Source organism: Pongo abelii, chromosome 16 (assembly GCF_028885655.2).
Source record: "Pongo abelii isolate AG06213 chromosome 16, NHGRI_mPonAbe1-v2.0_pri, whole genome shotgun sequence".
Classification (NCBI taxonomy): domain Eukaryota; kingdom Metazoa; phylum Chordata; class Mammalia; order Primates; family Hominidae; genus Pongo; species Pongo abelii.
Window position 1 is genome coordinate 96,802,735 of NC_072001.2, and position 72,089 is coordinate 96,874,823.

Sequence of the window (72,089 nt, forward strand, 5' to 3'; positions counted from 1 at the left end):
CATATCTCCAGGCATTTAGAGAACCCATTCACCAGATTCAGCAGCCTGAGCTGCTCAACCCTTCCTGGGCATAGATTCTGGTGCAGTGGGGCTCTCTCCACACCATGCTGAGGCTGATCTCTAGGAATTCAGAGCACCTGCTTTTTTGGTTCAGCAGCCTGAGTTACCTCACTCTTCCTGTACAGAGATCTTGGTGCAGGGGGGTCTCTCATCTTCACACCCAGGCAGATCTCTGGGCATCTGGAGTACTCACTCTCCTGGATTAGTAGTTTAGGCTGCTCCATCCTTATGGAGAGAACTTGGGGCTGGGGAGGTGTCCCAGCTTCGTGCCTAGGCACACTTCTGGGAGCTTAGTTGCCACCTACTGGATTCTCCCTTTGTATAGGTGCTTGCACCTGCCACTGAGGGAGCTGTAAGTGGGCCTGCCTGGTCCAGCCCTGCCCATGATGTCCCCCTCACCCCTGGGGCTGAGTGTGGAGCACAGACTACTGTGCAGTCCATGAATCAGCCAATTTCCCGAGGCAATGGAGAGCTTCTGCCAGTAAACAAGGATCAAGTATATACCTAGCCACATTGGCTGCAGCTGGCTCCTAACTCTATGCATCATTTACTGGCTTGTAGGTCAAACTGCACAGCCCAATGTAAAACCTGCCAAAAGAAGTGCATAGGGATATAAAAGCAAAGCCACAAAATTCTACCCAAGCTTCTCTGCAATCACACCCTCTGGGGAGAGGTGGAAAGGGAAAGAAAACAAAAATCCAATAATATTGTAGGGGAAGAAAGCAAAAAAATCTTTCCTGTACAAAAGTAATTACAAAAATTAGAAGTACAACCATCTTCAGATGAGAAGGAAGCAGCACAAAAATTCTGGCACCATGAAAAATCTATAGTGATGCTACCAAAAGATCACACTAGCTCTCTAGCAATGGTCCCAAAACAAAATGGAAACTGAAAAATGACAGATGAAGAATTCAAAGCATTGATTGCAAGGAAGCATAGCAAGATCCAAAACAAGGTTGAAAATCTACACAAAGAAACTTCTAAAGCAATCCAGGAAATGAAGGAAGAGATAAACATTTTAAAAAGAAATCAATCAGAACTTCTAGAATTGACAAACTGACTTTAAAGAATTTCAAAATACACTTGAAAGTTTTATCAATAGACCAGACCAAGCAGAAGGAAAAATTTCAGAGCTTGAAGACTGACCTTTTGAACTAACCCAGTCAGACAAAAATAAAGAAAAAGGAATTTTAAAAAACGAACAGTTAAAAAATGAACAGTCTTCAAGAAATATAGAATTATGCAAAGTGAAAAAACCTATAAAGGATTGATGCTCCTGAGAAAGAGAAAAAGCAAACAATCTTGAAAACATATTTGAGAGAATAATTTAAGAAAACTTCCCTAGTTTTGCTAGAGAGGTGGAGATCAGATACAGGAAATCCAGGGAACACTTGTGAGATGCTGTAGAAAATGAACATCACCAAGACATATAGTCACCAGAATGTCCAAAGTCAGTGCTAAAAACAATCTTAATGGCAGCTAGAGAAAAAGGTGAGATCACATGCAAAGGGAACTCTATCAGGCTAATAGTGGACTACTCAGGAGAAACCTTAAAAGCAAAGAGAGACTGGGGGCCTACTTTCAGCATTCTTAAATAATTTCTTAAAGAATTCAAAGCAAGAATTTTTATCCCAAATTAATCACTTATGAACCAAACTAAGCTTCATAAGTGAAGGGAAATAAGATCTTTTCCGGACAAGCAAGCACTAAGGGAATTTATTATCCCTAGACCAGTCTTACAAGAGATGCTCAAGGGAGTCCCAAACATGGAAACAGAAGAGCAATATCTGCTACCACAAAAAACACCTAAGTATATAGCCCACAGACCTTTTAAAGCAACCACACAATAGAAACCACAAAGCAACCAGCTGACAACTTCATGAAAGAATCAACACCTCCCATGTCAATATAAGCCTTGAAGGCACAGAGTTGCAAGTTGGATGGAAAAAAAAAAAAGACCCATCTATTTGCTGTCTTCAAGAGACCCACCTCCCATGTAACAACACTCATGGGTTCAAAGTAAAATGTTGGAGAAAGATCTACCACATAAATGGAAAGCGAAAAAGAGCAGGGGTTGCTATTTTTATATCAGATAAGACCAACTTGCTCCCGAGTGACTTTTGGGTAAGCAATGAAATTAAGGCAGAAATAAAAAATTCTTTGAAATAAATAAAAACAGAGATAAACATACTAAAATATCTAGGATGCAGAAAAAGCAGTGGTAAGAAGAAAGTTATAGCATTGAATGCCTACTTCAAAAAGATAGAAAGATATTAAATTAATGATTTAACATCACACTTAGAGGAACTAGAAAAACAAGAACAAACCAACTCCAAAGCTAGCAGAAGAAAAGACATAACTAAAACCTGAGTTAGGAACAGAACAAAATTGAGAACCAAAAATCCAGGCAAAGAATAAACAAAAGCAAAAGTTGGTTCTTTATGAGGCTAAGCAAGATCTGTAGACCACTACCGAAATTAACAAAGGATAAAGGAGAGAAGATCCAAATAAGCACAATCAGAAATGACAAAGTTGACGTTACAATTTCATGGAAATACAGAAAATCCTCAGAGACTGTTATAAACACCTCTATGCATACCAACTAGAAAATCTAGAGGAAATGGATAAATTCCTGGAAACACAATGTCTTAAGGTTGAATTAGGAAGATATCAAAACCCTGAAGAGACCAATATCAAGTTCTTGGACCAATACTGGTCCAAGACTGTGCTTGGTATGATTTTAGTTGTTGTAGATTTATTGAGACTAGCTTTATGGTTGAGCATGTGGTTGATCGTGGAGTATGTTCCATCAGTCCAGTAAATTGTGAATCAGTAATAAGAAACTCTACCACCAAAAAAAGCCCTGGACCAGATATATTCACAGCTGAATTCTACCAGATGTACAAAGAAAAGTTGGTACCAATTCTGCTCAAACTGCTCCAAAAAACTGGGAAGGAGTTAATCCTCCTGTGAACATCATAGAACTCATTCTATGAAGCCAGTATAACACTGATATCAAAACCTGGCAAAGACATAACAACAACAAAAACTACAGGCCAATATCCCTAATGAACATAGACACAAAAGTCCCCGACAAAATACTAGCAAACAGAATCCAGCAGCACATCAAAAAGCTAATTTGCCACAATCAAGTCGACTTCATTCCTGGGATGCAGGATTGGTTCAACCTATACAAATTTATAAGTGTGATTCAACACATAAAACAATTAAAAATAAAAAAATCATATGATCATCTCAATGGATGCAGAAAAAGCTCTTGATAGAATCCAAACATTCCTTCATGATAAAAACCCTCAAGAAACGAGGCATCGAAGGAACATACCTCAAAATAATAACATCCATCTATCGCAAACCCACAGACAACGCCATACTGAATGGGCAAAAACTGGAAGCATTCCCCATGAGAACTGGAATAAGACAAGCATGCCTACTCACACAATTCCTGTTCAACATAATCCTGGAAGTGCTAGCTGGAGCAATTGGGCAAGAGAAAGAAACAAAACACATCCAAATAGGAAAATAAGTCAAACTATTTATCTTCATTGATGATGTTATTCTATACCTAGAAAACCCCAAAGATTCCACCAAAAGGCTTCTGGAACATATAAATGGCGTCAGTAACTTTCACAATACAAAACCAATGAACAAAAATCAGTAGCATTTCTATATGCCAATAACTTTCAAGCTGAGAGACAAATAAACTCAATCCCACTTACAATAGCCACAAAAATAATAAAATACTAGGAATACATCTAACCAAAGAGGTAAAAGATCTCTATAAGGAGAACTACAAAATGCTGCTGAAAGGAATCATAGATGATACAAACAAATGGAAAAATACTTTATGCTCATGGAGTGAAAGAATTAATATCATTAAAATGGCCATACTGCCCAAAGCAATCTACAAACAATGCTGTTCCTATCAAGCTACCAATGTTATTTTTCACAGAACTAGAAAAACTATTTGAAAATTTCACAGAACCGAAAAAGAGCCTGAATAGTCAAAGTAATCCTAAGCAAAAAGAACAAAGCCAGAGGCATCACATTATCTGACCTTAAACTGTACTGTAAGGTTACAATAATCAAAACAGCGTGGTACTGGTACAAAAACAGACACATAGACCTGTGGAATGGAAAAGAGAACCCAGAAATAAAGCCAAATGCTTATTACAATCTGACTTTTGACAAAGTCAGCAAAAATAAACAATGGGAAAAGGACTACCTAGTCAATAAGTGGTGCTGGAATAGCTGGCCAGCCATATGCAGATGAATAAAACTGGAACTCTACCTTTTACCATATACAAAAATTAACTCAAGATGGATTAAAGATTTAAATGTAAGACCTCAAACTATAAGAATCTAGGAGAAAACCTAGGAACACCATTTTGGACATTGTCCTTAGGAAAGAATTTATGACTAAGTCCTCAAAAGCAATTGCAACAAAAACAAATTGATGAGTTGGACCTAATTAAACCAACAAGCTTCTGCACAGCAAAATAAGCTATCAACAGAGTAAACAGGACAGTTAACAGAATGGGAGAAAATATTCACAAGCTACACATCTGACAAAGCTCTAATGTCTAGAATGTATAAGGAACTTAAACAAATAATCAAGCAAACCCCAAATGATTCCACTAAAAAATGGGCAAAAGATGTGAACAGATACTCCTCAAAAGAAGAAGAGAAGACATATAATCGGCCAACAAACATATGAAACAATGCTCCACATCACTAATCATCAAAGAAATGCAAATCAAAACCTCCATGAGATACCATTTCACACCAGTCAGAATGGCTATTATTAAAAATTCAAAAAAACAACAGATACTGGTGAGTCTGCAGAGAAAAGAGAACACTTATACACTGTTGGTGGGAATGTAAATTAATTCCGCTGCTGTGCAGTTTGGGGATTTCTCAAGGAACTAAAAACAGAACTGCCATTCAACCCGGCAATCCCATTACTGGGTATATATTCAAAAGAAAACAAATCATTCTACCAAAAAGACACCTGTATTCATATGTTCATCATAGCGCTATTTTCAATAACAAAGACATGGACTCAATCTAGGTACCCATCAATGGTGGACTGGATAAAGAAAATATGGTACATATATACCATGGAATACCATACAGCCATAACAAAGAATGAGATCGTGTCTTTTGCAGCAACATAAATGGAGCTGGAGGCCATTATCCTAAGTGAATTAATATAGAATCAGAAAATCAAATACCGCATGTTGTCAATAAGTGGGAGCTAAATATGGGGTACTTATAGACATAAAGATGGCAACAATAGAAACTGGGGACTACTAGAGGGAAGAGAAGGGCAAGGGTTGAAAAACTAGTGGGTACTATACTTACTTGGATAATGGGATCATTTGTAACTTGAACCTCAGCATCATAGAATATACACAGGTAACAAACCCACACAGGTACTCCTTAAATCTAAAATAGAAGTTGAAAAATAAAATCAAAAATAAATATTTGTGGAGCAAATTGTCTATCCCCTTACTAAGCAGTTTGTGACCAAAAGGGATTCTTTGGCTATTTTCTCCATCCAAAACTCAAATACAGTGCAAGAGGTCTGGATCTGAAGCTAGGTGATGTGTATTTAAGTTTTAGTCCTTTCAATTCACCTTCTAGAAGATGAGTCCATTCATTCATTCATTCATTCATTCAAGTCTATCTATTGTACATATTCTTTTTCTTCAAGTGAAAGAATAATTTTTGGGCTGGAAGATCATGTTGAGATTGAACTTGGATAATGAATGTGGATGTGGTTTCTAAACCAAAGCACCACCAGATATTTTGAGGATTGAAAAGCTCCAGGGAGAATATGAATTTTTACATCACAGAGACCTGGGTTTAGGTTGTGACTCTATTATAACCTGCATGAGTGTTCTAAGGCAAGGCTTCTTACTATGTCTTAGTTTCCTCATCACTAAAATGGGTAATCTTTAGCTCCTGTGGCTAAGGACCGGGTGAAGTAGTATCACCTAGCAGGCATCTATAACATCTTGGCTCCTCACTCTCCTCCTTCCCCTTGATAAAGCTGCAGATTCCTTTCAGCCGTATCTAGTAAATGCAAGCAGTGAATGGCCTTTGGCTTGAGAACACTGTGGACATCAGTGCTTTGGCTACCAGATGACACAGCCTCCTTAGCTGACTCCTTAGGGAAGAATTGGATGGAGTAAGTGAGGGGTTGCATCAGTGGATAATTCTGTGCCCAGCCTTGCCTTTCTGTTTTTACCGCTTCCCTTTACTCCTCCTATTCTGGAAATGCTGTTAAGCAAATATGGCTCATATGATTAACAGGAATAATACCAGCTGATGTCTGCATGACGTTTTATGTTCTTTAAAAAGGGATTCCATAAACATCAAATATTACAACAATCCCATTGCACTTGTTGCTTACCACATAAGCCAGGTGCTTTGCTGTATGCTGGGGTATAGTGAAGAGCAAAATATTTGGGAGAAAATTATATAACACACAAGTATATTTCTGTGTGTGTGCAAATATAACCGCTGGTATAATAGTGATAAGTGCCATAAATCTAACAAATAGGGTGATTAAAAATTAACAAGGCTAATTTGAGGGGACATTATTCACATTGAAGATCTAGACGGATCTCTAAGGAAGTGACATCAACCTAAATCTGAAGCATGAGAAGGAATGAGCAATTTAAAGAGTACTGGGGGAGCATTCCAGGTCTAGCAACCACTATGTATGATGGCATCAAAGCAGGGCAGAATGCTGGGTGTTCAAGGAAACTGAAGGAGACTAGTGTGGCTGGACCATAATGAACAAGAGGAGAGAGGCTCAAGAGGAGGTTGGAGAGGTGAACAGGGGACAGTTTATACAGGGCTTTGAAGGTCATGGTTAGGAGTTTGGCTTTATCCTATGAGCAATGTGAAACCTTTGGCATGTTTTGAGAAACAGAACGAAACTAAATTTGTGTTTCCAACCAGATTGCTATGAAGTGAACCAGAGATTGTCTAACAGATGCCCTTGGAGCCTAGAGGGAACAGGGCTCTCCTTTCCACTAGGACTAATGGATTGCAAACTCTCCAGTTGCTTTGCTTCTGGTACTTCCTAACACTCCTCTAAACATCTGGCATGTAAGTCCAAACTACTTAGTGTATAAACCATAATTTTGAGTCCCCTTGTGCAAGGATGCTCTCACACTTGTTCCGTAAAAAGGGAAGACACTGTGTCCAGTCATGTCTAGTCCCAACACGCTTTTCCTCAGTATGGCAGGAGAATGGGAGACCTGTGCACTTTGTCAGCACTTCCGGCAGTGTTTCACCTTGCACCAAGCGATGCTTGTAGGTGTTTTCCTGAGCCCTATGCAACACAGTCCCATTGGTGGTTGTGTAGAAAACAGATTGGAGAAAGAGAAGGCAGGCCCTGATCTGTAGAGACTACACAATGATGGCGAGTAAGACACTGGTATGGGCTCAACTGTGTCCTTTCCAAACTCACATTTTGAAGTCCTAACCCCCAGTACCTCAGAATGTGACTGTATTTGGAAATAGCATCTTTATAGACATGTTTAAATTAAAATAACTTCTTGCAAGGACACTACTTATATTTGATTAGGGAACCCCTAAGGGTTGAGTCCTAATCAAATATAAGTAGTGTCCTTGCAAGAAAAGGAGATTAGAACCCAGACACACACACACACACAGAGGAAAGACCATATGAAGACATAGAGAGGGACAGGGTGGTCATCTACAAGAGCAGAATGGAGGGCTTAGAAGAAACCAATTCTGCTGACACCTGGATCTTGGAATTCCAGTCTCTAAACCTGTGAGACAATGAATGTCTGTTGTTTAAGCCACTTGGTCTGTGGTATTTTGTTACGGCAGACCTAGCAAACTAATTCAGGGAGCTATGTCAAGTGGATCAAAGGGGAAAAGAGCCAGGAAACTGACAATTGCCATAAAAGATAGGACAAAGACTGAACTCATGTAATGTGACAATCATCCCACCAAGTTCTTCAGTTCTTCTCTTGGCTTCTGGTAGGACTGCATTTCATCTCTTTGGAGATATTGGTGGTTGAGTGACTTGCCAGTGAAATGTGAGAAAAGGTAACATGTTTTATATCTAGTCAGAAACTCTCCCTTTTCCTCCAGTATATTGATGGGCAGTATCTCCAATGGTGGCTGCTTTGTTAGCCTGGGTTAAAGAGTGGGGTAATAGGAAACAGAGCTCCCAGAGAACCCGTGATGAATATGTGGTATGGAAGAGAAATGAGCCTTTGTTGGTAAAGCCATTGGGAAATTGGGGTTACTTGTTACCATGGAATAACCTGACCTATCGTAACTGATACACTCATATACTACTGTGTCCCCTCCACCTAGGTTTGGAAAGAAGCAGAAATCTCATGCCGATCAGGGATCTGGTTGAGCACTTAACGGCTGAACTCACATAGGAATTGACACTGTCTTCATGCTACTTGCAAGCAGTATTTATCCATGTATTATATAATGCTGTCTATTTATTACACACCACGTGATGCCGAGATTGTGATACACAATGTTTGTCTGATATTTCAGTTATTTCCACAAGTGCTCAGGTGATAATGGAATAGTCCAAAGTAAGCCCAAACTAGCAGTGTTTCCTGTGTCTCATGATCAGGGAGCATGCATGCAGAAAGACACTTGAACAGGCGGAATAATAAAACTAATATGAAAGGAATATAAAATAGAAATAATTATAAGAAAAAAGAAGATACATAGCCTACTAACCCTAAAGATCAAACCAGTGAGTTTACTTGAAGGTAACACTTGGTTCTAAGCATCCTGGCTTTCCCAGTGAGGATGAAAATTAAAAGCATCCTGTAACTCTCTGAAGGAATAGGGCTTTTGACAGCACTGTGTATGGAAACCAGAGCTGTTGCATTGATCTCTATGCAAATGATTAAGGTTTGTGCCCCAAGGAGAAGATTAACTGAGGGAGGAGGGCACTAGGTTATGCTCAATGCCTTTCCTTGTTTGTAGCACTTAGAACAAGGAAGAGTTCTACATTCAGATCAAACCGATCTTGATTCAAATATGGGCATCCTCACTAACTAGCTATGTGATCCTGGGCCAAATACTTAACCTCAGTAAGCTGTGGTTCCTTTGTCAGATAAGTGAGGACAATCATAGTATTGATATTACAAGGTAACTATGCGGGTAAATGAAATAATCTGTGCAAAACATCTGCATGGTGCTGGGCTCAATTTGAGTTGGCTTTTCCCTTCCTTGCCTTTCTCCCTGCCTGCCTGCATTTACCCTCCCTTTTTCTTTCCTCTCTCCTCCCCTCCCTCCTTTTTTTTTTTTTTTTTTTTTTTACCTTTTTGACTGGAGAAAGAGACATGTCACTGAGAAAATAGTTCTCAGAACAATGAACAATGGGCCTCTCTTGCTTTGTGACTTGATCCTTCTTCAGAATGCTCCCTAGCTTTGCTTTTCAAGAGCCTCCATGTTTCTCTCATCCCCTGTAGCATCCCCTGTAGCCATAACATGAGGAAGACTCTCTTCCCAGGGCCTCTTTGATATGTTTGGTAATATATTATTTAAGATCACTTTGAGTGCATCAACATTCTGGGGTATGTTTATATTCTGTATTTTTAAAGAAAATAATTTATGAAAACTCCCAGTAATGGGCTGGCACAGAGTGGCTCCTTGCTCTGTACAGCAAGCATTATTATTGTCTTCCCATCGCTTCACCTTACCTTCCGTTACCTTTACCATGATGGCATTTTGCTGCCTTTTCAGGTACAGCATGCTACATAACGGCCAGGTTTAAAGTTTCCCATCTAAGACGGAAGACAGCCCTAGAACTCTGTGCTACATATTAAAGGGGGAAGCGTTAACAGAGCAGTTATATTAATTTACACAAATGATTACTGGTTTATTTTTTTAAAAGCATATTCCTGGAAGCACAGATATGCAATGATTCTATATACTTCTCTCAAATTTAGAATAGAGTGGTAAATGACATTAAACAAATTTGCTATTCACCTTCAAGTGCTAATAAAGGAGCAAATCAGGGACATGCACCTCGTACATTATTCATGGCAAGCTAACAGCCGCTGCTCCAGCAGCCTGGTGAATCAGAGACCGATGGACATGCATGGTTCCCATGGGGTTGGCTCCAGCTATTTCATTTCCAAGGATATGGGGTCTGATAAGAGAGATGGGCTAACAGGATGAATTCAGATGCGCATGACATTTTTGATTTATTCTTTGAATTGTAAAGGTCCTTCGGTCATCACTTTCTAATCTGGCCAGAGGCATTGGAGAAGAGGAAATAGAAAGAATAACCTTTAGGAAACTGGAATATGCAAAAGAGAATCTTTTGTGAAAAACTGAAGAGCTATGGGAAATGTGTTGGAACATTATTTAATGAGGATCATTTCAAATAGTGTCTTGTTTTTATTTTGTATCAAATTAATTTGCCTTAAACATCCCTGGGCCCTGAGAATTGTAGATGGTGTCTTGTGCTATTGAAATTTGATTTTCATCAAAACTGGATTTTAGAGATCCCCTGGGGTGACAAACTGTTAAAAATACTTTTCTTTTTCCCTTTTCCCTGATGGCTGTAGAAGTGAATTCCCACCCATGGATCAGTGGCCATGCCTTTGTATCTGGTCATGGAGCATGTTAACTCAAATAACACAGATTCTAAAATGAAAAACGTGGGTGAGTTTATTTAATCCATTCTCCCTCACATTCTTAATACAAACTGCATGTTCATTATCCATGTATTTATGGAACACTGTAAAATTAGTGCCTATCTCTCATGTGCCAGGCAGTATTCTAGGCACTTGGGATACTTTAGTAAATCAAATAGACAGAGATCTAGCTCTCATAGACTATCTACAGGAGGAGGCAGAAAATAGCTGCAAAATAATGAATTATATGGAATGGTAAAAGGTGTAAATACTATATAAAAGTGAAAATCAGAACAGGAAAAAGAGATCAGGAGTGCCAAGTATTTTTAATTTTAAATACTACAGCAGGATAAGCCTCACTGTGAAGATGACCTTTGATCAAGTGCTTGAAAGAGTTTAGGGCATTAGTCACGTGATTATTGAGGGGAAGGGTGTTCCAAGCAGAGGGAATAGGCAGTGTAAAAGCCCCAAGGTAGCTGAGCACTTATCATGTTTTAGAAACAGCAAGAAAGCTAGTGTCCTTGGAAAAGAGTGGGCAGGTGGCAACAAATAGGAGCTGCATTAGGAAAGATGAGTGGCCTGAATGGTCAGGGGCTGGAAGATCATGTAGGTTTGTCCATGAAGGATACTGAAAAGACTTGCTTTTACTCCATGTGAAATGGCAAGTTATTGGAGGGGTTTAAGCAGAAGGATTTCACAAAAATCATAACTTTCCATGCTCTTGGATTGATGTCACTCTGCAATGCTTAGATATGTCAACAAATTTATCAGAGTTCAACCACAAACTACATAAAAATGTGCTAATAGTGTCAGAGAAATACCATTTTCCCCTAAGTAGCAGGTTTTCCCAATATTACTGGGTGGATATTCATTCATTCACTGTGCAATGAGCACATAACATGGAGTCATTTCCTCTTTTATTTTGCACATTACAGTTGGCTTAGGAATTTTGTGTGAATGTTATTCAACGTAAGCCTAAAACAAACCAATAAAAACTATATTAAATCTTGCCTTTATTTCCCTCCCTCAACCCAAACTCTGGTCTTCTTTAATTGCACAAAGTAATTTTATTGTGAAGCATTAATTTTATGAGATGTGAGTACATAATAGCAAAAAACATAAGTTTTGTAGTCAAATAAATTTGGCAAACTTTGGTTTCTTAGGCTATGGATTATCTTCTGATTTACAACTTTGGCTACATTTCCTAAGTTTTCTGTGTAGTAATTTTTTTCTTGTGACTTATATACATTCTTTTGTAGCAAATCTTTATTCTTTAAGAAAATATTGATGTTCAGCTGCTTTTTTTTTTTTTTTTTTTTTGACGGAGTTTCTCTCTCTGTTGCCGAGGCTGGAGTGCAGTAGCATGATCTCGACTCACTGCAACTTCCGCCTCCCAGGTACAAGTGATTCTCCTGCCTCAGCCTCCTGAGTAGCTGGGATTACAGGCACCCACCACCATGCCTGGCTAATTTTTAAAAAAATTTTTTTATTTTCATAGGTTACTGGGGAACAGGTGGTATTTAGTTACATGAGTAAGTTCTTTAGTGGTGATTGTGAGATTTTGGTGCACCCACTACCCGAGCAGTACACACTGCACATAATTTGTAGTCTTCATCCCTTACCCTCTTCCCACTCTTTCCCCCTGAATCCCCAAAGTCCATTGTGTCATTCCTATGCCTTAATTTTTGTATTTTTAGTAGAGATGGGGTTTCACCATGTTGGCCAGGCTGTTCTTGAACTCCTGACCTCCTGTGATCCGTTCGCCTTGGCCTCCCAAAATGCTGGGATTACAGGCATGAGCCACTGAGCTTGGCTCTGCCTGGGTTTTTTGTTTCCAATTTCATTATTAATTTCTAGCTTTATTTTAACTTATTAGAAATGCAGTTTTTGTTATTTCAAATTTTTAGGGTTTGTCTATTTTAATGAAATGATATATCCATTTTTGTGAATATTCTATTTATAATAACTTTTTAAAAGAGGATACATTGAGAATTCCACATCATTTCCAACCAACTCATTTTTATTATCATCGTAACTGGTAAATGAAGTAAGAGAATCAAGCACTTATCCTGTTTCTAAAAAATATGTGAGATGTATGAATGTCAGAGTTTGGTTTGACAGATAAAATTCAGAATGCCTAGGTAAGCAACTAATAAATTTTTAGTTTAAGTATGTCCCAAATATTGTACTTACACTAAAGTCTGGCACTAAATAAGTCTGGCAACTCTATTCAGGGTAATGAAGTAGGATTGATGAGGGAGCATTTTCTCCTTATAGAAATGTTACAGTGAAAGAAGGAGGAAACAATGTTACTATAAAAATACTACTCTTTCGTGAATTTTAATGAATAAATTAATCTAGGCAAAGAATATCAGTGGGTGTTAACATCACCAGGATAAGCCAAACATTTTGTATGCCCTTGATTCCAGTAGACAGATGATGACCTTGCCAAACACTAAGAGCCTTGTACTTTCACCTTGAAAAGTACATTACTGTGATAAATCCTAGGGCTTACTCGGTATGGAGAATCCAGTAGGAGACACTAGCATCAAGTTGTGCCCAAGAGAACTACATCCTTAAGGGAAGGATAAATAAGGAAAAAAAAAAAGGAAAACCTGATACATAGAAGGAGACATCCAAGGGATTTGACCATCTTGAACTCGTTGACAGAAGAGAGAAAAAAGTTCTTCCACTACACACATGATGAAAAAATATGTGATCAGCAAGTCAATCATTAAATGCTTTTCGAAGGAAAGCAGATTCAAAGTGTGCTTCAAGGTGTTCCCATAGACAAAGTTCCAAGAAAGTTGAGGAGCTCACAAAAAATATCAGAAAACACACAAGTAAATAAGCCACCATGAGGCAAAGCTAGCAGAAACAGCACATGCTACAGAATTAGTTAATAGAATTATCAGAAGTGCAAAATAAAATAATGATGTTTAATGTTTAAATAAATGAAAACATGAAAAAGGAACAAAGGTCTATAAAAACAAAATAAGTTTTAGAAATAATAAGATAGAACCTCCAGTATGACAATACAAATAAAATGTCAAAAAACAAAATTGATAAATTACAGAGCAGATTTAACACAACTGAAGAGAGAATTAGTAAACTGGAAGATAATTTCAGTCTTTTCCAGAATGCAATCAAAGAAATGTAGAGATTAAGTACATTAAATAGGCATAAAAATATATAAAGGGCTGTATAAAAAGATATACAGCATTTCTAATAAGAGTTACAGAAGGAATTAAGAAAAGGAATGGGAGAAAAATCAATATTCAAAAAGATAATGACTAAATATTTCTCAAAATTGTTCAAAGAAAACAAACTTTAAATTTAGGTAGCCCAGTGGAATCTGAGTAGAATAAATGGAGAGGCAATCTTGACCTAAATGTATCATAGTAAAACCACAAAATGCAAAAGTTAAAGAGACTTAACTATCTGTTGTTTATAAAAAACATAATTCAAATATAAAAACAAAGGTTGTAATTAAAAGCATTAAAATGACAAATAGTGCAAATACTAGTAAAAAGAATACTGATGATAATGACCGGTATTTTCATAATGCTAAAGGGATAAATTCAAGAGGATATAAAAATCTAATAGTATATATTTAATATCATTGTTTCAAATTACATAAAGAAAAAGTTGACAGAGAATTGATGAGGGTAGCCTCCATGGTCATACCTGGGGCTGTTCTGCAGGTAGGCTGAGTAAGCACCCTTGACTTTAGCAAATGCACTGAGTCTGAAAGTACAGAGACATAGCTGACACTGGAGATGGGATGTTGTCATTGTGTGCAAACCTGTTCAGTACAGGTAGAGCTAAAATCAGGAGTGGGCTAAGGAGATATGGAATAGGGCAAAAATGTATTTGCTTGACTTGCTAAAGAAAATACTAATGCATCTTCAATCAGAAGGAAAATAATACCATATGGAAACTTGGAGATGAAAAAAGAATAAAGAGCACAAGAAAGAATAAATATACAATTATATCTTAATGAAATATTGAGTTTATAAATAAAAGATAATATAATGTCTTGTTAGGGCTACAGTATATACAAACAAAAATATAACATACTACACATATTGGGATAAGGAAAATGGGGTTCAAGTTTCTGGAATTGTTAGGATGAAATTAAAATACTAATTTATACTAGACTGTGATTAACCAAGAGTATCTGTTGAAATCTCCAGGTAGCTCTTTAAATAGTAGTAAAATAATGTTAAACGAATGGGTTATTAGAGTAGTAGAACAATAAAAACCACTCAATCCAGAAGAGACAGAAAAATGGGAGAAAATAGTAATATAGAACAGGTAAGACAAATAATAAGAATAAAGTGGTAAATTTAAAATCAAGTGTGTCAGTACTTTCCTTAAATGAAAATAGATGAAATATTTCAATTAGAATGCAATATTTTAGGTAGATTAAAACATGAGTATATGATTATTATAGGAGATACATTAAAATTAAGAATTCAGGAAGTAAAGAGAAAAAATATTTTATGCAAAGCTTAATAATAAGAAAGCGGGTATAACTGTTAATATCATACAATATAGGATTTAAGGTATTTTATGCAAAGCTTAATAATAAGAAAGCGGGTATAACTGTTAATATCATACAATATAGGATTTAAGGTGAATATTTTTAAAGATCAAGTGATATTTCTTAATAATAAAATCTTCAATTTACCAGGGAGACCTAAATACTCTAAATATGTATGTCTTAATGGCAAAGGTTCAAAATACTTTAAGCATAACTAAGATGATAAAAAATGATCTATAATCATGTTGAGAGATTTTTAACACAGTTCTCTCAGTAATTAACAGAAAAAGCACACAAAAAATTACTAAGCATGAATATTTGGATGACATGATGACCAAATGGAATCTAATTTATACACATAAAATACTGCAACCAATGAACTGCAAAATATAGTCTTTTCAAGAACAGAGACAATGCTCACCTATTAAAAAATTATTTTGAGCCACAAAACAAGTCTCAACAACCAAGAATTGAAATCTTTTAGAATATTTTATCTTACCACAGTGAAAATAAGCTAAAAATCAACAACAAAAAGAAAATAACTAATGTTTTTGGATTAAAAAATACACTTGAAATAACCTATGGATCAAAGTGGAAATTAGAAAATATTTTGAATGGAATACTATAAAAATGATAGGATGCAGCCAAATGTTCATAGAGAGGGAAATACATAGCCTTTGCTGAAAATATTTTTAAAAGTCTAAAAATTAATTATCCAATCATCTATCTCAAGATTGTAGAAAAAGATCTGCAAATTTAATTTTTTAAAATGTAGAAGCATGAAGATCATAAGACAAAATAATAAAATAGAAAACTAACATACATTAAAGAGAGTCAACAAAGTCAAACATTGGTGCATTAAGAAGACTAACACAATTAATAACTCTGTGACAAGAATGATCAAGAAAAAATAGATAAGACACAAACAACCAATGTCAACAATAAAAAGGGAATATTTCTATTACAGACATTGCAGACATTTAAAGTTCATTAGAAGAAAAACTCTGTTAGATGACATAATTAACTATATTTTAATATATTTGAACATTTTGATTAAATGAGCAAACGTTTTATTTAATTAACTTATTTATTTTTCTTTTTTGAGAAAAGGTCTTACTGTGTTGTCTAGGCTGGTCTTGACCTCCTGGGCTCAAGTGATCTTCCTGCCTCAGCCTCCCAAAGTGCTGGGATTACAGGTGTGAGCCACTGTACCCAGCCTAAATGAATAAACTTATAAAGGGAACATCTGCATTGTCTAATACCCATGGAGAAACTGAATCAGTAATTTCAAATTCTTCCACTGAGAAAATTACAAACCAGAGAGATTCACTGGGATATGTATCAAACATTTATTTGGGAAATGTCACCAATATCATAGAAAATATTCCAGAAAATAAGAAAAGGGAAAATATTTCCTACCCCATTTAATAAGGCCAACTTAAGCCTGATACCAAATCCTAACAAGAATACCATAATAAAATAAATATTTTAAAAAATTTTATATTGTTATTTTTGTGTAGTTATGCATATTATTTATGCATAATTCTATATTCAGTTTCACAAACCAGTGCACAAAAATTCTTAAAATATTAACAAAATGAATTCAGTAGTATATAAAAGAATATTACTTGAAAACCAGGTTTAGTTAATTCTAGGAATGCAAGATTGCTTTAGTATTTGAAATCAATATACTTCACCACATTAACAAAAAAAGGCAAATATTATATAATCATCTTGATATAGATAAATTCATTTGATAACATTCAATGTATAATTTATAATATATTCTCTGATGAAGTAATAATAGAAAGGAACTTATTTAATCTGTTAGAAGTTGTCTACAAAAAACTAAGAATCATCATTGTACATAATGTTGAAATGTTGAAAGCTTTCCCCTGAGACTGAGAAAGAGACAGGATGGCTCTTTTAGACATTTCAGTTCATCATTGGACTCTAGGACCTAGTCAGCTCAATAATAGAAAACAAAACAAAAGTTATAAAGCTTGAAAATAAAAATTAAAACTGTTATTCACAGATGAGATGTATAGACAATCCAAAATAATCTAAATATAAAAAATAATTACTAAGAGGACTTTCCAAGGTTGCTAGATACAGGTTTGACATACAAGAACCAATTCTGTTTTGAAGTCATCAACAACAAATTAGAAATAAAATGTACTATTTCCATTTAGGGTATAATGCATAGTAACATGAAAAATTTCAAATACATATAAACAATCTGTCAAACATGCATAACTTTATATAGAAGATATAAAACATCATTAAGACAAAGAAAATCAAATAAATGGAAGAACATGCTATATTAATGAAACTAAAGACTCGGTATTGTAAAGATATTATTTCTCCCTAACCCAATCTAAAGATTTATTATAAACTGTATTGAAATCCCAACAGACTGATTTTTTTCATATGAAACTTGGCAAGTTGACTTTAGAAGTTATATAAAACTGAAAAGGGCCAAGAATAGCAAAGATTCAGAACAAAATCTGAAGACTTACTTTACTGACCATCAGAAATCATTAGAAGCTATAGTAATTAAGACAGTACGTTATAACTGTAAGGATAGACAAAAAGAACAACCAAACAGAATAGACTGGATTTTAGATGATAATAGATAGTTGTTGTTAATTTTCTCAAGTGTTTTTGTGGGCGTTAGTGCTATCTTCCAATTATTTATGACTCTCTTCTTGGGCACATGGTGGGTAATATTTCACTTTCCTATCTATTAGGTGTGGCCCATATGACTTGCTTTGATCATTGAAGTGAAAACATAAGTGATACATATTTCCGGAGCCATGCTTTAAGAATCAAGACCTGATTTGTCAATCCTGATGAAGGAATAACTAGTACTTAGAAATGAGACACCACCATCACAGAAATCTAAAATTTGAGGTATTGTCACAGTGACTATTTGGCTGTTCACAAAAAAACAAAAACAAAAAAACCCAACAACAACTGTATTTGCAGCTTGAAAGATGATGAGCTAGGCAATGGTGAAAGTTTGCTAAAATTGTTGCCCTTGATAACTTGAAGACAAATCACGTAACAGAATTGTAGCTGTAGCAGAAGAGGTTGGGTGCTGTTGACTGCTTTTGAGTTATTATAAGAAGAGATGAGCTTAGAAAAAAGTGGCCAGTACACAAGCAAGAATAAAATGGAACAGAGATATTTCAGAGCTTTATAGGGCAGTAAAAATGAATTTTTAAGCTTCATATGATAAAAGATAAGACATAGAGTCAAAAGTGGCCAATGAAAACAACCTTTTAACAAGAGACAAATCAGTGACTAAGGTTTAATAAGAGTAAAAATTCAGTGAAGAGGTGGTGTGCACTTAACCTTATATCTAGAAAAAATGTCTCAGATAGTAAATATGTGACTTTCTCATTAAAGTCTTGTAAATTTATGGTACTTTGCATTAGATGAGGGCAAGGACTGGTGATGAAAAAATATAACGAACATTAAAATATGTATAAAGAACTATGGGTGTGAATATTGTCAAATGGAATTGACTAGAGTCAGAGTCAGTAGATTCAACACTATTATTTTTATAAGTGAATTACATTCTTATGATGGTGGACTAAGATGTTGGATTATTTGATATCGAAAACAGGCCTCGAATGCCTAGATCCTTTGATTAGAAAGCTGACTGAGGAAGATGCTTAACCCTTGGGAGGGCTGTTTCCAATGCCTACTTAGGATGTTGTTATGGAAGATAATAGAAAAGGGAAAATTTCTCAGAGAGAAGAGCCAAAGACCAAGAAAAGCAAGAGACTGGAGAGTTCCTCCCAGAGAGAAGAACGGGCAAATCCTAGGAACATCCACAACCCCTCACCAAGGCTCAGCATAACAGGTGCTCAATCTGACAGCAGAATTAGCTCTGCTGTGTGTCTCTCACTCTTCCCTTTCTGAATAGAGTTGCTTATTGTGGTCATCCTGTCCTTATTAGCCTTTTGAGCCATGGGAATGTATATTATATATGGCAAATTCTTAGGAACATGAGCATTTGGATCAGATAAATGTGGGTTTGAAATTGGGCTCATCCACTTATCTGTGTCATTTTGCACAAAGTAATTAAATTATCTAAAATCTGGTTTTCTCATCTGTACAATGTAACTTAAAAAATAACCTATTTTACAGAAGCAAATGAATATTGTACATAAAATCTTAAGCCCAGAATCTGACATATAATCAGTGTTCCAAAAAAGGAGCAGGAGCTGCTATTTTAATTCTTAAATGATGCTATTCCCAGTTATATTTTCTTCTAGAAATGTATTATCCATCTTGCGTATTTTTAAATCCAGCAAAGTGATGGAGGTAAGCCCTCAGCTTATATTTTGGACCAAGAACCAGTCTCTTTAGACAAGATTGGGTCAAGCCATGATGCATTCTAAGAAACACTAGAATTTCACATTCTGCAGAAAGGATCTATCAGAATTATGTTTGTTTTGTTTTGTTTTCCAAATGCTGGCACCATTCCTCATCCTCTGTTCCACTTGTGTATCTCAGCCTTAATAGAAGAGTTGCAAACAGTTTTTAGGATGTCATGCTTTGCTGTTTTTGTAAGTACAAGTAAATGTGCATAAAGTTGCCTGCGACATTAATCATTTATTTAATCCCAATATTGGTACTTTTTTTTTCATGTTTCCCTGGGCGGCAAGCAGATAACCTAATCTAGCATAACATGCTGGCTAAGTGGGATGAAGAATAGGAGCTTTAGAAAGCTGACTGCCTGGCCGGGCGCGGTGGCTCAGGCCTGTAATCCCAGCGCTTTGGGAGGCCGAGGTGGGCGGATCACAAGGTCAGGAGATCGAGATCATCCTGGCTAACGCAGTGAAACCCCGTCTTTACTAAAAATACAAAAAATTAGCCGGGCGTGGTGGCGGGCGCCTGTAGTCCCAGCTACTCGGGAGGCTGAGGCAGGAGAATGGCGTGAACCCGGGAGGCGGAGCTTGCAGTGAGCCAAGATTGCGCCACTGCACTCCAGCCTGGGCGACAGAGTAAGACTCCGTCTCAAAAAAAAAAGAAAAAAAAGCTGACTGCATGTGCTCTTCATTTACTGGCTTGAGGAAAATCTTGTGTGGGGGGAAGGGGCGTAAGTCAGTAAGGGTTGAGGAAAGGGCAAATGCTGGCCAAGGAAATGCAACATCTAATAGGAGTTTGGGCTCAATACCTTGGAAGCCATTGCCACCTCCTGATGATTTTGAAGTGAGATGAAAGAAATGGAAATGTGCAAGTAAAAATCCAGTGTATCATAAGCCTTAGGTTTTTGTACAATTTGCAGTACTTCCTTTCATTTTCCTCTATTGTGGTGGAAAAGGTGAGAAAAATGAAGAAGCTAATTACATACGTTAAAAAGTTAAGAACTGAGAAAAGCTAATAGCAGGCTTCTGTCTTGAATCTTGTCAGTTTCTTCTGCTCTCCAAATTGGATGTGGTTACAAAGAAGTGGTTTGTCTTCAAGTTAGAACCTTCTACAGGTGAAAGGAGACTTATATAATTAGTATGCTCTCTGCAGTAGCTAACTCAGAAAGAAAAAAAAATGGTTTTAAAATTATGCCTTTGAGGCCCTGGCTTGGGTTTTTCATAACTGGATACAAATACAAGACCCTGGAAGGGAATTACTGAGAGATTTATCACAGGATTATCTAATCATAGATTTTAAATGGCAGACTTCTGTGAGTGCCAAGAAACCACAGGATTTTAAAGCATAGTTGTGGTTACAGAAGAATGAGCTACCACCTGAATGTCTGTATCTGGTTATCAGAAGGCTAAGTTTGTTTATTTAGTCATTGATCCATCCACTCTTTTATTAGGACATCACAGAGCACCTGCTGTGTGTTAGGCAGTGTTGTGGGTTGATAGTTAAAGAACGCTTGGTCCTTGAGAATGTGATCTTATTTAGAAATAGGGTCTTTGAAAATGTAATTGAGATGTAAGGTAAGGTGAGGTTGTACTGGTATAGGGTCGGCCTTTAATGCAATATAACTGGTGACCTGATAAGAAAAGGAGAAGCACTCTTGGACCAGACTACCAGAGAGGAAAATGCCATATGAAGATACAGGCACAAAGAGGGAAGAACACCTTGTGAAAACAGAGGCAGGGGTTGGAGTTATGCAGCTGGAAGTTAAGAAATGCCAAGGATTGGCCAGGCATGGCCAGGCATGGTGGCTCACACCTGTAATCCCAGCAATTTGGGAGGCAGAAGCGGGTGGGTCACCTGAGGTCAGGAGTTTGAGACCAGCCTGACGAACACAGTGAAATCCTGTCTCTACTAAAAATATAAAAATTAGACGGGTGTGGTGGTGCATGCCTGTAATCCCAGCTACTCAGGAGGCTGAGGCAGGAGAATCACTTTAACCTGGGAGGCAGTGAGCCAAGATCATACCATTGCACTCCAGACTGGGCAACAGAGTGAGACTCTGTCACAAAAAAAAAAAAAAAAGAAAAAGAAAAAGAAGAAAAGGCTGGGTGCGGTGGCTCACGCCTGTAATCCCAGCACTTTGGGAGGCCGAGGCGGGCAGATCACGAGGTCAGGAGATCGAGACCATCTTGGCTAACAAGATGAAACCCCGTCTCTACTAAAAATACAAAAAATTAGCCGGGCATGGTAGTGGGCAGCTGTAGTCCCAGCTACTCGGGAGGCTGAGGCAGGAGAATGGTGTGAACCCAGGAGACAGAGGTTGCAGTGAGCCGAGATTGCGCCACTGCATTCCAGCCTAGAGCGAGACTCCATCTTAAAAAAAAAAGAAAAAAAAAGAAATGCCAAGGATTGCCTGCAACACCATAAAACAGAAAGAGACATAGAAATATTCTCTCCCAAGACTTCAGAACTATGGTCCTGCTGACATCATGTTTTTAGACTTTGAGACTTGAACTGTGAGACAATAGATTTGTGTTGTTTCAAGCCATCCAGTTTGTGGTACGTTGTTACAGCAGTCCTAGAAAACTAATACGGACTGTATGCTGGGTGCTGGGTGTACTGAGATGAACACATTTCCATCCCTGTTCTTCAGTAGCTCCCAACCAAGTGGTCAGAGGCATAGATGTGAGGCAGAATTTAAGTGTCTAAAATAAGGCCCGGTGCGGTGGCTCATGCCTGTAATTCCAGCACTTTGGGAGGCCAAGGCGGGTGGATCATGAGGTCAGGAGATTGAGGCCGGGACCAGGATGTAGTGAAACCCCATCTCTACTAAAAAATACAAAAAAAAAAAAGAGCTGGGCGTGATGGCGAGCGCCTGTAGTCCCAGCTACTAGGGAAGCTGAGGCAGGAGAATGGCATGAACCCAGGAGGCGGAGCTTGCAGTGAGCCGAGTTCGCACCACTGCACTCCAGCCTGGGCGACAGAGCGAGACTCCATCTCAAAAAAAAAAAAAAAAAAAAAAATCTAAAATAAGAGTTTTATGGAGATATTAACTTGGTGTTACAGATCCCCAAAAGAGAGGCATACGAAAGCTTTTCAGGAGAGATGCTTTTTGAGTGCACTTCAAAGGATGGTGAAAAATTTGCCAGGCAGATGACAGGATATTATGCAGTTGCTTCAGAAGTGAAAATTCTGTGCTGGAGAGAGATGACGGTCAAGAAAAAGCAATTAGAAAATAGTCCTTACTTTGCATGTGATAGCCTTGAGTAGCAACTAAAGTGAGTGTTTTCTCATCTTTGACAAAGACGTTAGCAAAGATGATGAAGATAATGATAATGATGATGAAGATATCTTTTGCCATTTTACTCAAGCAGCTACTCTTAAATTGGACATTTTCTTCTTTAATTCTCTCAGCAAGTCTGCTTAGGAACTATTACCATCTGCATTATACAAATGAGAAAACCAACTCTCAAAGAGTTTAAATAACTCTCCTAAAGGCTCCACAACCAGTAAGTAGAAGCAATTTATGATACGCCCTTCACCTCTATGGTGTGTGTCTTTTTAAAATCATAAGCTAAAAAAAAAAAAAAAAATCACAGTCCCCCGAGGTTCTGCTCTTCTAGAGTTGATGGTAGATTTCACTTTGCACATGAATCATCTCAGCCTTTGAAATTAAGTTCTGCTGTGGGGGCCCTCTCCACAGTCACCTCTAGGACTGCATTTATTCATTTATATTTATTCCTTCAACACATGTGCCAGGCACTATGCTAGGTGCTGTGTGTCAGATGACACTGTATGTCCTGTTTCCTTTACGACAGTAGGCATTTGACAGATTTCTGTTTTCTCCTGTGAGGCAGACCAGCACTATCTTTGAATTCTGCTTTTTAAAATGCACTGGGTGTCAACCAGATTTAACCAGATGGGCTTCTCCACCTAAAAGTTATCAGATAGCTCCATGAAATAAAGCACACTCATTGATCTGTGAATATGCTGGACGTTTCTTTTGTTTTCTAATTTGCTTAGCACTTAAGTGGATATTGGTAACTTACATATGTCTTAGGGATTCAGATATCTTCCTGAGAAAGTCTAGTCATACGTAAGTTTGTAAAGTGTTTAACAACAACAACATCAACATCCCTTTAGCTCTTCCAGATTTCAAAAGGTTAAAATGTAATTGACACGCTGTCCCAGCCAAGCAGAGGCTCAGGAGACACGATGATAAAGTGTAGCGCGGACTGTGTGTGAGATCCTGGGAAGAAAAGAACCTTAAGTAAAAAATCAAGGAAATCTGGAAAAAGTATGGACTTTAGATAATTATAATATATACATATTGTTTCATTTATTGTGACAAATGTACCACCCTAATGTAAAATATAAAAGGACTCTGCGAAGGGCTTAGAGATGGTAGAGGGAGAGTGTCGGGGAAAGTGCAGCGTCGCTGGATGCTGGCCAAATGTAACCTCGCAGATGAGAAATGGAGTTTGCATTTAGTAGATCTTCTCGGCAACCCCACCCACACACGTCTCTGGCTCTCCGGCATCGCCCTTGAAGCTTAAAGTCCAACAATCATTTGCAATTTGTGCTCATTTAGGTTTGGACATTGGGGTGAGAGTGGGATTGGATATCAGATGGATAATAAGGGAAGCTGGGTGTAGGCTATGTGAGAACTCTGTATCCTCTTTGTAATTTTTCTATAAATGTAAAACTATTCTAAAATTAAGAAAAAATTAAACATAATTGACATGATAGCTATTTACATTTTTCTCTGGGTGATTCACTCTCTGTCCCTTAATTTGAATTCTTCTTGACTTTTCAGGCATTTTTCTGTGATTTAGGAGGAGCTGCATGTGCTGGCTTCGGGCATTTTGGGCTGAAAAGCTGAATTCTTGTCCCGTGGTGTCTCTGTCAAATGTGAGAAATTGATAGATAGGAACATATGAGGAAGAACCCTGCCCAGGACTCTCCCAAGGAAAGGTGAAAAGTATGTAAGATTCCTGCCAAGAAGCCTTGAGGAAAATTCCTCCCTGAACTGAAATTTATTGACCAAGGAAACTCAATCTCAATCTCAATCCACTTTAAGATGTTAAGATAATCTTAAAAGCAATATTGCACAGCGTGTATATCACAGTGCTCCCTAAAAGTACTTTCAGAGTGAAATTGTCAGAGGGGAAACTTTTAACTATTGCTTTTTCAAGTGAAAATTATTTTTATTTTTTCCATTGGATAACAATAAGTCCTCATTTTAGAAAACATAAAATTGACAGCATTTGGAAAAGAATAATTAGTGCTTTTGTTAACCCAGAGACAAAACTGCTAACGTTGTGGGGCATTCCTTCCAGTTTGAAAAAGTCTTGCTTTATAGAATTCTTGGTTCATTTATTGAAAAATATAAATTCCGAAAGCATTTTCTAAAACAAGTCATCTTATCTCCAGGGATTCTGTTTTTCTTCAAATTTGTTTTTTTAACCAAACTTGAGAAAGTTTGGGATTTTTGGTAAGCATGAAAATGTCTTTAGTTCTAGCCCGCTGGCGGTGTGTGGAACCCAGCACAATCTCTGCGTTCCCTCACCTCCTTTTCTGCCCCTAGATGACTGTGCTCTGTAGAGGCCTCATGGAGGAGCAAAGGACTCTGGCAAGGGCTCAGAGATGGGTCCTGTGAAATGTTAGAGGGAGAGTGTGGGGGAAATTGCAGCGTCGCTGGATGCTGGCCAAATGTAACCTGGCAGATGAGAAATGGAGTTTGCATTTAGTAGATCTTCTCGGCAACCCCACCCACCCACGTCTCTGGCTCTCCTACATCCCCTTTGAAGCTTAAAGTCCAACAATCATTTGCAATTTGTGCTCACTTAGGTTTTGGACACTGGGATGAGAGTGGGATTGGATATCAGATGACAAGATGATGGAGGAGGCAGCATGAAACCCCTGGGAAAACAACAAGGCTTTCCCATAGCTGCATCTGAATCCTTAGTATCTGTGTGTTGTTGCATAAATTATATAACTTTGCTATACTTCAAGTTTTAATTTGTAATACAAAGATTAAAATATCCATCTCATGGAACTGTTGTATGTGTAAAGTTGAGATACTATGTGGAGGACCTGGCGTATTCATTGGCACATACTTGCTGTGTAATAAATGCCAGTTCTATTATATTCACTTTGCTTATCTTACCTGTATTTCCCTTGGTTTTGGTCCAAACCTCACTTACCTGCACAGCTTTCCTGATACCTTTTGTTGAAGTTATAAAAATAAGGAAGCAATGGTACTTAATTAAAAAATTAAGTACCATTTGAGAGGACATTTATTGGTGTTTGGTTTTTTGATTTTTGGTCTTTGGTTACTTTATTTTCAGCCTGTTTAGAGATTTAATGTTTTAATTATTGCCTGTTGTAAAGATTGAAAATAACTCCCCAAGGGTTCAGCTGTTATAAGTCCCAAGCTGGACAGTTTAGTGAAGAAAAGTCAATCTGTTTTGCAATTTGACCTTGTGTAGATACAGCAAATCATCTGATTTATTGGCTCTTTTTCTTTCACAAGCTGCGCATCTTGATGCAGTGTTATGTTACTTTGTTTTCACCCTGTTCACCAGAAAAAAAGAAAAAGAAAAAGAAAGTCATCATGGAATGAAAAAGAGGGAACTGATATTTTCTGAAAGTCAAGGACAGTATCCCTGAATTTAAAACAGCTCTCAGGTGCAGTTGCACATGGCTGGCTGTTGTTCTTGCCCAAAGTTCCATAGTCATTCATGCTGGTCATGCTGTCAAGCCTGAACCTAGCTTTCACAGTGAAAGATAGCCCGTGCCCTTGGGCCTCTCCCGAGTCTGCTTGAAGTGTGACCTACATCGCATTAAAAGCCAGTTTGTGCCCAGGATTACATCATCCCACAAGAGGTCTGCAGGCTAAGGGCAAGAAGCCATGAAACTTTTCTTTTAAGCAATGGGCTTTACCACCTCATAGTGTTTACATTTTTAATAGGTGATGAGAGAATTTGCAATAGTCTGTGTACATCTTGACCCAAAGATGGAATGATTTGAAGAGACCCTGGCCTTATATGAATAGTTGCTGTTCATGCCCCTGTACCTATTCATCACTGGAGAAGTCTGAGCTCATGTCTACTTTTTAATACACAAAGAGTCCATAAATTCAACAACGGTCCAACCATTCTTCTATATCATTAAATTATATAGTGAGATTTTATCATACAAGTCTTGGCCTTCGAAATTCATCATTTTGAAGAAAGATTATGGTTACATGTAGCTGTAAAATTATTCCCCTATAAATATTCTACTTGGAAAGAAATGCAATATTCGCTCTAACAGAAAACAGTGACAAACAGAATTAACTTTCTATTGGACATGTGACAATGATCTTTCATTGTGAGAATAAAGGTAAAGGCTTTCTATTAATTAAAGGTTAGCAAGTATATTGCGGAAGCTTGAAGCTGAATTGCTAAATGGCTGATAAAATTACTAGTTAGGGAACCACAAAAGGTATCTTATTTTTGCGTGATGCCAAGGTGCTGCAAAAGCTTTTGCACAGCAAAGGAAAAGTCACAGATTTTAAAAGCACCATAAAGGTGGACATAAATATGAAATGAAATCCTTGCATTGTTTTAGTTTTACTCTAGCAATTTATTGTCAGCTTGTCCTTTAAATGTGCTGCAAGATTTCACAATCATAAAAATCCTGAGTTCCAGAACAGACTAGAATGGTCATTCAGGTTGGCTTCATGGGTCTAGACAAGACTGGCCTGAAACTGTCTCAACACCATAAGAACTCAAGGATAGAGAATCAACTTTGTCCCCTGGTATACTTGATTACTAGCTAGAAAATTTTTAAAGAGTGAATCTCATCCCACAGCATAAAACCATTTTATGTATTTTAATTGTTCATTGTGGAGATGGAGCATGGCTTATACTGGATTAATCAAGTGACCTATAATATGCTGAGTGTTCTGCTGTCTGTGGGTGTTAACAGATTTAACTGGACCAGAAAAAAATAAAGGTTATACCTGGTTGGCTAAAAATATTTGGAGCTCAAATTGCTTTGCATGGCATTCAAGATTCTTCAGAATCTGGCTCCAATTTACAATGCTTCAGGTACGTAAATCGTTCCCCATTCTCTGATGATGTTATGTACTTTTTCATCTCTGAATCATTATTTTATGTGCCCTGCTCTCTATGCCCTTCCCTCCCCATTAGCTGATGAATTCCTCTTCATTTGTCAAACTTCAAGTCACAGGTCACTTCGCCTTAGCAGCCTTCTTCAATTTTGCCATCCACTCCCCTGGCCTGGGAGAAGATATAACTCCCTTTATCTTCTGATGCACATTACCCAGTATCTACTCTCATCTCTCTACTCTCGAAGTACTTTGTTTAGAAGATATACTCCTTGAGTACATGATCCTTCTCTGTTTTCATCACTGCTCCAATTTAAAGGCCAAACAAAACACCTAACAACAGGTAACAGGCACTCAATAAATGCTAGCCACATCATTCACATGGATATTATTGTACCTATGTACAATATCTAGCGTATCTATTTCTAATATTGTGAACAATGGAGGCAGTTACCATTTTCTGTTCATCTTTTTATTTCTGCAATATCTATCATCTCATTGTTGAATGAAAAGAATAAATTTACTTGTGAGGTACCGTGTAAGCATGTTCTTTAAGAAACTTTTGGAAATAAAAAAGTAATCCCAGTACTGTGAAGGTTTTGAATAATGGAGAGCTGTCTAATGGATACAGAATCTCATCTTGGGGATGCATTGCAAGGACTGACATTTCCTGAGTGTGTCTCTGGTCTCTATTCTGTCCCTTTTCCTCTTTTTCCCCTTTTTCCCCTTCTAGACAGTAAATCCCACTTCTACCTCTTTAGGCCAGACTGACACTCTGAGTTTCGTATCTTTATTTCCAGTTGCCATCTCAATATTTCCATTTTTATTTTCTACCGCTATGTCAATCACAATGCATCTAAAATCAAACTCATAGTTACCATCCTGAAATCTCAGCATTCCATACCTCAGTAAATAAAGCCCCCTTGAGTCTTTGCTTTCTCACAGATCCCATATCCAATCAACCGCAGGGTTCTGTTCTACCAACTAAACATCTTATTGCCTAAACATTTCTTGCAAGTATTCACTCCTCCTCTCTAGCCTCACTGTCATTGTCCTTTGTCTTGGTACAAGCCACAATGACCTTTTGCCTGAATAACAGCCACAGTCTCTCCAATTGGTTTTGTTCCAGTTCAATTCCATAAATTCTTTGCATTGAAATAAAAATTATCTACTTTAAAAACTGAAATCTGATACATCATCTCCTGACTTGAAAACCTTGAGTGGCTTTCCATTGCTTTTCAGATGATCTCTAAGTCCCTCAGCACGGTTACTAGTCCTTGCATTATATAGTCTTTGTCTGCCTTTGCACCTCATTCTCTCCCACTCAATTCACTCCAGGGTCTGGCCCACTGGGATATCTTCAGGGCTAGAATATGCAGTGCTCTCTATGGACTCTTGCACAGAGTGGAACATACTTCCATGATTACCCTGTACCTTGTCATGTAATTGCTACTAACTTCAGATCTTTGGATCTCATGTTAAGCACCTTCAGTATGGTACTCCCTGACCTCCAATGCTTGATTAGGCCTCCTGGTAATATGTTCTCAAAGCACCTTTTTCTTTCATATCTTATCAACCATCATATGTTACTGTCAGTATTCAACTTTGTGTCTTCTCTTCTAGACTGTCAGATCCATGAGAGAAGAGATTGTATTAGTTTTCTATTGCTACTGAAACATATTATCATTGACTTGGTAGCTTAAGCAACAGAAATTTGTTCTTTCATAGCTCTAAAGGCTGGAAGTCCAAAATCAGTATCACCAGGTTGAAATCAAAGTATCAGTAGGGCTGCACCTCATCCAGGGGTTTAGGGGAGAATGCTTGTCTTACCTCTTCTCGCTTCTTTTGGCTGCAAGCTTTCCTTGGTTTGTGGCTGCATCATTCTGATCCTCAAGGCCAGCATCTTCAAATCTCTCTCCGTTCTGTCTTCATGTTACCTTTTTTTTCTCTGTGTCAGATCTACCTCAGCGTCTTTCTTATCAGGCAACATGTGATTACAGAGTAAACTCCACACCTCAGTATTTTTAATTTAATTACATTGCAAAGACTCCTTTTTCATGTAAAGTAGCATTGGCAGGTTCCAGAGATTGGGACCTCATGTAATTGGGGACCATTATCCAGCCCACCACACTGCTGAGTTCCTGACTTTTGTCTTAGGGTCTGACTTAGACATGTGTGTGTGTTCTATGATTTTATGTGTCAGTTCATCTAAAACTTTTAAATATATGTAACATTAAATATTTTTATTGATTGGCTTCAGTGTGCCCTTTGTTGTAGATACATTTCTTCAGGTATCCAAGCTAAAAACTCAGATATCTTGCCTTTCCCCTGTCATTGGGAACAGGTCCAACATCTTGTAACTCTGTGAGTTAGAAGTTAGGTTCTGCTGACTCCACAACTCAGCCTAGTTTCTTAGGGATCAAGCCCTCTTGGAAATGGTAGAAGCAGAATGGAGCTTAATAATAATAATGATAATAATAATAATAATAATATACTAGTGCAAGATAAAGTTTCATTACCTCGGCTGAAAGTCAAGATAAGGATAATTTTCCAGGTATATAGTAAAACAAATAGCAGTCTATTTGGTGAAAAGCAGTTGGGGATGTGAGGTAAGAGCCATTAGCAGCTGCATAAAATGATAATATTGATGTAGATGACCTTTAGTTTTTATCCCAACAATAAAATAAAAAATTCTGTCAAGCATATGTTTCTATTCAATACTATTTTTATTGCAGGAAATATAAGGCTTTTTATGGGCCCATAGTCCTCTCCTTTTATGCTATGAATACTACATCATCTTTCCTTCTCTCTTATCTTGGGGAGGCTAACAACCGTATCACTTTCATCATGTGGATCCCAGATCTTCTGATGCCAGGCTGGAATCCCTCTCATCGAGATTGGATCAACCATTATTGAATTTGATGCATCAAAGTCTCATATTTAATCTTATTTTATTACCATGATAAACCTTTGAGGAAGATATTCTTATTCATCCCATTTTAACAAGAGTCTGTTCGAGTTCATATCTGATAGGTGCATAAGCAGTAGTTTAAGATTTCAGTAACTTGAAAGCTAGACATCTGCACTTATTTCAAATTCCTTAGGTTTGGTAGCTAGGAGAGGAAATGCTATCCGTTGAGCAATCAGTTGATATCATATACCATGCTGAGGACACAGCAGTCCTCGGGACAGTCACACAACCCACATTTTATACCATTGTTTGGGGCTGATGAGAAAATAGGTTTAGAGGACTTTCCCTGAAAACTCAGAGGGAGTAAGTGGCAGAAGTGGGACATGAACTGAGGGCCGTGTCTTTAAAAATACCAGCCATTTCCTTCTACTGCGTTGCCCTCAATTTAAAAGTTGCAATTTTTGAAATAAGCTAGAAACAGAAGGACAAACACTATGATTCTACTGCATGAGGTACCTATGAGTAGTCAAATTCATAGAGACAGAAAACAGAAGGCTGGTTGCTGGGGGCTGGGGAGACAGGGAAAGCTGGCTGTTGTTTAATAGTTGCAGAGTTTCAGTTGGGCAAGATGAAAATATTCTGGAGATGGGCGTTGGTGATAGTTGCACAACAGCGTGGATGTACTTCATGCTACTGAATTGTACACTTGAAGATGGTTGAAATGGTAAATTTCATGTTCTATTTTACTGCAATGAACAAATGTGATTTTTCTGTGTAGGTTCACTAGTAAACCGAGAGATTGTTTATGAAGGTCAAGGACACAAGCACAATATTTGAGAGTCAGAAGAAATTAAATAGCATTTTGCTTCAAAGAGAAGGTCAAATAAGCACATTTATCTTTCCCATCTCAGAACTTATTATTATTTTTATTGTAAAAACCTTTCCAGAGGCAAATTTTCTGTCTGAAAGGCTGATTAAGAATCTTCCTTTTTAAAATGTTTGTTGTATTATTTATTGATTTATTTTTGAGACGGAAGTCTTGCTCTGTCACCAGGTGGAGTACAGTGGCGTGATCTTGGCTCACTGCAACCTCTGCCTCCTGGGTTCAAGTGATTCTCCTGCCTCAGCCTCCCAAATAGCTGGAACTACACGCCACCATGCCCAGCTAATTTTTGTATTTTTAGTAGAGACAGGGTTTCACCATGTTGACCAGGATGGTCTCAAGCTCTTCACTCCGTGATCCGCCCGCCTCGGCTTCCCGAAGTGCTGGGATTACAGGTGTGAGCCACCACGCCCAACCAAGAATCTCCCTTTTTTTTAAAAAAGCATTTATCCTCCAATTACTGAACCTGAAGGAATCATAATGAGCAAAATGTAAACTGTTTGGAGAAAAATATTTGTGCAGAACACAACCTCTGTTTTTATGGAGTGTCTTTTCATTTAAATGATCTGATGCAACCTTGAAAGGGGATGCCTGCAATAAGACTTTCTCACAGTGCAGGTATTGCAAGGGAAGAAATTGTGAGCCGACATCTAATGTAGGCGAAGAGTGAGATAAAGCAGTGAATACAAATAGATACATGAATACCATGAGGTGTCTGTCTATTACTTTCATGCACCAAGGAACTAGAACTGGTGATTAAGCAGATGGATCTAAATTCTACAATTTTTGCTTTTTGATTTTTCCCTTGGTTTTATCTCCCTAGGGGAACCATTCAGCTCCAATTAGCTTTGGTTGCCAGGTCCATGATATTGCAATTCTCTAAGTAGGCACCAAGCCCATTTTTGCTTGGTTTAGCTGAAAAAGATGTAAATTAGGAGTAGCAGATTGGCTGTCTTTTTTTGTACGTCTGGACTGTCCTAGGCACTACATATTAAGATGATCCCCTAACGTGAATGAAGTAGTTTTAATGCATCTATATCTGGCACCTGTGAAGCCAATAGTAAGTGAGGAGTGCTAAGTAGCTATCGTTTTGAAAATAAATTACACATAGATTTAACTTTGCTTTATTTGAAACAGCCCAGTCTTCACTGCATGGAAAGAGAGAGACACTTCACCTGAATGACAGTTTAATAGCAAATAAGGTGAAAATGGGCTAATAGAGGAAGAACCTCCTGGGGGTGGGGTGGTGGTGGATATGAATCAGTTGTTGATGTGGGTTTAAATCAAGCGTGCGTGTGTATATGTGTGTGTGTGTGTGTGTGTGTGTGTGTGTGTGTGTTGTGGTGTTGTGGTTGTAGCTGCCGAATCGTGTTTGGATATTTGTGAGCTGGTAGCACGGTTAATCTGTAGGCACTATCTGCATGGATTGGTTTTGTGGTGTGTGTTTACAGTGGGGAGGGGACACCCTACAAGGAACATTATTCCTAAAAGCTTGAAGGCAAAGCTATGGGGAGTGGGTGGGGCAGTGCTGGGGAGGTGCAGAGCCCTGGACTCTGTCTATTTTCAGGAAGATCTCCTTTGATAGAGGTTGAGCCTTTGCAGGAAGCCAAGGTGGGCAGGAGACGAAGGTGAAACATTTTTCCCTAGGGACCCTGTGAGACTTGGGACCTGCTGTGGGTCCAGATGAGAGAATGTGACATAGAGTTGAAAAGGCAGTATTCTCTCTTCTTCTTGGAACATAGTTTCTCTCTGGTATAGCGATAACCAAAGGGGAGGAATAGCTGTTTGGGTTGGTGACTTTGGGAGACCCAAGCAATGGCACCTCTGGCACAGAGGTCAGTTTTCTCAAGAAAGGTCCTAGGATCTCAGGAAGTGACATCAGCAAGAGGCCTGTGGCAGACCAGGGAAGATTTATGCATACATGTGGAGCAATCTGAGGACCTCCCAGAAATGGCGAGAAAGGCCTGGGAGCTGGAGGTCCTGCCACCTCTAGGCAGGAGTCACACACCAGGGAAGCATGGATGATTCCATGCCCATGTTCTACAAACCGACAATGCCCCGGAGAATGCTGGCTACTTTCTGTTTTTAACCAGGACTTTGCATGCCACGTGTTAATTCCATATATCCAGTCATCGTCTTTTTGCAATTTCAGAGAAATCAATATAGAGAACTCTATTTCTAACAAATGTCTATTCTTATCATAAAAAATAACCTACTCTGCCTAAACAAATGCTCTGTTGCTCTCAAACGTCATCTCCTCTGACCTTCGCTACACAACTCAGACAGGTGCTGTAATTGCTAAGATGAGAGAAAAGGGCAAGGAAATGAACACTTATTAAGAACTGAATATTTTCTGGACGCTGTATCAGAAAATTCACCTGCTTTTTCCCATTTAGGCCTTATGATCATCTTGAAAGGTAGGTATTATTTAATCCCCTGACCAAAAATGAAAGCTGAGGCTCTGAAACACTTTTTCTGACACGCGCTGACCAGCGATGGCTCTGGAGCAAACCTAGGTCTCAGACCTCTGCATCCTACTGTACATAGTTGGAGTGCTGGAGGTTACCAGAAAATTTGAAAGGAAAAAGTCTACTTTATAGGAGCTCAAGGGAGATGAGAGGGAGAGAGGAGCAAAGAGGGAGGGTTGGACTCAGAGTCAGTGTGAGATGAAGGCTGGTGGTTTTTACACCTGTCCCCCAGCAGGCATCGTTGTAGACATTCTCATTTTCTACTTGTGGTTTGATTAGTTCTCTCTCTGTTCTTCAAGGACACCCCGACACCTGATCTGCCGTGAGCGTTAAGCTGAAAGGCTGTCTTTCCAGCACCAACTTCCAGCTGCCGTAATAAGTATACTCCAGACTGTTTCTCAACCCTGTTATTTCAAGTTCTGAGCTCTCCTCCCTCCTCTGACTCTATTCTTGCTGGTGTTAAATGTTCTTGTCAAAAGCAACTATTTACAGGCCATTAACAACAGAACGGATGATTAGCCTCTCTCCAGACCTGATGAATAATGCATACTGCCAGTCAGTGGTTTCACCACCCAGTACAGGGCTCTTCTGAGGAGTAGTGCCATTAAAGAGTCTGCTGTTCCCTTTCTGAGATCTGAATAATTTGAAGAAACAATTACATTTTAGTGTGTGGAGGAAAAACCTCGTTCTTCGTGTACTCTATTGTTTTGGGCAAAAGCAGAGGAAAGAGAAGCTTGCCCATTTCTGTTTCTGTCCATGGATAGAAACAAATCAAATATGTATTTATTTTTATCTCTAAGGAAGGATACTACGAAATCTACCTCTAAAGCCTAACACGGAGGCTAAAATGAACAAACCTCAGCCACAGCCAGATTTATAAATGGTTCTGGCGGTGCAGACCCACTGTATACTTAGGACATTAAGGAACTTGGAGAGTCCATAAAGGAGACTGAGTCGCAAAGGTCACAAGTGTACACGTGGATCCAGGTAAGCTGGGCCTGGAAGCCCAGGGAGAAGAGGGCTTCAAAAACTCATCGAGTGTCACATGCTGTAGGACAGTCTAAAGAGTCTGTGCACTAGTGGTCTCAGAACCGGTTTCTCCCCATGACAACCTTATTTTTGAATAAGGTTTGTGCATCTCAACTCTTTTCACATTCGGGGTAAATCCTTCCTTCACAAATCTCTGCAAGCTGAGAGATCTTACCAAACAGGCAACCAGATAAAGCTTCAAACTATATGTATTTGCAGTGGATGTGCAGTAGAGAGCCTCTTATGGGACCCATGTTGCACAAACAGACTTAGTCCTGTGAATACACGTGCTTTACACAAGCCTTATTTATAAAGGAGACTGAGAAGGAAATGTCACTAGAATGTAAATGGTAATGTCATGATATCTGGGCATGAATTAGATGGCAAAAACAAGGTGCACAGCTTCAACTGAACCTTCCAGGCTAGTGTACCTGAGTGCTATGTTACTACAGACGAGAGGGGAATGTGGAAGATGGGGAGAAGGAAGAAGAAAGAAGGAATCTGAAAGAAAGAAACAGAAATGGGCAAGCTTCTCTTTCCCCTACTTTTGCCCAAAACAATAGAGTACACAAAGAACAAGGTTTTTCCTCCACGCACTAAAATGCGTGAAGTCAAAAAGGGATCCTCTCACCTAAAACATATGTGGTCTTTATGATGACAAGATATCAGAAAGTTCCAGAAGCTATGATTATTTAGTTCCCTTTCTGACCATTACTGTGGTTGGATGGGTTCTGGCAAAACAGAATGGCTAACAGAGGGCCAGCTCAACCCGGTGGTCACTGCTGTTTCTCTGAGTAACTTTCCATTGCTACTATGAGGGAGAATGAAAATTCACATCTCAAGTCTCCCATCCTTTCTAATTATTTCCTTAGGCAATATTTCTTCCTCCCTGTGTACCCTATGGTACTAGGAGATCAAGGCCACAAACTATCAGTATGGGGTAAGAGGTCTATACCATTAACGGACCATTGTTAATTGTCTCTTGTTAATTATCTCATTGTAAATTGTCCTGTGCTGCTATACAGAGATCATGGACATTCAAGGCCATGGTCTACATATACACTCTTTGACATTGATAAGTTGCTCACGTCTCCTATTTTTCTACAAAATAGTGCAGGTCTTTATGGGTATTGGTTTAGTTGCTCATTTGTTTGTTGAGGACATCCAGCAACCAAACACCTCTGCTTCTCTGGGAGATTCTTGATTGAAAGTCTTAGCTGAAGGCAGAGACCTACCTCTCTGTACCGATGCCCAAAGAGTCCATTTCTCTCTTTTGCTGTCCCCTGGAAGCTAGAACATGTTCTCATAGTCTGTGGTTAGCTCATTGGATGTTTTCTTCTGGGATAGTGATTCTTAAGCAACTCGCACAAAACACGGGTATTGGGCCCTAATACGCCCAGTAGAAATGGGGACACCAAGAGCACAGCCCAAGCAGCACTGAGCGAGCAGGTCAGGGGTGCTGGTGACATCATTCTGGCCACTCTGCCCCTGTGGTCTTGACTCTGCATCTTATGTACAGCCTTCAAGTTCATCTTGCAAGCCAGGTCTTCCAGCCTCTCTGCCTGCCCAATAGCCTTCTAGTAAGGACTTTTCAGTCTGTCTTGTATGTGATTAAGAACACAGGTTCTTTTCTTCTTGAGTCTCAAGATTCCAGTTGGCTTCAGGTTAAATTTATACCTTCACAGGCAGTCTGGCTCTTCCTAAAGAAGTTGCTAGTCATCCACTCTTCTGGGCTTTCTTTAAAATAATCCTCTAACCTCTATCAGTATGTTCTACTTCTCTCTTTTCTCTGTATCCCTTTGGATGCCATACAGCCAACACTTTGTATCCATGGATTCTCCATCTGTAGATACAACCAACGAAGGATTGAAAATATTCGATGAAAAAAAATGCATCTCTAGTACATATGTACATATTTTTTTCCTTGTTGAAAAAAGTTAGGGAAATATATTCCCTAAACAATATAAGTTAACTATTTGCATAACATTTACATTATATTTGGTATTATAAGTAATCTAGAAATGATTTAAAGTATATAGGAAGATATGCATAGATTCTATGCAAATACTGCCCCCTTTTATATCAGGGACTTGAGCATCTGAAGATTTTTGTATCCCTGGGGTTCCTGGAACCGATCCCTTATGGTTAATGAGGGACGACTACTCCCTGATGAAAGTTCCTCCTTCGGTAACACACTCCTCCCAGCATAGTCCAGCAAGATGCCTGTTCCATTAGCGAGGTGTATCTGCCTTCCACATGTGCTTTTGTCTTATCTATTCCTTTGCTACAAAGAGCTTCTTGAATACCAGATGATTTCAGGAAAGTTTGTTTTGTAACAATCACCAAAGAATTTTTGTGGCAAGCTAGGTGATTCTCTTTTTACAGTAGTGGTGAACTAACGAGAGATATAGTCATTTTGTAACTTCTACATAGGAATCCTGAAAGCAGTCTGAGAAAATTCATTTGAAATACAGTCACGCACTGCATAATGATATTTTTGTTGATGATGAACTACATATACCATGGTGACCCTATAAGATTATAATGGAGCTGGAAAGCTCCTGTGGCCTAGTGACATCATGGCCAGTGCAAATGCTTTATTTTTTAATAAGTTTGGTGTGGTCTATGTGTTCAGTGTTTATAGTCTACGGTAGTGTACAGTAATGCCCTAGAACTTCACATTCACTCACCACTCACTCACTGACTCACCCAGAGTAACTTCCGGTCCTTCAAGCTCCATTCATGGTAAGTGCCCTAAAAAGGTGGACCATTTTTTTAGTACCATATTTTTGCTGTACATTTTCTATCTTTAGATATACACAAATACCACTGTGTGACAGTCATCTGCAGTATTCAGCAAAATCGCGTGTTGTACGGGTTTTTAGCTGGGCAGCCATAGGCTATGCCATGTAGCCTAGGTGTGTAATGAGATATACCATCTAGGTTTGTGTAGGTACACTCTAAGATGTTCCCACAAGGACAAAATCATGTAGTGATGCATTGCAAAGAACACATCCCTGTCATTAAGCAGTGCCCGACTTTATGTGTAACCTTTGAAAGAAATAAAAGGTGTGAGGATTATCCTCACAATGAATCACGTTGTTCCTCACCGTTTCCATTTGATCAATGGAAAAAGTATCCTGTTTTTCAGAACGATTGCTCTGAGAATTGTTCCATGTGTGTCCAGATTTGTTTGTGTCACTCACCGTATAAAACAGGACATGGATGATGTAATAATACATTTTGTAATAATTTCACTGTTCGTTCTGGGGCAATGAGCACAGGTAATAGGGTTGTCTTTTCCCACAATTCTTGGGGGTGCTATTCATATCCTAGTCTTGGTGAAGGATCCTTCCTGGAGGTTTGCTCATGCACAGCCAGCTCAGCTCCGGGCAGCAGCCTCATGGAGTAAGAAACATTAAAAAATATATATTAGAAATGAAGGGATGATGATTTCCTGGTCCCTTTGAGTGAAACCCCCAGCGGGTGTGCAGTTAATTCCCCACAGAGGTAAAAAGTCTGGGCTGCTTTATAAGCAGCAAAAAATGTCTCATTTATATTCCACTTTGAGAGATAAGGAAAAGGTATTTAAAGGCTATTTAGTCTCTCTCTAGCGCTCGAAACTTACGGATGGTTCTGTCAAAAGTGAAGATTTAAAAAATGAATAATAAAACCACTTTCAGAGATAACTGCCAGTAGTTTTTTTTCTTTTTTTCTAAGGTGAATATGAAATATGAATTGATACCATAGACAGAGGAAATATATCAAATAATTTGCCCAGCGGGGGAGCCATCTCTTGCAGGAAGGACTGCTGATTGCAAGGCTGGGTTCACCCACTGGGTTCTTCCCCTCTGGAGCTTCTGTAAGAAGAGTCCATTGTTTCCACAGGAGCATAGAAAAGGATTTGTGACTTTTTTTTTTTCCTGTGGGTGTCTCTGGTTAATGACAAACTGCCATCCACAGGGGCAGATGGTCTTTATTTTATGACAGGGCAGAGTCTGTCCTTGGGGTCCTCCTCAAAGCATAACTCAATGAAACCCAACTTTCACCTTCCATTTTGCAACCTGAGTTCTGGTGACAGGACTGCTCTGGGCTGAGCATGGTATAGATTTTAGTGATTAGAAGCTGCTAGAATCATTGAAACAACTAAAGATTAATAATGAATTGCAGGACTGTTACCATGAACTAAGGGGATTATCACAAATGAGCCTGGGGCTATTTTCTTATCACTTCATGAGAAAATTCTCCTCAGATCATCTGGCTGTATCAAAATGTAAAAGATACATAACCTTTGGCCAACCAATTCCACCCTTGGGATTTAAAAAAAAATTAATTTCATTTCAAATAGTAAATATATTCACATGATATAAAATTGAAAATATAAAAGTGCATAATTTAAAAATATCTTTCGTACCTTTGTCCTCTAGAGACCCATTTTCTCTCCTGAGAAGCAACTGGTATTTTGTGTATTATTCTAGAGACATCTATGGATTAAACAAATACACAGATATGTTCCTTCTTCCATGTTTAAAATAAAAATTATAGCATTTACATTGTTCTTGGAATTTTTTTAACCAAACATTTTGGGGAAAGAATTTTAGATTCACAGAAAAGTTGCAAAGATAATACAAACGGGTTCTATATACCCTTGTCCAATTTCTCCTAATATGAACATCTTACATTTCTGTAGTGCATTTGTCAAAACTAAGAAATTTAAACCAGTACATTACTATTAATGAAACTACAGACTTTATTTGGATGTCAGTCATTTGTTTTTTTCACTAATGTTCATTTTCTGTTTCAGGCTCCAATCCAGAATACCACATTGCATTGCAAGATGATATAACTTCCTTCCCTCCCTCTCTCCCTCCCTTCCTCCCTCCCTTCTTCCCTCCTTCCCTCCCTCTCTCCCTCCCTCCCTCCCTTCCTTTCTTCCTTCTTTCCTTCCCTTAATTGTTGTGTGCGTGTTGAGGGGATGTATGGTTGTATGATTTTTTACATGGATAGATTTATGAAGTTACCATCATAATCAGCATACAGAGAAGTTTCATCTCCCTGAACATCTCCCTCCATTCCCCATGGCAATCACTGATTTGTTCTCCCTCACTATAGTTTTGTCTTTTTGAGAATGTCATAAAAATGGACTCATGCAGTTTGTAACCTTTGGAGACTGGCTTATTTTTCTCAGCATACTGCCCTTGAGTTGTTGCGTGTATCAATGCCTATCAATCCTTTTTTTTTTTTTTTTAAACTGAGCAGTATTCCCTGTGGATATTCCACTGTTTATTTATACACTCGTTGAAGAACATTTTGTTTGTTTTGTTTTACTTACTATATCTTGAAACTCTTAAAAAATTTTTTTAAGCATAAAGAGTTCCATTGAAACATTATTAGTGCTCTTATTTTAAATTCAGAACTAATATGTGACTGGTAAAAAAAAAATGAAAGCAAAAAAAAAAAGTAAAAGAGAAGAAACAAAATGTGGGCACTCTCCTCTGACCCTCAAATACACATGAAGGCAGTAAGAAGCTCTTGACTATTTTCTTTGCCTCATTGCAGATTAGGCTGATTTCTTACATTCCTTTTTGAAAACTCTTTTAAATACCAATCATGTACTTTAAATGTGTATCATATATTTTTAAAAGTATATCTGATGTATGTATATTGTTTGGAGGATAATGATAAAATGATCATGCTGGTATCTAACATGCAATTTAAGAGAGGGCATCCCGCAAACATCAGTAGTCTGCTCTGCCCTTCTCCGATTTGTAACCCTCCCTTTCTCACATTAGCGACATTTTATCTTTTTAAAAAAATAACTTCCTTGGTTTCCTTTATAGTTTTGCTACATATGTGTGTACCCCTAAGCCATACATTATTTAGTTTTGCCTATTTTTGACCTTTATGGCATCATGCAGTGTATGTTCTTTTCTATTTGTTTTCTTTAATGTTAAATTTAAGCTTTTGATAAACAAATTAAATGAAAAAGAAATGTATGTTGATGTTGATATATAGACCTATTTCCACTGCTAGATGATATTTAATGGCACAAACACATGTATATTTATATATCTGCTTTATTGTTGAAAAACATATGTGCAGTTTAAAACATTTGGGGGAGGATTATAAACAATGCTGCCAAGAATATTGTGTATGGCTTACAAGTGGGATTGTTGTATAGACAGCAATGTGTATTTTCCCCCTTATTCGGTATCGTGAATTCTATCTAAAAGAGTTGGCCAGAGTTATATGCTGGCCGGTGGTGTATGGAGATTCTATCATTCTATGTCTTTGCCAGTACTTGATGTTATCATTCTGTTTTATTTTTGCCAATCTGACGGGCATGGAATGGAATCTAATTTTGGCTTCACTTTGCATTTTCCTGACTACCGATGAGTTGGAACATACCAAGTTTGAGTATTTTGGCAATTCTTTTTTTTTTTTTCTTTTATTATTATTATTATTATTATTATTATTATTATACTTTAGGTTTTATGGTACATGTGCACAATGTGCAGGTAAGTTACATATGTATACATGTGCCATGCTGGTGCGCTGCACCCACCAACTCGTCATCTAGCATTAGGTATATCTCCCAATGCTATCCCTCCCCCCTCCCCCCACCCCACAACAGTCCCCAGAGTGTGATGTTCCCCTTCCTGTGTCCATGTGGTCTCATTGTTCAATTCCCACCCATGAGTGAGAATATGCGGTGTTTGGTTTTTTGTTCTTGCGATAGTTTACTGAGAATGATGATTTCCAATTTCATCCATGTCCCTACAAAGGACGTGAACTCATCATTTTTTATGGCTGCATAGTATTCCATGGTGTATATGTGCCACATTTTCTTAATCCAGTCTATCATTGTTGGACATTTGGGTTGGTTCCAAGTCTTTGCTATTGTGAATAATGCTGCAATAAACATACATGTGCATGTGTCTTTATAGCAGCATGATTTATAGTCCTTTGGGTATATACCCAGTAATGGGATGGCTGGGTCGAATGGAATTTCTAGTTCTAGATCCCTGAGGAATCGCCACACTGACTTCCACAATGGTTGAACTAGTTTACAGTCCCATCAACAGTGTAAAAGTGTTCCTATTTCTCCACATCCTCTCCAGCACCTGTTGTTTCCTGACTTTTTAATGATTGCCATTCTAACTGGTGTGAGATGGTATCTCATTGTGGTTTTGATTTGCATTTCTCTGATGGCCAGTGATGGTGAGCATTTTTTCATGTGTTTTTTGGCTGCATAAATGTCTTCTTTTGAGAAGTGTCTGTTCATGTCCTTCGCCCACTTTTTGATGGGGTTGTTTGTTTTTTTCTTGTAAATTTGTTGGAGTTCATTGTAGATTCTGGATATTAGCCCTTTGTCAGATGAGTAGGTTGCAAAAATTTTCTCCCATTTTGTAGGTTGCCTGTTCACTCTGATGGTAGTTTCTTTTGCTGTGCAGAAGCTCTTGAGTTTAATTAGATCCCATTTGTCAATTTTGGCTTTTGTTGCCATTGCTTTTGGTGTTTTAGACATGAAGTCCTTGCCCATGCCTATGTCCTGAATGGTAATGCCTAGGTTTTCTTCTAGGGTTTTTATGGTTTTAGGTCTAACATTTAAGTCTTTAATCCATCTTGAATTGATTTTTATATAAGGTGTAAGGAAGGGATCCAGTTTCAGCTTTCTCCATATGGCTAGCCAGTTTTCCCAGCACCATTTATTAAATAGGGAATCCTTTCCCCATTTCTTGTTTTTGTCAGGTTTGTCAAACATCAGATACTTGTAGATATGTGGCATTATTTCTGACGGCTCTGTTCTGTTCCATTGATCTATATCTCTGTTTTGGTACCAGTACCATGCTGTTTTGGTTACTGTAGCCTTGTAGTATAGTTTGAAGTCAGGTAGTGTGATGCCTCCAGCTTTGTTCTTTTGGCTGAGGATTGACTTGGCGATGCAGGCTCTTTTTTGGTTCCATATGAACTTTAAAGTAGTTTTTTCCAATTCTGTGAAGAAAGTCATTGGTAGCTTGATGGGGATGGCACTGAATCTGTAAATTACCTTGGGAAGGATGGCCATTTTCATGATATTGATTCTTCCTACCCATGAGCATGGAATGTTCTTCCATTTGTTTTTATCCTCTTTTATTTCCTTGAGCAGTGGTTTGTAGTTCTCCTTGAAGAGGTCTTTCACATCCCTTGTAAGTTGGATTCCTAGGTATTTTATTCTCTTTGAAGCAATTGTGAATGGGAGTTCACTCATGATTTGGCTCTCTGTTTGTCTGTTATTGATGTATAAGAATGCTTGTGATTTTTGCACATTGATTTTGTATCCTGAGACTTTGCTGAAGTTGCTTATCAGCTTAAGGAGATTTTGGGCTGAGACAATGGGGTTTTCTAGATATACTATCATGTCATCTGTAAACAGGGACAATTTGACTTCCTCTTTTCCTAATTGAATACCCTTGATTTCCTTCTCCTGCCTAATTGCCCTGGCCAGAACTTCCAACACTATGTTGAATAGAAGTGGTGAGAGAGGGCATCCCTGTCTTGTGCCAGTTTTCAAAGGGAATGCTTCCAGTTTTTGCCCATTCAGTATGATACTGGCTGTGGGTTTGTCATAAATAGCTCTTATTATTTTGAGATACGTCCCATCAATTCCTAATTTATTGAGAGTTTTTAGCATGAAGGGTTGTTGAATTTTGTCAAAGGCCTTTTCTGCATCTATTGAGATAATCATGTGGTTTTTGTCTTTGGTTCTGTTTATATGCTGGATTATGTTTATTGATTTGCGTATATTGAACCAGCCTTGCATCCCAGGGATGAAGCCCACTTGATCATGGTGGATAAGCTTTTTGATGTGCTGCTGGATTCTGTTTGCCAGTATCTTATTGAGGATTTTTGCATCAATGTTCATCAAGGATATTGGTCTAAAATTCTCTTTTTTTGTTGTGTCTCTGCCAGGCTTTGGTATCAGGATGATGCTGGCCTCATAAAATGAGTTAGGGAGGATTCCCTCTTTTTCTATTGATTGGAATAGTTTCAGAAGGAATGGTACCAGCTCCTCCTTGTACCTCTGGTAGAATTCAGCTGTGAACCCATCTGGTCCTGGACTTTTTTTGGTTGGTAAGCTATTGATTATTGCCACAATTTCAGCTCCTGTTATTGGTCTATTCAGAGATTCAACTTCTTCCTGGTTTAGTCTTGGGAGGGTGTATGTGTTGAGGAATTTATCCATTTCTTCTAGATTTTCTAGTTTATTTGCATAGAGGTGTTTGTAATATTCTCTGATGGTAGTTTGTATTTCTGTGGGATCGGTGGTGATATCCCCTTTATCATTTTTTATTGCATCTATTTGATTCTTCTCTCTTTTTTTCTTTATTAATCTTGCTGGCAGTCTATCAATTTTGTTGATCCTTTCAAAAAACCAGCTCCTGGATTCATTGATTTTTTGAAGGGTTTTTTGTGTCTCTATTTCCTTCAGTTCTGCTCTGATTTTAGTTATTTCTTGCCTTCTGCTAGCTTTTGAATGTGTTTGCTCTTGCTTTTCTAGTTCTTTTAATTGTGATGTTAGGGTGTCAATTTTGGATCTTTCCTGCTTTGTCTTGTGGGCATTTAGTGCTATAAATTTCCCTCTACACACTGCTTTGAATGCATCCCAGAGATTCTGGTATGTTGTGTCTTGGTTCTCGTTGGTTTCAAAGAACATCTTTATTTCTGCCTTCATTTCGTTATGTACCCGGTAGTCATTCAGGAGCAGGTTGTTCAGTTTCCACATAGTTGAGCGGTTTTGAGTGAGATTCTTAATCCTGAGTTCTAGCTTGATTGCACTGTGATCTGAGAGACAGTTTGTTACAATTTCTGTTCTTTTACATTTATTGAGGAGAGCTTTACTTCCAAGTATGTGGTCAATTTTGGAATAGGTGTGGTGTGGTGCTGAAAAAAATGTATATTCTGTTGATTTGGGGTGGAGAGTTCTGTAGATGTCTATTAGGTCCACTTGGTGCAGAGCTGAGTTCAATTCCTGGGTATCCTTGTTGACTTTCTGTCTCGTTGATCTGTCTAATGTTGATAGTGGGGTGTTAAAGTCTCCCATTATTAATGTGTGGGAGTCTAAGTCTCTTTGTAGGTCACTCAGGACTTGCTTTATGAATCTGGGTGCTCCTGTATTGGGTGCATATATATTTAGGATAGTTAGCTCTTCTTGTTGAATTAATCCCTTTACCATTATGTAATGGCCTTCTTTGTCTCTTTTGAACTTTGTTGGTTTAAAGTCTGTTTTATCAGAGACTAGGATTGCAACCCCTGCCTTTTTTTGTTTTCCATTTGCTTGGTAGATCTTCCTCCATCGTTTTATTTTGAGCCTATGTGTGTCTCTGCACGTGAGATGGGTTTCCTGAATACAGCACACTGATGGGTCTTGAGTCTTTATCCAGTTTGCCAGTCTGTGTCTTTTAATTGGAGCATTTAGTCCATTTACATTTAAAGTTAATGTTGTTATGTGTGAATTTGATCCTGTCATTATGATGTTAGCTGGATATTTTGCTCGTTAGTTGATGCAGTCTCTTCCTAGTCTCGATGGTCTTTACATTTCGGTATGATTTTGCAGTGGCTGGTACCGGTTGTGCCTTTCCATGTTTAGCGCTTCCTTCAGGAGCTCTTTTAGGGCAGGCCTGGTGGTGACAAAATCTCTCAGCATTTGCTTGTCTGTAAAGTATTTTATTTCTCCTTCACTTATGAAGCTTAGTTTGGCAGGATATGAAATTCTGGGTTGAAAATTCTTTTCTTTAAGAATGTTGAATATTGGCCCCCACTCTCTTCTGGCTTGTAGGGTTTCTGCCGAGAGATCCGCTGTTAGTCTGATGGGCTTCCCTTTGATGGTAACTCGACCTTTCTCTCTGGCTGCCCTTAACATTTTTTCCTTCATTTCAACTTTGGTGAATCTGACAATTATGTGTCTTGGAGTTGCTCTTCTCGAGGAGTATCTTTGTGGCGTTCTCTGTATTTCCTGAATCTGAATGTTGGCCTGCCTTGCTAGATTGGGGAAGTTCTCCTGGATAATATCCTGCAGAGTGTTTTCCAACTTGTTTCCATTCTCCCCGTCACTTTCAGGTACACCAATCAGACTTAGATTTGGTCTTTTCACATAGTCCCACATCTCTTGGAGGCTTTGCTCGTTTCTTTTTATTCTTTTTTCTCTAAACTTCCCTTCTCGCTTCATTTCATTCATTTCATCTTCCAGGGCTGATACCCTTTCTTCCATTTGATTGCATTGGCTCCTGAGGCTTCTGTATTCTTCACGTAGTTCTCAAGCCTTGGTTTTCAGCTCCATCAGCTCCTTTAAGCACTTCTCTGTATTGGTTATTCTAGTTATACATTCTTCTAAATTTTTTTCAAAGTTTTCAACTTCTTTGCCTTTGGTTTGAATATCCTCCCGTAGCTCGGAGTAATTTGATCGTCTGAAGCCTTCTTCTCTCAGCTCGTCAAAGTCATTCTCCGTCCAGCTTTGTTCCGTTGCTGGTGAGGAACTGCGTTCCTTTGGAGGAGGAGAGGTACTCTGGTTTTTAGAGTTTCCAGTTTTTCTGCTCTGTTTTTTCCCCATCTTTGTGGTTTTATCTACTTTTGGTCTTTGATGATGGTGATGTACAGATGGGTTTTTGGTGTGGATGTCCTTTCTGTTAGTTTTCCTTCTAACAGACAGAACCCTCAGCTGCAGGTCTGTTGGAGTACCTGGCCGGCCGTGTGAGGTGTCAGTCTGCCCCTACTGGGGGGTGCCTCCCAGTTAGGCTGCTCGGGGTTCAGGGGTCAGGGACCCACTTGAGGAGGCAGTCAGCCCGTTCTCAGATCTCCAGCTGCGTGCTGGGAGAACCACTGCTCTCCTCACAGCTGTCAGACAGGGACATTTAAGTCTGCAGAGGTTACTGCTGTCTTTTTGTTTGTCTGTGCCCTGCCCCCAGAGGTGGAGCCTACAGAGGCAGGCAGGCCTCCTTGAGCTGTGGTGGGCTCCACCCAGTTCAACCTTCCAGGCTGCTTTGTTTACCTAAGTGAGCCTGGGCAATGGCGGGCGCCCCTCCCCCAGCCTCGCTGCCGACTTGCTGTTTGATCTCAGACTGCTGTGCTAGCAATCAGCGAGACTCCGTGGGCGTAGGACCCTCTGAGCCAGGTGCGGGCTATACTCTCCTGGGGCACCGTTTCCTAAGCCCATCGGAAAAGCACAGTATTCGGGTGGGAGTGGCCCAATTTTCCAGGTGCCGTCTGTCACCCCTGGAAGGGGAACTCCCTGACCCCTTGTGCTTCCCGAGTGAGGCAATGCCTCGCCCCTGCTTCTGCTGGCGCACGGTGCACTCACCCACTGACCTGCGCCCACTGTCTGGCACTCCCTAGTGAGATGAACACGGTACATCAGATGGAAATGCAGAAATCACCCGTCTTCTGCGTCGCTCGCGCTGGGAGCTGTAGACCGGAGCTGTTCCTATTCGGCCATCTTCTTTCATTGCTTTTGAGTATTTTGGCAATTCTTGGTTCATCTTTTGTGAAATGCTTGTACAAGAAATGCTTGTTATATCTTTTGTTCTTTGAAATGAATTTAACTTTTTCATTATTGTCTTAAAATAATTTTTAAAAAATTCCGAATACTTATTCTTTGTTGGTAATAAATATTTTATATATCATCTCCCAGTTTTGTGGCTCAAATTTTTGTCTTTCTATAGTGTCTTTGATGAAGTGGAGTTTATTGCTGGTGAATTTATCTTGTCCATTGTGGTGTGTGCTTTTAGCACCTTGTTTAGAAATTTTTTACTACCAAATAATTATGAAGGTATTTTTCTTGATTTTTTTCTAAAAGTTACAAAGTTAGATTTTCCATTTAAGTGTTTAATCTATCTGGAATTATTAAAAAAAATAATTGGAGTAGTGGTTAGGAGCAAGGATTTTAACATCAGACCATCTGAGTTTTGAACTCCACCTTTTATCAGTTACTTGGTACATTTCCCCTGTGGAAAATTCAACTTTTTAACTTGGATTCAACCTCTCTGTGTCTCAGTTTTATCATCTCTAAGGATAATATAAAAATAAAGTCTCTATAGTTTTGCAGTTTCGAGTTTAAAATAAGTTAGGCCGGGCACGGTGGCTCACGCCTGTAATCCCAGCACTTTCAGAGGCCGAGGCGGGCAGATCACAAGGTCAGGAGATCGAGACCATCCTGGCTAACAAGGTGAAACCCCGTCTCTACTAAAAATACAAAAAAATTAGCCGGGCGTGGTGGTGGGCGCCTGTAGTCCCAGCTACTCAGGAGGCTGAGGCAGGAGAATGGCGTGAACCCGGGAGGCGGAGCTTGCAGTGAGCCAAGATCGCACCACTGCACTCTAGCCTGGGCGACAGAGCGAGACTCCATCTCAAAAAAAAAAAAAAAAAAAAAAGTAATATGTGAAGTACTAGAATTCTAACTAAAACCATAATTATGCATGCTATAATTATGCATGCTATAAAGTAGGGGCCCAATTTTCTTCACATGGATAATTTGTCTCAGCATTATTTATCAAATAATTGATTTTTCCTATTTTCAATTTCACTGCATCATAAATCAGATTCTCTCTCTCTCTCTCTGTGTGTATGTGTGTGTGTGTGTGTTTTGAGGCTCTCTGTTATTTTCCATTGACCTATTTTTATATTCCTGTACACATAATGTGTTTTCTTTTTGACTACAGTTTTATAAAAAGTCTTGATTACTGATAGCAAAATTTTCTCCACTTTACTCTTCTTTTAGGGAGGGTTATCTTGCTAATCTTGACTCTGTGCTCTTTGATATACATTTGAGATTACTAAGATTCCTGAAAAAGAAACATATTGGGCTAGCTATTGGAATTGCATTGAATTCAATTGCGGAGAACCAACATTTTTATTGTATTGAGGCTGTATACCCATGAACTTAGCCTAAGTATTTTAAATGTCCTTTAATAAAGCTTTGTAATTTTCCTTAAAGAGGTCTTGCACACACATCCTACATTAGATTTATTCTTAATTACCTATTCAGTCTTGCTCTGATAAATGCTGCTTTATTTAAAATTGAATTTTCTGATTCTCTTTTGCTATTGAAAAAATGCAGCAGACTTTATATTAAGCAATCTGCCTGAACTCTTATACATTGTAATAATTTGAACTTAAATGTTTTCATTGGAGGTTTCCCTACATGAGTAATCATATCCAATAATGACAGTTTCGTTTCTAACTTTTCAATCTCTCTATGTTTTGTTGCTTTTCGTCTTATCACATTATTTAAGACTTTCAGTATTATTTGGAATAGAAGGCATAATAGCAGCTTTTTATTTTATATGATTGTGAAAGGAGTGCTTTTAATGTTTAATCATTGGCTCAGATGTTTGCTATAGATTTATGATGGATCCTCTTTTATTCCTAGTTTGTTAAGAGAAGTGTTAGAAGTGGTTTTCAGATTTTACCAATGGCTCTTCTATAGCTAATAAGAAGATAATGAATTTTTAATCTCTTAAACTTTTCTGAAAGATTTCAAATAATATTGAAATTATTTGTCTCTTGAATATTTAAAAGAACACTTTCTAATATTATCTAGCCTATCACATAAAATCCATGATTATTTGACTTATTTAAAGACTATAATATTATTTTCCTTTAAAATATTTCTTAGATGATGTTGATAAATCATAGAATTCAAGGGATTTGTCCATTTATGTAAGTAGTAAACTTCATTGGCATGGAGTTTTAAAAAGTGTTTGATCTTACTAATTTCTACTATATCTATAAATCTAATTTTAAAATGTTTATTTATGAATCCCATTTCTTATTAATCACCTTTGGAGGGGTTTCTGTATTTTATTAACCTTCTCAAAGAAACAAGTTGGACATTGTTAATCCCCTATATTGTATGTGTGTTTTCTTTTTATTAATATCTTCTCTCATCTTATTTCCTTTTGCCTACTTTTTTGTGTTTTGTTTTTCTTTTATTTTTGCTTTCTTAATTTGTGTTGTCTAAATCATTAATTATCAAGCTTTATTTAAATATAATCTGCTCAAGCCACACATTTTCCTTTAAATATTGCATTAGCTCTGTCCCGCATTTGTCACATCCACCATGCAGCAATGGCCAAGCAGCATGTATGTCAGGTTGCAGGAACTGTATGCAAAAAGTCATGAGGACAGAGTAGGGTCAGGTGTGTAGGTCCTTCATTATTCTATTCCCTGTCTAGGGCTGCTCAGTCTAGAAAGGTCAGATGTCATACTTGGAGAGGGGAAACTCAACTCTTGAATATGCAAACTAGAACAGCATTGACTCTTTCCCTGGTTATACCAGGGGCTGAGATACAACTGCAACTATATGCAGCAAGACCCTGCATATTATTGCAATTGTGTCTGGTTCGACAGTTCCATGTTCCTGGCTGGGTAAGCACTAGCTCTTCCTTGGACACAATCAAGGGCCCTGGCTTACTCAATGTGGTTTCCTTGAGCTTTGCTAGAGACCAGCCTCTGTTCTGAGACACCATACTGCAGGGGATCAACACTCTTCTCATTAATCCCTACCACTCTATAATGTTTTCAATATGATTCAGCTCTAAGTATTTTTTTCTAATCTCTTTTGTGATTTATTTTTTATTTCAAAGTATGTTTTCTCAACTTTTTATTATGGAAATCTCCAAATGTACAGACAATTTAGAAAATAAAAAGTAGAATGAATTCCCACATGCCCTACTCCTAGATTAACAATTGTAAACATTTTGTTATATTTGCTTTACATTTCTCTTTCTATTCATATCTGTTGATCACAAGGTGGCTAAAGCTTGTAAAAGTATGTTGAAGACATCATGGCACTTCACCCCTAAATACTTAACCATTTATCTCCTAAATTGACATTTTTTACATAGTTTGCAACCATACTGTTAATACACTTACTTAAAATTACTGCAATTCTATAGTACAAGCTGACTCAGTCTTCATTCAAATTTCCAATTATTCCCAAAATACGTTTTAGATATTTGGGTTTTCTGAGCCAGAATCCCATCAAAGTTCACACGTTGCATTTGCTTCTAATGTCTCTTTAAACTCTTAGGAACATGTATCTTACCTTTTCATTCATAATGTGGACTTTTTGTGCCTATGACACATCAGAGTGGAGATGTAACATGTAAGCTGCTGCCAAATTAGTCTTCGAACAATGGCAACCTGTGGGGCATTCACATAACACGGAGCAGGAGTGGACATTTTGTATGGATTTGTCAGGACAAGGTCTCTGTCTAGTCTGAAGGTAGAGAGAGGCCACATCTGTGCCTAGGGGTAGCTGTGAGCAACAGGCTGTTAGAGAGTGAAAACTGAAATGGAAGATGAGGATGAGCAGAGAATGAGAGGAAGAAAGCAGCCTTGGGAAAAACTGGGCAGAAGGGCAGAAAGTGCAAGTGAGTCGTGCAGAGACTACCAACAAACAGAAAACCAAAAGGAGCCCCACTGCAGGAGGAGTCAGCTTCTGAGTACCCTGGGTGTGGGCGGTCCGAGCAGAGGCGCTGGGACACCCTTGCGGGCACTGTGTCCTTCATTCCTGGTACGTGCTAAGTGCTAAATATTTAGCACAAGATTTTCCATTGCTGAATTACTTTTTTTTTTTTATTATTATTATGCTTTAAGTTCTAGGGTACATGTGCACAACATGCAGGTTTGATACATAGGTATATATGTGCCATGTTGATTTGCTGCACCCATCAATTCATCATTTACATTAGGTATTTCTCCTAATGCTATCCCTCCACCAGTCCCCCATCCCCGACAGGCCCCGGTGTGTGATGTTCCCCACCCTGTGTCTAAGTGATCTCATTGTTCAATTCCCACCTATGAATGAGAACATGCGACGTTTGGTTTCTGTCCTTGTGATAGGTTGCTGAGAATGATGGTTTCCAGCTTCATCCATGTCCCTGCAAAGGACATGAACCCATCCTTTTTTATGGCTGCATAGTATTCCATGGTGTATATGTGCCACATTTTCTTAATCCAGCCTATCATCGATGGACATTTGGGTTGGTTCCAAGTCTTTGCTATTGTGAATAGTGCCACAATAAACACATGTGTGCATGTGTCTTTATAGTAGCATGATTGATAATCCTTTGGGTATATACCCAGTAATGGGATTGCTGGGTCAAATGGTAATTCTAGTTCTAGATCCTTGAGGAATCGCCACACTGTCTTCCACAATGGTTGAACTAATTTACACTCCCACCAACAGTGTAAAAGCATTCCTATTTCTCCATATCCTCTCCAGCACCTGTTGTTTCCTGACTTTTTAATGATTGCCATTCTAACTGGCATGAGAGTTTCTTTTGCCATGCAGAAGCTCTTTAGTTTAATTAGATCCCATTTGTCAATTTTGGCTTTCGTTGCCATTGCTTTTGGTGTTTTAGTCATGAAGTCTTTGCCCATGCCTATGTCCTGAATAGTATTGCCTAGGTTTTCTTCTAGGGTTTTTATGGCTTTAGAGCTAACATTTAAGTCTTTAATCTATCTTGAATTAATTTTTTATAAGGTGTAAGGAAGGAATCCAGTTTCAGCTTTCTACATATGGCCAGCCAGTTTTCCCAGCACCATTTATTAAATAGGGAATCCTTTCCCCATTGTTTGTTTTTGTCAGGTTTGTCAAACATCAGATGATTGTGGATGTGTGGTGTTATTTCTGAGGGCTCTGTTCTGTTCCATTGGTCTATATCTCTGTTTTGGTACCGGTACCATGCTGTTTTGGTTACTGTAGCCTTGTAGTATAGTTTGAAGTCAGGTAGCGTGATGCCTCCAGCTTTGTTCTTTTGGCTTAGGATTGTCTTGGCAGTGCGGGCTCTTTTTTGGTTCCATGTGAACTTTAAAGTAGTTTTTTCCAATTCTGTGAAGAAAGTCATTGGTAGCTTGATGGGGATGGCATTGAATCTATAAATTACTTTGGACAGTGTGGCCATTTTCACGATATTGATTCTTTCTATCCATGAGCATGGAATATTCTTCCATTTGTTTGTGTCCTCTTTTATTTTGTTGAGCAGTGGTTTATCGTTCCCTTTGAAGAGGTCCTTCATATCCCTTGTAAGTTGGATTCCTAGGTATTTTATTCTCTTTGAAGCAATTGTGAATGGGAGTTCACTCATGATTTGGCTCTCTGTTTGTCTGTTATTGGTGTATAGGAATGCTTGTGATTTTTGCACATTGATGTTGTATCCTGAGGCTGCTGAAGTTGCTTATCAACTTAAGGAGATTTTTGGCTGAGATGATGGGGTTTTGTAGATATACAATCATGTCATCTGTAAACAGGGACAATTTGACTTCCTCATTTCCTAATTGGATACCCTTTATTTCTTTCTGTTGCCTGATTGTTCTAACCAGAACTTCCAACACTATGTTGAATAGGAGTGGTGAGAGAGGGCATCCTGTCTTGTGCCAGTTTTCAAAGGGAATGCTTCCAGTTTTTGCCCATTCTGTATGATATTGGCTGTGGGTTTGTCATAAATAGCTCTTATTATTTTGAGATACGACCCATCAATACCTAATTTATTGAGAGCTTTTAGCATGAAGGGTTGTTGAATTTTGTCAAAGGCCTTTTCTGCATCTATTGAGATAATCATGTGGTTTTTGTCATTGGTTCTGTTTATGTGATGGATTATGTTTATTGATTTGCATATGTTGAACCAGCCTTGCATCCCAAGGATGAAGCTGACTTGATCGTGGTAGATAAGCTTTTTGATGTGCTGCTGGATTCGGTTTGCCAGTATTTTATTGAGGATTTTTGCATTGATGTTCATCAGGAATGTTGGTCTAAAATTCTCCCTCTCTCTCTCTTTTTTTTTTTTTTTTTGTTGTGTCTCTGCCAGGTTTTGGTATCAGGATGATGTTGGCCTCATAAAATGAGTTAGGGAGGATTCCCTCTTTTACTATTGATTGGAATAGTTTCAGAAGGAATGGTCCCAGCTCCTCTTTGTACCTCTGGTGGAACTTGGCTGTGAATCCTTCTGGTCCTGGACTTTTTTGGTTGGTAAGCTACTAATTATTGCCTCAATTTCAGAGCCTGTTATTGGTCTATTCAGAGATTCAACTTCTTCCTGGTTTAGTCTTGGGAGGGTGTATGTGTCCAATAATTTATCCATTTCTTTTAGATTTTCTAGTTTATTTGTGTAGAGGTGTTTATAGTATTCTCTGATGCTAGTTTGTATTTCTGTGGGATCAGTGATGATGTCCCCTTTATCATTTTTTATTGCATTTTTATTTGTTCAGCTATGCCCTGCCCACAGAGGGGGAGTCTAGAGAGGCAGTAGGCCTTACTGAACTGTTGTGGGCTCCACCCAGTTTGAGCTTCTCAGCTGCTTTGTTTACCTACTCAAGCCTCAGCAAAGGTGGACGCCCCTCCCCCTGCCAGGCTGCAGCCTCACAGGTTGACCTCCGACTGCTACGCTAGCAGTGAGCAAGCCTCCATGGGTGTGGGACCCACTGAGCCAGGCATGGGAGGGAATCCCTTGGTCTGCCATTTGCTAAGACTGTAGGAAAAGCACAGTATTTGGGCGGCAGTGTACTGTTCCTCCAGGTACAGTCTGTCACAGCTTCCCTTGTCTAGGAAAGGGAAATCCCCTGACTCCTTGAACTTCCCAGGTCAGGTGATGCCCTGCCCTGCTTTGGCTCACCCTCTGTCGGCTGCACCCACTGTCCAGCCAGTCCCAGTGAGATGAACCAGGTACCTCTGCTGGAAATGCAGAAATCACCCGTCTTCTGCGATCTCTCTGGGAGCTGCAGATCGGAGCTGTTCCTATTTGGCCATCTTGGAAGCGACCTCCTTTCTTCTTTGGGTGTTTGTTACAGAATAATTATTATCTGCCTTTGAAGGTCATGTTTCCTTGCTTTTTCATGTTTCTTATGTCCCTGTTTTTTTTATATTCGCACCTCTGGTGGAACACTCACCCTTTCCAATTGCATGGAATAGCCTTCATAAGGAAACACTTTTTTTTTTCCTGTAGGTGTGTCCTACAGTGTTGCTTGGGTAGGGTGCTTTGGCTTTGGTTGACGGTGGGCACAGTAATGCAGTCTTCATAGGATTTTTTCTGCTGTAATTAATGTCATTGGTGTCTGTGATTGCCTTGTGTCACAGGCTGTTGTTCATGGAAGCTATGGCATAGCTCTGCTGGTGGCAGTGATGTCAGGCTGGTTCTCAAGACATTAGAAGGCATGCGTGAATTCAGGGCAGCTCAGCTCTGATGGGACATAGGGTTGCTAGTGGCAGCAGTAGGCCTTAGCTAGGCAGATCTCAGGTTCTGGGGACTGAGTATGTCATCTCCTTCAGTCCTGGGGGTTGCCTCCTTGCTGTGTGCTGGACCTCCTTTGACCTGGGGCGTAGGGCACTGCATGGGCTTGAATTCCAGGATTACTGCTTTACAGCTGGGTCCAACTGGTGTCATGACACTGTAGCCCTTTGGGTAGATGTCATGAGATGTTGGTACCACCCCAGGGATGCTTTTGGACTACAGGTTAGGATGCACTCTGATGGTAGGCTTACTCTAAAAATGGTGAGGTTCTGTTACTGCCTGTGTCTTTGGAGGTCAGGGGGATGCAGTGTGAATTATTTCCCAGGAATAATGAAGTAACCTGGACTCCAGGCAGCTCCCAAGACTGGACTCAGGTCTTCCAAGGGCTATGGATCTCTCCTATAGCCAGGATCACAAGTATTCATGGTGGAAATGTGGAATCCTGGGGATCTTCTGCTTACTTTTTTCCCACAGTGGGAAGTCCCTCCTGGCTCTAAGTCAATTCTGGCTTTCTCTTCCTTCTCTATGCTGCCATTGCAAGTCTTCATGCCTCAGAGAGTCTTCATTACTTCTTTACTGAATTTTATTCTTTTCGCTTAGTCCATTTGATGTGTGTTTATCTACTTATTGTTTTGGTATTTCTTTGTGAAGGAGGTAAATGCTGGGTCCATCTATTTAGCCATCATAGCTGCTTTTATCTCTGGTCCTCCTTTTGGCCACAAGACTATTTTATTTGATGCTAATATAACCATCCCAACTTCCATTTGTTTACTATTTTCTTGGTGCACTTTTTCAAGCTTTAATATCAAACTTTGTATTTCCTTATTGTCAATATGTCTATTTTCAAAACAATGTAGTTATATTTCCTGTCAGTTTATTTTTTATAATTTTTTTCTTTAGACAGGGCATCATTCTATTGCATAGGCTGAAGTGCAGTGGCACAACCATGGCTCACTTCAGCCTTGACTTTCCAGGCTCAAGTGATTCTCCCATCTCAGCCTCCTGAGTAACTGGGACTACATACATATGCCATCATGCCGAGCTAATTTTTAAATTTTTTGTGGAGATGGGGTCTCACTATGTTGCTGGGCCTGGTCTTAAACACCTGGGATCCTCCCACCTTGGACTCCAAAAGTGCTGAGATTACTGGTGTGAGCCACTGTGCCTGGCCCATAATTCTTAATTATAATTGGATATTTAGTCCATTTGTGTTGATTGTGATTATAATATGTTTGAATTCTTTTATGCTATATCAATCTTCTAGTTGTCTTTTAAAAATTTCTTTTCTTGAGTTCTTTTAGATTAGTTTTTCTTCCTCCTTTTGTCATTGTTTTTCTTTACTGGTTGACGATTTCAGGCTCTATTTCTATTCTTTTATTTATTACTGTAGGAATGTTAACATAAAAATTTAACTTCACAAAGTCTAAAATTTAACAGTATTATGTTCTTCTTCCAAACAAGAAAATAATCTTACAAGGCTATAATTCCAAATACCTACTCTTATTGCTATTATTTTTCAAAATGTTTGTCCTATCATGTTTTTTAACTTCAAATTATATGAGATTATTGTTACACTGTAACTTTTTGTTGAGATTTACCTACACATTTAGCATAAAACATGTCTCAATCAATTTTAAAAAATTAAAATTGTACAAACTATGTTCACATTTTTTTATCATACCTTGTGGAGATTCAAGCTTTTCTATAAGAATCATTTTCCTTTTATGTAAAAGTCAGTCCTCTACAACTCCCTTCAGTAGAGATCTGTTGATAGAAAGACTGTCTCATTTGTTTGTTTTTGGCCAAAAAAAAGTCACCCTCTCACTCGTAAAAGATAGCTTTTATGGGAATAAAATTTCAGACTGATATTTTCTGTAAGCATTTTGAAATTATTTCATTTCTCAGCTGCATCCACCCAGAACTTGGCTGCAGCAGCAGGTAGCTGGGGTAGAATGAGAAATGCTGGTATCCTGCCTGTCTTGGGAAAATAGCTCTGTGAGATCTGGAGTCTGAGGGAGCTCTCTGTTCTTGGGTACACCTGTATGAAGTAGAGTTTACATCTTACTGAATTGGAAGGGATTAGGGAGCGAGTGGGTCTCTCATCAAATATCACAGATTCTTCCTGTTCTTATTGAATTTTAGTCAATTTTCTTGAAAGTTTTTCATATTCTATATGTGTTAGGACCAATTTGAGAGACTTGAAAATATTTTAAAATAATAGTTTTCACCAGATTTACTAGGGAGTGGGTCTTTAGAACACCTCACACTGGCAGGCTGTACAGTTGAGCCCCATCATGCATTTCTAATTTAATTTCATTGTGAATGAAGAATGTATGTTGAACAGTTTTAATCTTAAAATTTACTGAGAATTATTTTATGTCCCAGATTACGGGCAATCATGAAGGATGTTCTCAATACACTTGAGGATAATATATAGTCTGGTGATTTTGGTGTAGTATTTTAATATACTTGTATTATGTCTAGTTGGTTTATAGGGTTTTCTTAGTCTTCCATTTCCTCAATTTTCTGTGTAGTCGCTCAATACATATTGAATGTCAGGTATTTAAGTATTATTGTTGAATTTTCAATTTTTTTCAACTCAGTTTTTGCTTTATGTATTTTGTGGCCTCTTTTATGTGCATATACACATATAAGTGTTATATCTTCTAGGTTGATTGGCTTTACAAATTATAAATATTCTTATCTCAAATGACCTTTGTAAATATTTTAAAGTGTATTTTTTTCTCCCATTTCTATTGCTGTATTTTTATAGAGGTTGTTATATGTTGTGGGAAGTCAGGGACCCCGAATGGAGGGACCAGCTGAAGCCATGACAGAAGAACATAAATTGTGAAGATTTCATGGACGTTTATTAATTCCCCAAGTTAATACTTTTATAATTTCTTACACCTGTCTTTACTGCAGTCTCTGAACATAAATTGTGAAGATTTCATGGACACTTATCACTTCCCCAATCAATACCCTTGTGATTTCCTATGCCTGTCTCTACTTTAATCTTTTAATCCCATCATCTTCGTAAGCTGAGGAGGATGTATGTCACCTCAGGACCCTGTGATGATTGCGTTAACTGCACAAATTGTTTGTAGAGCATGTGTATTTGAACAATATGAAATCTGGGCACCTTGAAAAAAGAACAGGATAACAGCAATGTTCAGGGAACAAGGGAGATAAACTCTGACGGCCGGTGAGCTGGGTGGAACAGAGCCATATTTCTCTTCTTTCAAAAGCAAATAGGAGAAACATCACTGAATTCTTTTTCTCAGCAAGAAACATCCCTGAGAAAGAGAATGCATCCCTGAGGGTAGGCCTCTAAAATGGCCACTTTGGGGGGTGGCTGTCTTTTACGGTTGTAGCTGTGGGATGAAATAAGCCCCAGTCTCCTGTAGCGCTCCCAGGCTTATTAGGACGAGGAAATTCCCACCTAATAAATTTTGGTCAGACTGGTTGTCTGCTCTCAAACCCTGTCTCCTGATAAGACGTTATCAATGACAGTGTGCCTGAAACTTCATTAGCAATTTTAATTTCGCCCTGGTCCTGTGGTCCTGTGATCTCGCCCTGCCTCCATTTACCTTGTGATAGTCTATTACCTTGTGAAGCATGTGCTGTCTGTGACCCACACCCTATTCGTACCCTCCTCCCCTTTGAAAATCACTAATAAAAACTTGCTGGTTTTATGGCTCAGGGGGCATCGCAGAACCTGCTGACATGTGATGTCTCCCCCGGCCACCCAGCTTTAAAATTTCTCTCTTTTGTACTCTATTCCTTTATTTCTCAGACAGGCTGACACTTAGGGAAAATAGAAAAGAACCTACATGAAATATCAGGGTGAATTTCACCTGATAGTTGTATTTATCTTCTTATTATGTTTCATGATTCTCTTATTTCTTCGTGTGAATCTGAGTTACCATAAGGTATAATTTTCTTAGGGTCAAACAAATTTGTTCTCATCTATCTTCTTAGCGCTTTTATACAAATATATACATATTGTTTAAGGTTACTATTAATACTTATTAAATCAGATAAGAAAAAATAAATATCTAATCATAGTGTCCTTTATAATTACCTACACAGACACTTCAGCTGATGTACTTTATATTGATTCAGATTTCTCTCTGGTGTCACTTGTTTTCAGCATGAAGAAGTTCTTTTAGTATTTCTTGTAAGATTGGTATGCTACTGATGCATTTTAAGTTCAGGGGTACAAGTTTGTTATATAGGTAAACTTGTGTCATGGGGGTTTGTTGCAGATTATTTCATCACCTAGATATTAAACCTAGTACCCATTAGTTATGTTTTCCTGATCCTCTCCCTTCCCCCAGCCTCCACCCCCCAACAGGCCCCATTGTGTGTTGTCCCCCTCTATGTGTCCATTTGTTCTCATCATTTAGTTCCCACTTAGAACATGAGGTATTTGGTTTTCTGTTTCTGTGTTAGTTTGCTAAGGATAATGGCCTCCACCTTCATCCATGTCCCTGCAAAGGATATGATCTCATTCTTTTGTATGGCTACATAGTGTTCCGTGGTATATAAGTACCACATTTTCTTTATCCAGTCTATCATTGATGGGCTTTTAGTTTGATTCTGTATCTTTGCTATTGTGAATACTGTTGCAGTGATTATACACATGCATGTGTCTTTTATAATAGAATGATGTATATTCCTTTGAGTGTACCCAGCAATGGCATTGCTGGGTTGAATGGTCTTTCTGTCTTTAGGTCTTTGAGGAATCACTACACTGTCTTCCATAATAGCTGAACTAACTTACATACCCACCAACAGTGTAGGAGCATTCTTTTTTCTCCTCAACCTTGCCAGCATCTGTTATTTTTTGACTTTTTAATAGTAGCCATTCTGACTGGTACGAGATGGTATCTCCTTGTGGTTTTCATTTGTGTTTCTCTAATGATCAGTGATGTTGAGCTTCTTATGATTGTTGGCTGCCTGTATGTCTTTTTTTGAAACGTCTCTGTTCCTGTCTTTTGCCTGTGAGTTAATAGGGTTGTTTGTTTTGGGCATCAATGATATTGATCTGAAGTTTCCTTTTTTTCTTGTGTATCTGCCAGGTTTTGGTATCAGGATGATGTTCACCTCATAGAATGAGTTAGGGAGGGGTCCCTCCTCCTCAGTCTTTTGGAATATTTTCAGTAGGAATGGTGCTGGCTCTTCTTTGTGCATTTGGTAAAATTCAGGAATTCAGCTGTGACTCTAATTTGGTCCTGGGTTTCTTTCTTTTTTTTTTTTTTGGTTGGTAGGCTGTTTATTACTGTTTCAATTTCAGAGCTCATTAATGGTTTCTTCAGGGATTCAGTTTTTTCCTAGTTAAGTCTTGGGAGGGTATATATGTCCAGGAATTTATCCATTTCTTCTAGATTTTCTGGTTTATGTGCATAGAGGGGTTCATAATTTTCTCTGATGGTTGTATTTCTGTGGGGTCAGTGGTAATATTCCCTTAGTCATTTCTGATTGTGTTTATTTGAATCTTTTCTCTTTTTATTACTCTAGCTAGCAATCTATTTTTTTTCAAAAAAAAAAAAAAAAACAGCTCCTGGGTTCAATGATCTTTTGAATGGTTCTTCATGTCTCTGTCTCCTTCAGTTCAGCTCTGATTTTGGTTATTTCTTATCTTCTGCTAGCTTTGGGATTTGTTTGCTCTTGGGTCTCTAGTTCTTTTAGTTGTGATATTAGGTTGTTAACTTGAGATTTTTCTAACTTTTTGATGTGGGCATTTAGTGCTATACATTTCTCTTTTATCACTGCCTTAACTGTGTTCCAGAGATTCTGGTATGTTGTATCTTTGTTCTCATTAGTTTGAAAAAACTTCTTGATTTCTGCCTTGTTTACCCAAAAGTAATCCAGGAGCACATTATTTAATTTCCATGTAATTATATGGTTTTGAATGAATTTCTTAGTCTTGATGTCTAATTTGATTGCCCTGTGGTCTGTTATGATTTCAATTCTTTTGCATTTGCTGAGGAGTGTTTTACATCAGATTATGTGATTGATTTCAGAGTATGTGCCATGTGGCAATCAGGAGAATATATTTTCAATTGTTTTGGGATGGAGAGTTCTGAAAATATCTATCAAGTCAATTTGATTCAGTGCTGAATTCAGGTCCTGAATATCCTTGTTAACTTTGTGTCTTGATGATCTGTCTAATATTGTCAGTTGGGTGTTAAAGTCTCCCACTATTATTGTGAAGGAGTCTAAGTCTCTTTGAAGTCTCTAAGAACTTGCTTTATGAATCTGGGTGCTCTTGTGTTAGGTGCATATATATTTAAGATAGATATATTTCTTCTTGAATTGAACCTTTTACTATTATGTAAATGCCCTTGTCTTTTTTTAAATCTTTGTTTAAAGTCTGTTTTGGCAGAAACTAGAATTTTAACCCCTGCTTTTTTCTGTTTTCCATTTGCTTGGTAGATTTTTCTCCATCCCTTTATTTTCAGCCTGTGTTTTGTTGCCTGTGAGATGGGTCTCTCGAAGAAGCATACGAATAGGTTGGTTCTTTACTCAGCTTATCACTCTGTCTTTTAATTGGGATATTTAGCCCATTTTCATTTAAGATCAGTATTTATATGTGTGGCTTTGATCCTGTCATCATGATGTCAGCTGGTTATTTTGCATATTTGTTTATGTGGTTGCTTTATAGTATCACTGGGTTGTGTAGTTCAGTGTGTTTTCTTAGTGGCTGGTAATGGTCTTTTCTTTCCATATTTGGTGCTTCCTTAAGGAGTTCTTGTAAGGCAGGTCTGGTGGTAACAAATTTCTTCAGCATTCACTTATGAAGCTTAGTTAGGCTGGATCTGGAATTCTGGGTTGGAATTTCTTTTTTAAGAATGTTGAATAATGTCCCCTAATCTCTTCTAGGCTTGTAGGGTTTCAGCTGAGAGGCCCATTGTCAGTCTGATGGGCTTCACTTTTTAAGTGACCTGGCCTTTCTATTTGCCTTTAACATTTTTTCTTTCATTTCATCTTTGGAGAATTTATCATGGAGTATCTTACTGGGATTCTCTGCATCTCCTGAATTTGAATGTTGGCATGTCTAGGTAGGTTGGAGACGTTCTCATGGATGATATCCTGAAATATGTTTTCTAAGTTGGTTCCATTCTCCCCATCTCTTTCAGGTACACCAATCAGTCGTAGATTTAGTCTCTTGACATAATCCCCTATTTCTCAGAAGTTTTATTCATTCCTTTTCATTATTTTTTCTCTCTTCTCTGCCTTCTTATTTCAGAAAGCCAGTCTTCAAGCTCTGAGATTATGTCCTCTGCCAGGTCTATTTTGTTATTAATACTGGTGATTATATTATGAAATTCTGTAGTGTGTTTTTCAGCTCTATCAGGTTATGTTCTTCTTCATACTGGCTGTTTTGTCAGCTCCTGCAATGTTTTGTCATGATTTTTATCTTCCCTGCATTGGTTACAATGTGCTCCTGTAGCTCAGTGAACTATGCTTCTATCTATATTCTGAATTCTACTTCTGTTAATTTAGCCATCTCAGCCTCAACTTGGTTCTGAACCCTTGCTGGAGAGTTGATGTGGTCATTTCGAGGAAAGAAGGTACTCTGGCTTTTTTTCAGTAGTCTTGTGCTGATTCTTTCTCGTCTTTGTGGGCTTACTTGCCTTCAATCTTTGAGGTTGCTGACTTTTGGATTTTTTTTTCTTTTAACAATCTGGCCACTTTTCCATAGGGCTGCTGCATTAGTCTGTTTGCATGCTGCTGATAAAGACATATTTGAGACTGGAAAGAAAAAAAAGGTTCAATTGGATTTACAGTTCCACATGGCTGGGGAGGCATCAGAATCATGGCATGAGGTGAAAGGCACTTCTTCCATGGTGGTGGCAAGAGAAAATGAGGAAGAAGCAAAAGTGGAAACCCCTGATAAACCCATCAGATCTCACAAGACTTACTAACTTTCATGAGAATAGCCTGGGAAAGAGTGGCCCCCATGATTCAATTCCTCCTCCTGGGTCCCTCCCACAATACGTGGGAATTCTGGGAGATAAAATTCAAGTTGAGATTTGTGTGGGGACACAGCCAAACCACATCAGCTGCTGTGGTATGCTGGGGATCTGCTCCAGGCCCTAGTCACCTTGGATTTTCCAGTACCTGGAGGTATCACCAGTGAAGCCTGCAAAACAGTAAAGATGGCAGCCTGTCCTTCGCTCTGGGAGCTCCATCCCAGGGAGGTATGGGCCTGTTGCTGGTCCAAATGCACTTTAGCTAGGAGATAGCTGAAGACCTGGTTGGGAAGTCTTGCCTAGCTAGGACAAACAAGATAGAAGACTTGCTTTAAAAGGTAGTCTGGCTGGGTGCAGTGGCTCATGCCTGTAATCCCAACACTTTGGGAGGCCAAGGAAGGTGGGTCACTTGAGGTCAGGAGTTCAAGACCACCCTGGCCAACAGAGTGAAACCCTGTCTCTACTAAAAAAACAAAAACAAAAACAAAAACAAAAAAAAACCCCTACAGATTAGGTGTGGTGGCAGGTGCCTGTAATTCCAGCTACTCAGGCACCTAAGGCAGGAGAATCACTTGAACCTGGGAGGCAGAGGTTGCAGTGAGCTGAAATCATGCCACTGCACTCCAGCCTGGGTGACAGAGTAAGGACTGCATCTAAAAAAAAAAATGTAGTCTGGCCATGTTTCCATAGAGCAGATGTGCTGTGCTGGGGGTCTACTTCAGCCCCAGGTTGCCTTGAACCCTCTGAAGCCCCATGGATAGAATGGCTAAGTCACCCAAACAGCAGAGATGGTGGCCTGTCCCTCTCCCTGGGATCTTTGTCCCAGGGAGGCCTGAAACCTCTATCAGCTGGAGAACACTGGTGGGGGTAGCCAGAGACCCTAGTTGAGAGGCTTCACCCAGGGATAAGGATCAGGATCGGGGACCCACTTAAAAAAGCAGTCAGGTCACCATTTTGTAGGGCAGCTGTGTTGTGCTGGAGTACCGTTTCCACCTCCAGTTGGCTTGGGCTCTCCAAAGCCCAAAGGCTGGAACAGCTAAGTCACCCAGACACCAAAGATGCAGCCCACCTCTCCCTCTAAGAGGTCTGTCCCAGGGAGTTTTCAAATCTCTGTTGGCTGGAGAACACCAGCACAGGTGGCTGGAGGCCCTGGTTGGGAGTCCTGCTCAGTGAGGAGGAATGGGATCAGGGACCCACTTAAGGAAGTAGTGTGGCCACATTTTGGTAGAGCAGCTGTACTGTTCTGAGGGATCCCTTCTGCCCTCACTTGGACTCTTCAAAGCCTGAAGGCCATAACAGCTAAGATGCCCCAGCAGTAGAGATGGCAGCCTGCCCCTCCCCCTGGAGCTCCATCACAGGGAAGCACACTACTATCAACTGCTGGCTAGAATTCTAAGCCAGTGGGTCTTATCCTGTGAGGTGCTGTGGAAGTGGGGCCTGCAGACCGTCACTCCTTGGCCCCCTGGATTCAGCCTCTTTCTAGGGGTATGTACAGGGGTCTAACCTTGTGCTTTACTGGAGTCGCAGCTATTTTGCCAGGGCACCTGGAAATCTGGAGTATCTAAAGCTCCTGGGTCCCCTTGCATGCCTGAGCAGCTGCTCTGCTGAGACACCATGTAGCTCTCTGTGTGTCAGACTGAAGGCCTTGGTGGAGTGGGTTCACAAGGAGATCTCCTGCCCCAAGGGTTGCAAAAATCCGTGGCAGAAGCATGGGTTCCTGGTGTTGAACATTCACTCACCTCTTCTCTGGGCAGGTGAGCTTCCTTTCACTCCATGTTGGTCCTGGGTGGGCCGTCATCCTGCCTTGCTTTTCTCTGTTCTCTGTGGGTCAAGTCGTTTCCTTCATTAGTCCCAATGTGAGTACATGGATGTTTCAGTGGAAGGTTCTGTATTTACTTGTCCCCTCTGTTCCTCTCCGTGAGAGTCACACACATTTGCTGCTTCCAGTCAGCCATCTTGGCCACTCTCCCTGATGCATTTTCTTAGTTTTTAATTTATCCCAGAATGTCTTTATTTGGTTTTAATATTTTAAAAATATTATTTTGCTGTAAATAATATTCTTGGTTGGGAGTTTTTCATTTTCTTGAGTACTTTGGCTATGTCATCTCACTGTCTTTTGACCTGCATTGTTAAAGTCAGGTGTTCATCTTATTGGATGGAGTTCCCTTGTATATGAACTCCCTCGTATGTGAACCTCATCATTTTTCTCTTGCTTTTTTCAAGATTTGTTCCTTGTCTTTGACTTTCAATACTTTTATAATGTGTCAGGGTGTAGATATTTTTGCATTTATCTTAGAGTTTGAGCTTTTTGGATTTATAGAGTAATACTTTTTGAAGCAGATTTAGATATTTTCAGCCATTATCTTTTAAAATCTCTTTTCTGCTTTTTCCTTTCTTCCCCTCCTGCAACTCTCTTTACATGTACATTGGTGTGATTAATGCCATCCCATATTTCTCTGATTCTCAGTTCATTTTTTATTCTTTGCATTTTTTTCAGGTGGCATAATCTTTGTAAATCTGTCTTCGAGTTTGCTTTTTCTTCATCAGCTCGAGTAATATAACATTTATTATATCCATTTTGTACCTGAGGTTTTATTGATGTAGGCATCCTAGTGGAGCATTTTACTGACCCTCAAAAATAGCCTATAAATTGAACCAGGATTGAAGTCATAAATAAATAAATATGTAGAAAATTACTGAAGACATCTGTTGCTTCAGAAAATTTAGGGAGTAAATCAAGCATGTCAGGGAGAAATTGGTAAGTCCTTGATTATGATCATAAGGCTATTACACAGAAAATCACATTACCAGAACATGGTTATGGTTCTGTGGAATTAAAATAAATTTTAGAAAGCATAAAGGTTTATATTTTTTAAAAAGTGAAGTGTTCTCAGGGGAAAATCTACATGATACATTGATAATATTTAGTTACTATTTTCCGCATGTACCAAGTTTAACTTACCAATATTTTCCATGGAAGAATTAGATATTAGAGGAGCATTTATATTTTAACAAGTCTTAAGTGAAAAGTGGGGCTGTATGAGATAACCCTTATCTTCTAAAAACAAGACTTTCATTTCTGAACCAATACAAAGAATATTTGCCCTTTCAAAGCATCTACCCAGAAGCTAATCTTTAATTTCTGTCACCTATTATTTGGTTGTTTCAAATTGGATGATATTTAGATCTAAGGCAAGAGAATCTGATATTTGACAGTGAATAAAGCAGTAGGGATTCTGTTGCTTTTTGGGGGACAGAGAAATATACTGGTATTCATATCCATAAAATAAAAAATATATATTTTTTGAGACAGAGTCTTGCTCTGTTACCTAGGCTGGAGTGCTGGAGTGCAGTGGCATGATCTCGGCTCACTGCAGCCTCCGTCTCTTGGGTGCCAGCGATTCTCCTGCCTCAGCCTCCTGAGTAGCTGGGATTACAGGCAGGTGCCACCACGCCTTGCTAATTTTTGTATTTTTAGTAGAGACAGGATTTCACCATGTTGGCCAGGCTGGTCTTGAACTCCTGACCTCAGGTGACACTCCTGCCTCAGCCTCCCAAAGTCCTAGGGTTACAGGCACGAGTCACTGTGCCCAGCCCATATCCATGAAATATTGGTGGAGAAAAAATTAGCGAATAATTTCTGGGTACCTAATCTGTTGTGGATTCTATGATTAGTGCTTTACTCATATTTGTTCCTGGTAACTGTCTCAATAAATCTGTGAAATATATATTACTAGGCCCACTTTTCAAAATTAAGAGAAACAAAAGATTCCAGTAGATTCAGTTAAGTATCCTACGAGTTCCTCTCTAATTTCTATTCACCATGTCCAATTCATTAACTTCCATTTCTTACCATAAGTCCTGCGTACCTGCCACAGGCAGTTTTCTATACATTGGCTAGAATGGTCCATTTTTAAAACATATTTTTGAATATGTCTTTGTGACTATCTTGCTTAAAATATTTTGGTGACTTATCATTGCTGTCAGAATAAAACAACTTATCAGAAGCCCTAGATGCAATGATGGTCTGGTAACTGCCCACTTTTGTGATCTTACCTCCTCCTACTTCTTAGCTCATTCACTATATTACAGCCACACTGGTGCCCTATACAACTTTCAAACACGCTATGCTGGTTCTCACTGGTTCTCACTTTTTCCCTCTGCTTTCCCCAGAATGTATTTTCCAGATGGCCCCTAGGTTGCTCCTTTTTATTATTTGGGCCTCAGTTCAAATATACTGGATCCTGAGGCAATGATTTCCTCTGTCCTAATTAACCATCCTCATCATTTAGAATATTTTTGCATTTTGATTGAATGGATGGATGTACAATGAATATATGATTAAATCACAAAGGTCATAAACAAAAAAGCTGGAAATCACACTGGATTATGTTTGATACCTAAGTCTATTTTATTTCTAATGCATTACATTTATCTGTGTGGCTTTTTCAAGTCAGGTTTATTAAGTCATAATTTACACAAGTAAAATTTGCCTTTTTAAAGTATACAGTTCATTGAGTTTTGACAAATGTATAGAGTTGTGCACTCATAATCACACTCAAGATACAGAATAGTCCCATCAAATTTCCCCCATACCCCTTTGAAATCAATTTACTCCCTCCACTCTTGAAATGATTGAATCTCTGCCCTTATAGTTTTGCCTTTTCCAGAAGGTCACATAACTAGAAAAACCATACAGAATATGGCCTTTGTATCTATTTTCTTTCATCTAGCAAAACATTTTAAGATTTAGCCATCTTGTTTGCATCAGTAATTTTCCCCTTTTCATTGCTAAGTAGTATATAATTGTATGAATATACCACAATTTGTTTGAACCTTGGCAATTGATGAATATTTGCATTATTTTCAGTTTTTAGCTATTATGATTAAAACTGCTTTGAACATTCATGTACAAGTATTTGTATGGAGTTAGTTTTATTTCTCTTGGATAAATATCTAGAATTGAGATTGGTTGTAAGATATGTGTATATTTGACTTTATGAGAAACTGTCAAATTTTTTTTCAGAGCGACTGTACTATTTCACATCCCACCAGCAATATTTAAGGGTTCTTGTTGTTTATCTTCACCAGTATTGATATTATGAATCTTTTTAATTTGAACCTTTATAATATTTCGTCATCTTTTTAGTTTTCATTTCCTTATTGCCTAATAATGTTGAGCATTTTTTACATGCTTACTTGAGACTCATATATATTTTTTGGTGAACAGTCTTTTAATTTAAGGGATCTTTATCAGATACATGTTTTGCAAATAATTTCACCCAGTCTTTGTCTTGTCTTTCATTTTCTTAATGGTGCTATTCAAAGATCAGAATTCTTAAATTATGGTGAAGCCTAATTTCTCATAATCGTTTGGTCATCTACCAGGTTTCAATGATTTATAATCCAAAATATTTATTGACCACCTAGTAGTACTAAATCATATAATTCTCTTGATGTTCACTGAGCACATATCGTGCATTCAGTTCTGCCAGAAAGTTGAATTATGGTAGTCATTATGCATACGGAGAAAACAGGGAAGGCTTCAGAACATTTTTAATTTGCCCTGAATCCAAGTGGCAGTTGAAATTTGTAAACTCTCCAATAATTTACTGTTACTTATGTTTTTTAAACCACTTTTTAGATGTTAATACATTTAAATTAACAGTAAATACATTAAATGAAGGCAATTTACTAGAAAATTACCATTCGTTCAGGCTTCTTCCAATCTTGAGAATTTTTTTGGAAGGATCTTAGGATTTTGCTTAACTTGAGGTTGGACTGGACTAGTTTAGGGCTTTGGATCATGGAAATTATGTCCTGGGTTAGAGAAGACTCAAGACTTATAAAACAAAAAAGCAAGCAAGCAAACAACAAAATAAGTTATTGAGAGTGTGAAAGAAGATAAAGAGCATAACTGGTCTTGGAAATAAGAGATAACAAAGTTTATTATACAAAACAAAATGAATAATTTAAGGGAAGGGACATAGAATGAATTCTTAAGACAGCAAACCTCAGAAGATTTCTTATTTTTAATTGATCTAAAAGTTAATTGCTTTTTGAAGTAATAATAATGACATATTTGGTGGATATAGCATATAAAATATCTATACTATATGTTAAGTAATATAGTGTTATTTGAAAGTGAAATTAGATTAGTATAAAATGTACAGTGTAACTACTAGGGTAACCACTATTATTTAAGTGTAATAGATATGGAAAAGGAGAGATAAAATGGAATTATATTAAATGCTCAAGTAAAATCAGAGAAGGCAGTAAATCAGGGGAAAAACAACGAACAAATGAAATAATCACTAATAGAAAAGTGATAAATGTAGATATTAATGCAAATGTATCAATAATCACTTAAAATGTGAATCATCTAAAAGCACCAATAAGACTCAGATTTTCAGAGTGAATAAAAAAATAAGATTCAGTTACATGTTGTCCACAAAACAAACCCACTTTAACTATAAAGACGCTGATGATATGTTCAAAGTAAAGGGGTGAGTGGCAGTTGCAGTCTGTGGCACTCATGAAGAGGAATGAGAGCAGTAAGTGAAAAGTGAATTTGGCACTTTCAACTGAAGTACTCAGTTTTTTTTTTGTTTGTTTGTTTTTTGTTTTTTTTGATACAGAGTTTTGTTCTTGTTGCCCAGGCTGGAGTGCACTGCCATGATCTCCACTTGCTGCAACCTCTGCTCCCATTGGGGCTGACTAGGCAGTGCTCCACCTACGGAGAGCAAAGAAAAGCAGGGTGGGGAAATGGCCCACCCCGGAGCAGCATGGAGCCAAAGGAACCCCCACCCCCAGGCAAGGGAGGCAGTGAGTGACTGTGATTCCCCCTGGGAAACCATGCTTCTCCCATGGATCTGGAGATCCTGTCCTGAGCCCACACTACCTGGGCCTCGGGTCCTATGCACAGAGCTGTGAGCAGCCACTCAGGCACACACACAGACCCAGGAGTTTTATATACTCTGGCCCCAGGATCCCCAGTGAGGTGGAAGATCCATCCATACATTTCCCTAGGAAGGGGGCTGAATCCACGGAGCCAAGCAATATCATTCTGCGGGCCCCACTTCCATGGTACCTTACAAGTTAGGACTCAGTGTCAGCAGGTTGAGTCTGCCTGAGTTGGTGGGGGAGTTTCTGGAGGGAGGGGCAGCTGAAATTTCTGTGGTTTCATTGACTCAGCATACCAGCCTGCTGGTTCTGGGGAGTCCAGGCAGTCCAGAAAAGGAGGGTCCTCCCCCAACACAGAACACCTGCTTTGCCAGATTTGGTCTGGACTTCTTTTTAAAGTGGGTCCCTAGTCAATTCCTCCTCACTGGGTGGGGCCTCCCTGCAGGGGGGCCTTCAGTCACTCCAGCCAGGCTTATATGGACAGAACTTGCCCTGGGAAGCAGCTCCTTGGGGAGGGATGGCTGCCGTCTCTGTGGTTCGGTTGACTCGACTGTTCCAGCCTTCTGGCTCTGGAGAATATTGGCTGTCCAGACAAGGAAGGGTTCCCCCAAATGCAGCACACATGGTCTACCAAAAAACAGCCTGACAGCTTCTGTAAGTGGGTCTCTGATCCTGTTCCTTCAGACTGGGTGACATCTCCCAACAGGGGTGTTTCTAGACACCACCCAAAGGAGTGTTCGGGCCAGCAACAGGTCAGTATCCACTGGAACAGAGCTTCCAGAGGAAAGAGTAGACTCATCTTTGCTGTTTCACAGCCTTCACTGGTGATACCGCCAGGTACAAGAAAAGCTGAGGCAACTGGAGTTTGGAGCGGACCCCCAGAAAACCACAGTAACCATATTGTTGCTAACAGTCAGTGGCCTGACTGTTAAAAAACAAACAACATCAACAAAGAAGACCCCACAAAGACCCTATTCAAAGGTTAGCAACCTCAAAGATTGAAGGTAGATAAGCCCACAAAGATTAGAAAAAAATCAATGCAAAAATGCTGAAAACTCAAAAAGCCAGAGTGCCTCATCTCCTCTAAATGACTGCAACACCTTTCCAGCAAGGGCACAGAACTGGGCTGAGATTGTGATGGCTGAATTGACAGAAATAGGTTTCAGAAGGTGAGTAGTAATGAACTTTGCTGAACCAAAGGAGCATGTTGTAACCCAATACAAAGAAGCTAAGAATCACGATAAAACATTAGAGGAACTGATATTCAGAATAGCAAGTTTGGAGAGGAACATAACTGACCTGATGGAGCTGAAAAACATGACAAGAGAACTTCACAATGCAATCACAAAAATATGAATTGAAGAATAGACTAAGTGAAGGAAAGAATCTCAGAGCTTGAAGACTATCTTAAACAAGACAGGCAGACAAGAATAGAGAAAAAAGAATAAATAATGATGAACAAAACCTCTGAGAAATATGGTATTATGTGAAAAGACCAAACCTATGACAGTTTGGGGTACCTGAAAGTGATGGGGAGAATGGAACCAAATTGGAAAACATACTTCAGGATATCATCCAGGAGAACTTCCTTAACCTGGAAAGTCAGGCCAACATTCAAATTCAGGAAATTCAAAGAACCCCAGTAAGATACTCCATGAGAAGATCAGCCCCAGGACACAGAATCATCAGATTCTCCAAGGTCATAATGAAAGAAAAAATGTTAAGGGAAGCTAGAGAGAAAGGCCAGGACACCTACAAACGGAAGCCCATCAGACTAATAGTGGACTTCTCAATGGAAACTCTACAAGCCAGAAGAAATAGGTGATCAATATTTCACATTCTTAAGATAATTTTCAACC